This window comes from Aquarana catesbeiana, linkage group LG13 (genome assembly GCF_042186555.1).
Source record: "Aquarana catesbeiana isolate 2022-GZ linkage group LG13, ASM4218655v1, whole genome shotgun sequence".
Taxonomy (NCBI): Eukaryota; Metazoa; Chordata; class Amphibia; order Anura; family Ranidae; genus Aquarana; species Aquarana catesbeiana.
Window position 1 is genome coordinate 18,166,491 of NC_133336.1, and position 72,089 is coordinate 18,238,579.

General features: G+C 44.9%; 2 protein-coding genes and 1 pseudogene across 3 annotated transcripts in view; 1 reads left to right on the plus strand and 2 right to left on the minus strand.

Moving 5' to 3' along the window:
- Positions 1-6,163, plus strand: part of LOC141116506 (legumain-like) — a 75,793-nt gene extending 69,630 nt beyond the window's left edge. For both annotated transcript variants that reach the window (XM_073608881.1, XM_073608880.1), the window contains exons 13-14: positions 2,573-2,640; positions 5,297-6,163. In XM_073608881.1, coding sequence (XP_073464982.1) covers positions 2,573-2,640; positions 5,297-5,339 — 111 coding nt within the window. In that variant the 3' untranslated portion in view covers positions 5,340-6,163. The remainder of the gene's footprint in view (positions 1-2,572; positions 2,641-5,296) is intronic.
- Positions 768-894, minus strand: LOC141120745 (U2 spliceosomal RNA; annotated as a pseudogene).
- A 14,224-nt stretch (positions 6,164-20,387) lies between the features above and the next one.
- On the minus strand, positions 20,388-57,700 carry LOC141117275 (legumain-like). Its single transcript, XM_073610040.1, has 14 exons — positions 57,621-57,700; positions 54,250-54,405; positions 50,627-50,724; positions 47,351-47,432; positions 44,800-44,885; positions 43,559-43,634; positions 42,943-43,005; positions 41,643-41,709; positions 38,691-38,809; positions 35,991-36,080; positions 29,284-29,484; positions 27,915-28,085; positions 26,046-26,113; positions 20,388-21,278 (listed from the first exon to the last, which is right to left on the minus strand). Exons 2-14 carry the CDS (start codon positions 54,382-54,384, stop codon positions 21,236-21,238), a joined length of 1,299 nt encoding a protein of 432 aa, XP_073466141.1. The 5' UTR covers positions 54,385-54,405; positions 57,621-57,700; the 3' UTR covers positions 20,388-21,235.
- Positions 57,701-72,089: the final 14,389 nt, after the last annotated feature.

Here is a 72,089-nt window from a genome sequence, read left to right on the forward strand (position 1 = left end):
GGTCTGCCGAAACAAACCCACCCAAGTACTAGGTGGGGCTCCCCCGAAGGGAGCCCCCCAAGAGAGGGCAAAGCAAGCCAGAAGGCCTATGTCCACCCCCTCCCAAGACTTTCAGAGTAGGCCCGAGGACCCACACCCTACTCATCACACAGTGACAAACGTGTATACACAATGAAACAAAAAAGTGACAAACACGGGGATAAATAAAAAGGAAGTGGGGAGAAGGAAGTGGGAGAGTGAAAAGTGACCATTGTGTAATACAACGGCCGGCCCTCCGGCCAGGAATACAAATTTCCCCTGGTCCTAGCCAAAAGGCTCGGCCCTAGAGGCAGGTGTGAAAAACGTGTGTTGTGGTGAAGTGACCATGGTGCCATAAATCAAGTGACTGTATGGCACGCCTGAACTGCCACTTCAGGGACACATTCACCACTGGCTTTTCATGCAACCCTGACCCCCAGACCACAGCAGCCCCCACCCCAGGCAGAAAGGCCTGAAGTTCTGGAAACTTGGTGAAAGCCCTTTACCATCAGGCCTCACCGTCGTTCCATCCCTCCTACCTAATTGCATTCGGGAAATACTAGCCGCTCCCCCGGTGGGAGAAAGGGGAGCCAGTGTTCTCTCCTGAAAAAACTGACCGGAGCTAGAGCTACCCCAATCTAGGCCAGAAGGCCAGGGACCCGACCCTCCGGCCAGACCCAATGGTTCTCCATCCCCATCAGAAGACTTCCCTTTTGGCTACAAACCGCTCCAGGTTACCTTTTTACTCCAGCAGTTTTTGCATAGCCACCCCTAATCCACCTCGCCGTAGATCAGGGACGGAAGCAAGCGCCACCTCCTGGAAACTGATAAGAACAGATACTACACTTGATCTTAGCCAAAAGGCCAAGAAGCGAAATTATCGGGAATGATTTACTTAAAGCATAACTAAAGGCAAAACTTCTTCCTTTTTTTTTTTTTTTTTGTTTTGGATAGGGTGGAGATGGATTAGAACCCCTGTCAGGGTTTTATTGCTTTCTGTGTCCCCGTTGGGGAGATTAAAGTGATTTGTAAAGTCTCATTCTCTCCCCCCCCCCCCATAAAAGTAACAAACAAGTTATACTTACCTGCATTGTTGCAGTGGTTTTGCACAAAGCAGCCCCGATCCTCCTCTTCTCAGGTCTCTCGTCTCTCATCTGTGATCCTGGCCCCTCCCTCCTGTTCAGTGCCCCCACAGCAAGCAGCTTGCTATGGGGGCACCCGAGCCGAGTCACAGCTCCCTGTGTCCATTCAGACACGGAGCCCTGACCTGGCCCCGCCCCTCTCTCCCCTGATTGGCCTGCTGACTTTGGCCATTGGCTGTCGCTGCTGTGTCTCAGCCAATCAGGAGGGAGAATCTCAGATGTCTGAGACACTTGTGGACATTGAGGGAGTCAGGTGAGTGTTGGGGGGGCTGAGGGGGGCTGCTGCACACAGAAGGCTTATCTTCATGCATCTTCTGCCTTTACAACCCCTTTAAAGTGGTTCTAAAGGCAGGTTTGCATTCTATGCATTAAGATAAAAAGCCTTCTGTGTGCAGCAGTCCCCCCCCCCCCCCCCCCCTACTTAAGCCCATCCCCATCCAGTGATGTTGCACGAACGCCTCGGCTGTCCGGGGCTCTCCATCCTGATTGGCTGAGACACAGCAGCGCCATTGGCTCCTACTGCTGTCAATCAAAGTCAATAAGCCAATTAGGAGAGAGGGGGTGGGGCCAAACCACAGCTCTTGTGTCTGAATGGACAATGCTGCTTGCTCTGGGGGCACTCGGCAGGAGGGAAGAACCAGGAGCGTGGGTGAGGGACCCGAGAAGAAGCATACACTCGCATGCAAATCTGTCTCTCTGCTTGATTGGCGGGTGCTGAGGGACTGTGTGTGTGTGTGTGTGTGTGTGTATGTGTGTGTGTATGTGTGTATATATATATAATATACTATTGATAAAATATTATTTCTAATCTATATCACACACGTGATCCGGCACAGAGGTGCCACCCTGTAGCAGTAAAACTGCTATATCGCACAGACTTTAAGTGGTTAATTTACCCCATAAAATAACATTACAGGAAATCCCAACCCTTGGTCTGAGACCTCATTTTTTGTGTCAGAAGTATACACATCTGATATCCAGGATATTGCTTTCATTGTGTAACATTTAATAAACTTTTTTTTTTTTTTTTTTTTTTTTTATCTTTCTGTTTCCGTGGCTGAGCAATGTTGCTGATAAACATTGCCCAGTTGGTTTTTTTTTTTTTGTTTTTTTTTTGACAACCGGGACTTTGTTTACACTTCGGCTGTCAACAGGGGAACCCCACTGACAGCTGAATGAGGCTGACAGTTGAAAGAACCGAAAGTGTCGTTTCAGGTATCGGAGCATTTGCACGAGTACCGATACAAATGCTTAGTATCGGCACCGATATTGGTATTGTGTAACCTTAGTATAGACATCTGATATCCAGGATATTGCTTTCCTTGTGTAACTTTTTTTTTTTTTTTTCTTTTTTTCTAACTTGTTCTGTGTTATTGGTGATATGAGACCTGACTGTGTATTTGTCATTGCAGTATGAGTTCTCCATGAGGCGGCTGTATACTCTGGTGAACCTCTGTGAATCCGGATTTCCACTAGAGAGGTAACCATCTCTGCCTTTCCTTGTAGTAATGTTAATTGTCGTCTATATATCTGCTCCGTATCCTTCGCCCTGCGACTCTTGGCAGCCGCTCTGATCTGTCTGAAATTAGCATAATGGAAAGGTGCACACGGACAGGACAATATATAGACCAGGACAAGGGGGTCCCCCGCTCTTGGTGTTTTGCTGTCAGACAGGGCGCCCCTCCTCCCTCCATGGCCGCCCAACAACGCAGCTAGCAAGGAGACGGCTTTGAAAGACGGCACTTCTCTCTGTTTTCAAGCACTGGTCCAAGAGAAGCATCACACGGGCAGTGGCGGCACTCGATCCCTTGGGAGTCTCGCACCTCCCCCCCCCCCCCCCCCCCCCCGGCGATTGATCAAACGATTGGGAAAGGAGGTAATCCATGGCCTTACATTATGCTGCCGTAGAGTGTTGCGGGGAGGAGGATGTTGACAAGGTGTTGGTGCTGGATCCGGGGTAGGGCTCCTGCAAGAGGCTGTTGCTGCTCCTCGCTGCACATGGCCTGCAGCTTGTGGAGGAAAGAGCCGGGGGCCGTTGCTTCTCCTCCCGTCCTAAGACTCCCTGGTCAATCGGGTCTCAGGACCTACTTCCTGATTGGCTCGGAGGAGAAGCAGGAAGACTTTAGCGAATATTCGCTACTGTCACACAAGTGGGTGGGCTTGGGGACGCACTTTTTTTTTTTTTTTTTTTTTTTTTTTTTAAGCCAACATGTAACCTGTTCCCAATGCTGCAGCCGCCGCTCGCTGCCCCCTCCCGGCAGCTAGCTAGCGGTCACTTCTTGAAAATGGCCTGGCCATGCGGGGTTCCGCCCACACTGCCACGTCACAGCTCTGTGTGTGAATGAACTAGAAGCCCCGACATCCAAATCGGCTGTTGGCTTGTAGCTCTCAATGAACTACCATGGTGCTGTTGAGCGCTGCGGGAGTTCATTGAGTGTTCCTGTCAGGGAGTATAGGCTTACCCCTATGAGACCTGCATGTCATCGGCGATCCATAAATGCACATATTATTATTTTATTTATTTTTATCTACAAAAGATGGGCATTTATTCTTTTTTGTAGAAAGGGGAACTTATCCTTTTTAAGTGCACCCCAGGGAGCAAGATGTCAGCTCTTAAATAAAGCTTTTTAGGGTTGGAGATCAGGCTGGACTGACTCGCTCAGTTGAGGGTCTGTGAGTGGGTGATGGTGGAGGTGGGTTGGAAGAGTTCTCTCCTAAGGATTTCAGCCCAACTTAACAGAAGGCAGGTGGTAAGCCCTTTTTTGGGGGCTTGGGCTGCTACCTTTTGGGTATGGCTTCGGGGGCGTTTCCCCATATACTTGTAACGGTAGGTAAAAAGGAACACCCGAACTCCAATGACATGCAAACTGAAAGGTGAATTTGTAATTGTTTTGTGGGAAGTAGCGACAAGTGATCAAGTCAGTGCATTTCGGGGAACAGACTCCCCCTTCTTCAGGGCTATCAGAAAAAATTAAAGTGTACTCGATCTCTCTCTCTCTCGATCTCTCTCTCTCGATCTCTCTCTCTCGATCTCTCTCTCTCGATCTCTCTCTCTCGATCTCTCTCTCTCGATCTCTCTCTCTCTCGATCTCTCTCTCTCTCTCTCGATCTCTCTCTCTCTCGATCTCTCTCTCTCTCTCTCTCTCTCTCGATCTCTCTCTCTCTCTCTCTCGATCTCTCTCTCGATCTCTCTCTCGATCTCTCTCTCTCTCGATCTCTCTCTCTCTCTCTCGATCTCTCTCTCTCTCGATCTCTCTCTCTCTCGATCTCTCTCTCTCTCTCTCTCGATCTCTCTCTCTCTCTCGATCTCTCTCTCTCTCTCGATCTCTCTCTCTCTCTCGATCTCTCTCGATCTCTCTCGATCTCTCTCTCGATCTCTCGATCTCTCTCTCGATCTCTCTCTCTCTCTCGATCTCTCTCTCTCTCTCGATCTCTCTCTCTCGATCTCTCTCTCTCGATCTCTCTCTCTCGATCTCTCTCTCTCGATCTCTCTCTCTCGATCTCTCTCTCTCGATCTCTCTCTCTCGATCTCTCTCTCGATCTCTCTCTCGAATTGTATATCAGAACATCATATAAACAGGTGAAGCATATAGAGACTGTAAAATAAAAAAAAAATGTGCGTGTAAAATGAAATTGCTGATCCAAATATTTATAAAAGACAATCATGGAAATTGTCAGGGGTTCCTAAACTTTTGCATAGGAGGGGGAGTCTCTGTTCCCCTGAAATGCATTGGCTTGATCCCTTGTCACAACTTTCAATAAAACTATTACAAATTCACCTTTCAGTTTGCATCTCATTAGATATCGGGCGCTCCTTTGTACCTATCCTTATAATTTCTCAATCAAAGCGACTTATAGTTGCGTCTTTAGGTTGCACTATTGATGCTCTCATTGGGTAGAATAGAACTACATGACGCCGAGGTGCTTTGCAATTTCTACATATATTTGCTGAGAGGTCTGTTTGTAAAATAGCAACAGATATGACCGGTCTTTACACATTTGCTGTGTATATAATGGCCCTTTTTACCAGTTGTGGGTCCAGATTGGTGAGCACCTACCATTTTTCCTGCCTTTCCCTGTTATATAATATTTAGTATTTTGGAGACACGCTGACACTATTTTGTGTTTTTTTACAGCATCACCCGTGCTATGGATGACGTCTGCCAAGGTCTTCACTGACAAGACTGGCAACATCGAGTTTTCCAGCAGAGGGCAGTAGAGGGGCACTGGTGATCATTAATCCTCTCTACCCCAGCCTGAAGCTTCTACCTCAATCCTGAACTACTCTATGACCGTTTTTGCCTTTTTTATATCATAATTCTTCAGTACAAGTCTCAACCTTCATTTACAAAGCCAAGTCCATCTAAGACTGTGTTGGATCTGAAAAGCTTGAGCAAGGCCCTGATCTGTACATCCAAAAGGAGGAGTCAGGAACCGCCCCCTAGGAAGTCAAGGCCTGCCCCCTAGAGACCACCAAACAACATAAATCACAAGACTTGAAGAGTGGTGACAACTCTTGAGATGCTGCTTGACCAAAGCGAAGGGTGGAAATTGACTCGGACTACCTCTGGACAGTTTTAATGTCTGACTTGAGTCTGATCACATTTTTGATTTTGGGGAAATGACCACAAACTGAAAATGTAGCTTTTAACTTATTACTGTAGAATGCAGATTTTACATTTTGTATCTCTAGAATGTGTTTGTTTTAATTGCAGAGAATGTTTTTGTGTGTGTGTGTGTGTGTGTGTGTGTGTGTGTGTGTGTGGTTTTTTTTTTTTTCTCAAAGACTGTGAATCTGTCACTCAGGTAACAAATTGTGGAAGTCAATATTCTTGTATAGCTATAGTACATACCACAGACTGCTGCCTTTATACTTGAAATGTGGTTCTTATTAAAGGGTAACTCCACTTTTGGGGGGGGGATTGCAAATAAAGAAATGTATATAGCATTGTGACGCACAATATATTGTAACTGAATGTTATTAAAAATTACCTTTCCTTTTCGATCTGCAGCCGCTGTAATTTTTCTGAAAATGCTATATGGCTACAGTGCCTTGAAAAAGTATTCATACCCCTTGAAATTTTCCAAATTTTGACATGTTACAACAAAAAAAACGTAAATGGATTTTATGTGATAGATCAACACAAAGTGGCACATAATTATGAAGTGGAAGCAACACAGATACTTATAATATAATATAATATAATAATTTATTTTTTTTTTTTTTCAGGTTCAGTCCACTGAGTGTGTTAAGTGAGAATTTCAGGTTTTTTACTACTGCCCACCTCTCCCACTTCCCACCCCGAATCCCCCCCCCCCCCCCCCCCGGTGTTTGTTTAAAACATAACCCCTATGCATTCCACTTTTCCTGCAGTCATCAAGCTCAACACTTCTCATTCTTTTTACAATCACGGCACATTTTAAGAATATGGAAAATCTTGAAGCACCCCCAGTCTACAATGTACAAATTGTAAATGTTACTTTTCATTGGAAAACCTGAGTCTGGGACGACCTCCTTGATAAAATGAACTTTACATTGGAGCCCCCTATCTCATCAGAAGCGCCCTTCACGTCAGAGGTCCTCCCATCATGTCAGAGGTTCCCCCATCACATCAGCGGTTTCCATCACATTAGAGCTCCCCCCTTACATCAAGGTTCCCCCCCCCCCCCCCCCCCCCCATCACATCAGAATGTTACTTACCAATGGGGAACCCTAGCCTAGTGCAATGCACACAACCATGATGAAATTAACTTTTTACATCAGAGGTCCTCCCATCACGTCAGAGGTTCACCCCCCCCATCACATCAAAGGTCCTTTCATCACATCAGAGGTCCTCCCATTACATCAGAGGTTCCCTCATCACATTAGCGCTCCCCCCATTATATCAGAATGTTACTTAATGTGATGGTTCCTCCCATCACATCAGAGCTCCCCCATTACATCAAGCCCCCATCACATCAGAATGTTACTTAACAATGGGGAACCTGAGCCTAGGGCAATGCACACAACCTTGATGAAATTAACTTCACATCAGAGGTTCCTCCATCACATCAGAGCCCCCCCCCATAACATCAGAATGTTACTTAACAATGGAGACCCTAAGCCTGGGGCAATGTACCCAACCATGATGAAATTAACTTCACATCAGCCCATCACATTAGAGGTTCCTCCATAACATCAGAGGTCCTCTCATCACATTAGAGGTCCCCTATCACATCAAAGGTTTCTCCATCAAATCAGAGGTCTTTCTATTACATCAACGGTCCTCCCATCACATCAAAGGTTCTCCCATCACATCAGCGGTTTCTCCATCAAACCAGAGGTTCCCCCCATCACATCATAGGTGTCCCTTCAAGTCAGAGCTCACCTCCATCACATCAAAGGTTGTCCCTGTATGTTACTCCCCCATTACATCACTGAATCTCAACACATCAGAGCCCCCTAAATCTAGAGCCCCCCTCATTACACAGTCCCCCAAAATCATTTTTTTTTTTGTGGATGGCCTGATACCTGGGTTGTAAATGTCAATTATCCAGCTATATCAACACAACAATATTCCTGATTATATCACGCTGCACTGTTGGCTATTATTATACAGGGTTTTACATTGTGAAGTTCATTTCTATTTACTACCGTGATGATGTCACTGCTACTTTTACAAGGTAATATCTGGGAATGCACAGGCATTTGGAACACACAAAGTAGGTTTGTATCCTTTGTGGCTATTGAGGAATTTAAGTTTGCCCATGAATACAGAGACCTCATTCCCCTGTAGACACTTTTTAGTGACTTTATCAGCCGATAAGAAATGTTCATACATCAGCGATTCTACAAGTCCAGAGATTGCTACATTTCCTGCCCATAACAACAACAGTCCCCCTGGATCTCGGGTGACACAATACGTGTGACACTTGAGGCTCGGTTCACACTGCCGTGACTTGGGAGTTCAAAGTCGCATGATAAGTCACACCCCATTAACTGCAATGGAACCGTTCTAATCCGTGCGACTCGAGTCGCAGCAACTTAGAAAGGGGTTCCTGCACTGCTTTGGAGCGACTTCATCACGACTCGCATTGACTTCTGTTAACCACTTCAGCCGCAGAAGGTTTTACCCCCTTCATGACAAGGCCATTTTTTTTGCAAAACGGCACTGCGTTACTTTAAATTACAATTGTGCGGTAGTACTTTAGTTTATACTGCTACCTACAGGAGGTTTGGACGCTAATGCCCTGTACACACGGTTGGACTTTCCGACGGAAAATGTGCGTTCAGAGCTTGTTATTTTAAATCGTTTAATACAGCACACTCTCTTCTTCTTTATAATGTGAGAAGAATGAAGTTGTTTTGCTGCTCAGATTCACACAGACTTCTCTCAAACTTCTTTCTTTATTATTTCTCGTGATTTCATGAATATAATATTTTTATTCATCTGATCTACAGAATATTTTTTTTTGTTTTATGTTTTTATATTTGTTATTATTTGTTGTTTGTTTCTTTAACCACTTCAATACCAGGCACTTAGACACCTTCCTGCCCAGACCAATTTTCAGCTTTCAGCGCTGTCGCAATTTGAATGACAATTGTGCGGTCATGCTACACTGTACCCAAACAAATTTTTTATCATTTTGTTCCCACAAATAGAGCTTTCTTTTGGTGGTATTTGATCACCTCTGCGGTTTTTATTTTTTGCGCAACAAATAAAAAAAGACCGAAAATTTTGAAAAAAAACAAGTTTTTCTTTGTTTCTGTTAAAACTTTTTGTAAATAAGTACGTTTTCTTCTTCAATGACGGGCACTGATATGGCTGCACTGATGGGCACTGATGGGCACTGATGAGGTGGCACCAATGAGGTGGCACTGATGATGGGCACTGATAGGCGGCACTGATGGGCACTGATAGGTGGCACTGGTATGTGGCACTGATGGGCACTCATAGGTGGCACGGATGGGCACTTATAGGCGGCACTGATGGGCACTCGTAGGCGGCATTGATGGGCACTCGTAGGTGGCATTGATGGTTACTTATGGGTGGCACTGATAGTTGGCACAGATGGGCATGGATGGGCACTGATAGATGGGCACTGATGGGCACGGATGGGCACTGACAGGTGGCATGAATGGACACTGATGGGTGGCACTGATGGCACTGCTTGTTTGCAGTGATGCCCCTAAGGGTGGCATTGCTGGGCATCACTGCAACATAATGGTGCCAATCAGTGTCCATTTGTGGGCACTGATTGGCACAGATTTGGCACACTGGGCACATGTGGATGGCCATGGGGTACATACCTGGCCATCCACATGTTGCCCCTTCCCTGGTGGTCCTAGTGGCGATCCCTGGTGGTCCAGTGTGGTGATCTGCGGGGGGGGGCTGCGCTGATAATCAATCAGCGCAGACCCCCCCTGCCAGGAGAGCCGCCGATCGGCTCTCCTCTACTCGCGTCTGTCAGACGCGAGTGAGGAAGAGCCGATCAACGGCTCTTCCTATTGACAGCGTGATCAGCCGTGATTGGACACGGCTGATCACGTGGTAAAGAGCCTCCGCCGGAGGCTCTTTACCAAGATCGGTGGAGCAGTGTGTCAGACTGACACACTGCTCCACCGATCGCCATGATGCACTCCCCCGGGGGCACGCTGCGGCATGTTATCCTGCAGGACGTCATATGACGTCCAGTCAGGATAACAGAACCACTTCCCGGACGTCAATCCGCCATAGGGCGGGCGGGAAGTGGTTAATCAAGATCTCCTGTTTTTTTTTTTATTTTTTTTTTTGGTGATCTCCCTAATATTTTTTTGTTTGTTTTGTGTGTCAAGTTACCACAACACCATTATTATCTTGTATTTTTGAATCTCAAGGAGATTGCTTGGTGTTGGCGTCCCTTGTTAATTTCACATTGTATTTTGGGAATGTACCTGCCTACTCACAAACAAACTGTCCTTTTTGAAGTAAAACACATAGGCAAGTATTTGTGAAAAATAAATAGCCATTTATTCTGGGTCATAACAAAATAAAGAGGAAGGCAACGCTGGATAAACTGGTGAAATTAGCGAAGCCTTTGTACCCCAGGGCAGACATCAATAATTTTACAGTCAAAATTGGTGGCCTGAGGAGTCCTTATAATAGTGAGCACAATCTGGTCCAGGACTACAAGAGATCAGGAACAGCAGCAGATGACATATATGTCCCCAGGCTGTGGTCATACTACAGCCTGCGTCTTTTGTCAGACCAGACTGAACCCAGGTCATCACTCTCTGGTCTTTCTTAGACGCTTCTTTCAAGGCAGTGGCTCTGGTGTTGGAGGTGTGGCAGGAGGTGGAGGAGGACTATGGTTAAACTCACAAACTTGGCTTTGGCTTGTGAGTTGGCCCCTCAACCCCTTATTTAGGGCTTGAAAGATCAGATACTCACATATTAGGCGTTGGCCCTCCTCCATTTCCTGCATTTTGCAGGCTGTAATGTACGCAAAGTCCTCTTGAACACTGGGGGGGGGGGTTTCTGAGGGCCGCAGTAGCCTTCAGAAATAGGCCAATTGCTGCCACCTTCACGTTACTCCTCTTCCTGGCACTTTTTGTGGAAGACGGAGGGGAGGGAACTGGGTTTTGGGCAGGCTACTGGGCACAGCCACCTCTTGGCTGCCACTTTCCACAGCCTCCTCCTGCATGAGACTTTCCTGTGTATGAAAAGGGACATAGTTTTAGTTTTTGCTTCATCAATCACACACAATTTTCAGCTCATGACTGTTGCAAATTGAATGTTAATAAATAGAAAAGACTATCATTCTGAGCCCAGCATTTTTCATTCTTGTCCCAATCATTTGTGGCCACTACTTTCTATTGATATATAAAACACTTTGTGAAATCAGAAATTAGTTATCAAAATTAACATATATTTAACATCATTAATTTGACAACCAGAAATATTTAGAAGAATGCTATACCTGACTCAAGCTGGGCTCCTCCACATGTTGCTGCCTGGAAGGCCCAGGTTGGTTGTCGGAAGCCTCAGCTGGGGTGGAAGGAAGCCTTGAAGGAAGACTGGAGAGTGCTGGCCTGGGTTCAGTCTGGCCTGCCAGAAAATGCAGTCTGTTGTAGTACCACAGCCTGGGGACATAAATGTCATCTTCTGCAGCTCCTGATCTAAGGGAATCCTGGACCTTCTTGCGCTCCCTAAGATAAGTGCTCCTCATGCCACCAATTAGGGCTTTCAAAAAGGGGATGTCTACCGCAGGGATCACCGGCTTCATAAATTCCACCAATTGATTCAGCACTGCCTTCCCCTTTGTTTGATTCTTATCATCAGAGTGGTTTACCTGCCACAGACAGGGCAGCTCCCTGAACATATCAAGGAATATGGGGATAAAGTCATGATCATTCAATAGATCCATTTTCTCTGCAAGACACAACACAAGACAAACCCTAAATGTGAGGCGCAACTCGCATAATCTTGACACAATATAGGCCTTAATCTAAAAGCAGTATAGGCCACTGATGCCCCACATTAAAATTGTACCTTCGTTAAAATGATTGTCGCTTCCGTTACTTCATCCTCCGCTCACAGATCGTACGTACAACGCATGCATGTTGCGCTTTATATACACTGCGTATGCGTGAAACTCCACCCGCCCCGAAGTTCTTTGTAGTCTATTCCCCGCCCCTTCTCTTTCAGCGCAGTGGGAGAGAACATGGCGGCGAGACAGCATGTGCATGTAGAGGAGAGCAGCAACAACGAAAGGCCGGAGCCACGAACGTCCCGATCCCGGAGGAGATTGAAGGTCTCAAATCTGTCCTTTGTAGAGATGGTGGAGATGGTGGACATCTTGAAGAGGGCAGACTATAATGGGAAGTATGGACCTTACCCAAACCCAAATGTCAGAAAGGTCAAGATCATGCCTAAAGTTGTGAAGAGTCTGCAAAGGAATTTTGGGGTACGGCGATCCAAGGAGCATTTGAGGAAACGCTGGTCAGACCTGAAATTGAGGGAGCAGGATCAGTATAGAAGGATCAGGAGAGTGCTGCCAAAAAGTAAGTATTTTGTCCTGTGTTCCTATTCTTATCACGTTCGTGCTGCCCCATGTGCTTTTCTTTACTGTTGTACATTTTTAAATGGCTACTTTGAAGTTCATGGGCACAGTAATCGGTCGTAGGAAACATCGTTCGTTCGCCCACTTTAAGATGTTTTTGGCAGATACAGGTTAAGTACATTTGTTCATGCCTATTTGCATTAAAATAAGTTTGCTGTCTAGATGGGTTTGTAACTACAATGAAACGAAAACTTGATTCAGTGTAAGGAGAGGACACTCAGCAAGTGTTTTCACATCTGGATGCAGGAGCACTAGTGTGGGACACCAGAACAAACTTTTTATTAGGGTGCCCCATACAGGTGCTCCAGTGGATACTATAGGGATGTCTCCATGTGTGATATTTAAAAAAAAGGGGAACTATTCCAGCTTTAGAAAGGAAATAAAACGTTCTTCAGCTTGGAACTCTGCCAAAACAGACAAATTGTATGACACTTCCAAGCAATGTTTCATATTCCTATTTCTGCCATCAAATATCTGTGTGCTAAGTATACCTTTATTTTATTCACATAGGGGAGAAAAGACTCGGGACATCAGAGTAGACCAGGGACTCCCCACCTCCGGAAGAAGGGGAAGTCACCAGAACCCAAGCAGAGGATGAGGAAGGAGAGGTTTATGAAGTTGGTGAAATAGTGACCACAACAGGTGAGTGTCTGAGACCACAGCTTCAGGTAATAGATGGATGCCGGTATATTTATAATACATGGTGTGTTTTTTTTTGTTTTAGGTGATGTGGATGTTGTGGAAGAAGAATCTAATTTCACAAGTGAAAGTGCCCAGATCGTCATCGGGGAGATAATGGGGTACAATCGTGATTCAGAAAATATAAAGGAAAACATCAATGATGTTCAACAAAAAATGAGGAACATCATTGATGTTTTAGGCAGAATATAAAAAAAATACCGTTTTATTTTGTATTTTTCAATTTAAAAATCAGTTGTAATGTTTTAGAAAAGCCAAATTTTGAAGATGCACATTTTCTTTCAGTTTAAGTTCAAAAATTGATGATAAAATGTTTATTAACCACTTCAGCCCCGGAAGAATTTCCCCTCTTCCTGACCAGAGCACGTTTTGCGATTCGGCACTGCGTTGCTTTAACTGACAATTGCGTGGTCGTGCGGCGTTGCTCCCAAACAAAACTGACATCTTTTTTTCCCCCACAAATAGAGCTTTCTTTTGGTGGTATTTTATCACCTCTGTGGTTTTTATTTTTTGCGCTATAAACAAAGAAATGTGACAATTTTGAAAAAACGCATTATTTTTTACATTTTGCTATAATAAATATCCCCCAAAATATATAAAAAAGCATTTTTTTTCCTCAATTTAGGCCAATATGTATTCTTCTACATATCTTTGGTAAAAAAAAAAATCGCAATAAGTGTTTATTGATTGGTTTGCGCAAAAAGTTATAGCGTTTACAAAATACGGGATAGTTTTATGGCATTTTTTTAAATAATTTTTTTTTTACTAGTAATGGCGGCGATCAGCGATTTTTATTGTTACTGCGACATTATGGCGGATACACCAGGCATTTTTGACACATTTTTGGGACCATTGTCATTTATACAGCAATCAGTGCTATACAAATGCACTGATTCCTGTGTAAATGACACTGGCAGTAAAGGGGTTAACCACTAGGGGGCAGTGTAGGGGTTAAGTGTGTCCTGGGGAATGTTTCTAACTCTGGGGGGATGAGCTGTGTGTGGCACATCACTGACCTTCGCTCCCGATCACAAGGAGCAGAGATCAGAGACACTGTCACTAGGCAGAACAGGGAGATGCTTGTTTACATTAGCATCTCCCCGTTCTTCCTCCCTGTGAGGCGATCAAGTCCGCGGGACCTGTGACCCGACTCATGGAGCTTGCCGTGGGCACGCACGCGCCCGCTGGCCGCCTCTTAAAGGGCTACGTACAGGTACCTGAACCTGCCTGTACGAGCCCTTCTGCTGACGTATATCGGCGTGAGGCGGCCGGCAAGTGGTTAAACAGTTTCTGGCATATCAATGGCCCCCCTACCCGCAAAGTACTCGACATACTTCTGTCTTACTTCGCGGGCACTTTGGGGGGGAAAGCCAGGACAGCCAGCTTCAAGCGCCATCTGGGTTTCTTCTTGAAGTCCAGCCTCAGACCCAACTGAGGCCACATAGTTCTTTGAATTTATCCTTAAATAGTTGTGTAGAATGCAGCATGCAAGGATTATATGGCTAGGTTTATATTCCGCCATGTTGTTTCGCATAAGGAATAGGCGGAACCGGCTGGCCATTATCCCAAAAACGTTCTCCACCACTCTTCTGGCTCTGGCCAGACGGTAGTTATAACACTCTGTTCCGGGGTGAGGGTCCTCATGGCTTCAAAATGGTCGGCTGGTCAGAACGAACTAACAGAAAGCACTGAAAAACAGTGGCGTCTCCAGCTTTCATATTTAGGGGGGCACATGGGGGGACAGGGACAAAAATAGGGGGGCAATATAAAATGCAAAGATAGATAGATAGATAGATAGATAGATAGATAGATAGATAGATAGATAGATAGATAGATAGATAGATAGATAGATAGATAGATCTATATATATTTTATCTATCCTGGGGCCCTTTACCCCTTTACTACGATCCCACAACGGCCCTTTCACATGTTCTGCAGTGAGCTCCCTTCCTACTGTATTGGGGCCCCCCCAGGGTGACAGAGAACAAGAGATATATGTCACCAGCATACCAAGAAAATATAAGGGTCCAAAGCAGTGGGAGAACTATCAGGGTTGCAAAGGTTGTCTTGCCACCGGGCCCTGGTGTTCTGTCACTGTGGGGTTCCCCAGCCTCCTCTTGCTGTCCTGCCCCTGCTATTAACAGCTCTGGTCTGGCATCTCTTAGAATTTACAGGCTGGTTCTCTTGTCCTAAGGACGGGAGAAATCAGTCTGTTTTTTCAGTAACTGAGAGTCCTGGTGGAGTCCTTCCTGCAACTCGCTCTTCTCTCTGCCAATGAGGATGCAGGGGAAGAAGCAGATCGGGCGGTCGTGGTTGTGTGAGCGCTTGCATTATGCAGTGTCAGCGAGCAGAGGGAGGGGGGAGGAATCACCCGCAGGAGCTGACTGGGGACGTTCTCCCTCTCAATAGAGACTGTGTTACCCCAGCGGTGGCCCGAGTAAGATGTGGCACATCCGATATGAATACAAAAAGAAATTGCCTTTTTGTAAAAAAAAAAAAAAATTTATAAAAAAAAAAATTATTTTTTTGGGGGGGCACATGGTGGGGCCCAGCATAATGTTGGGGGGGTCAGGGCCTCCTCTGGCCCCCCCTAGGGTCGCCATTGCTGAAAAACAGAAAGGCCAGCACAAACCGAAGAGCAGTAACGATCGGAAAAGCAGGAGGCTGAAAAGCGAGAATCCTCTGTCGCCAAACTTCTACTAACTTATTAGCGGAAGGAGACCAAAGGGTGGCGCACTTGGTTTTAAACTTCCTCTTTCTAATGCCGTTATACGTGTTGTACGTCACAGCGTTCTTGACGTTCAGAATTTCCAACCAACTTTGTGCGACCATGTGTATGCAAGACAAGTTTGAGCCAACATCCGTCGGAAAAAAATACGATGGATTTTGATGTCGGAATGTCAGATCGTGTGTACAGGTCATAACAGTATATGAATCCCATGTCGCCCAATGACCTCCAACCATTTGGACACCATTAAAGTAGACTACTAGGGATGAGCCAGCGGTTCGAGCCGAACATCGGGTGTTCATTTGTTTTAAAACGAAACAAGACATATATAGAACTCTCCAAGCCAGTTTGCAAAAGCTATGGCTATCATCCTTGACACATGGCAAGAGGATCACCCGGAAGTGATTCTCCTCCAATATGTTGATGACCTTCTCCTTTGCGCAGATGACTTACCCACTGTTGAAGTCACCTCAGAAAGCCTGTTGTGCTATCTTGGCAACCAGGGTTGCAAAGCCTCAAAACCAAAATTGCAGTGGTGCTCAACATCTGTCATTTTCCTTGGACATTGCTTGTCCCATGGGACAAGACACCTCACTGAAGACAGGGTGAAAGCAATCTCTGACATCCCACTGCTACAAGGCCAGAAGGCCCTTCATGCCCTACTTGGACTAATTTCCTACTGCAGAGCATGGATTCCAGAAGCCTCCCTACTGATGCAACCTTTGTATGATGCTCTGAAATCAGACCCCTTCCAGATGTCTCCCGAAGCAATATCCAACTTTGATGCCCTCAAGCGCGCCATCTCCAGCACTAGGGCTCCCAGACTACGACAAAACGTTCAAGCTCTTTGTATCCGAACGTCTGAGACATGCTGCAGGTGTTCTCACCCAATCACACGGCAACCGCCTACACCCCATAGGATATTATTCCTGTCGGCTGGATGCAGTAGCTAGAGGAGGCCCATATTGTCTGCGAGCTGTCTTTGCTGCACAAGCCATGCTTGACAAAACTTCGGACTTGGTCCTCGGACACTGCCTCGTTCTGCTTGCTCTCCATGACATTGCTGCTATATTCAACCAGATCCAGCTGAAACACCTGTCCACTGCCAGACACTTGAGGCTCCTATGTTCCCTCCTTCTACCGGACAGCATTACTCTATTACGTTGTCAAACACTGAACCCTTCCACCCTTCTTCCACTTCCCGAGGGGGGAATAGGAGGAGGAGAAATCGAGTCCTGACCTGTCACCCCATGACTGCTTCGAACTAATGCAGCTGGAAACCACACATCTCCCCACCGTGAGTGAAATACCCCTGCAGAATCCAGATAAAGCTCTACATGCGAAACATGTAGGGGTTTTTTTCTCTTTGTATATTCTTAAATGATTGCAGGATTTCATCTCTGCAAATGTTATGCATCCATTGCATTTAATCTACACTAGAGAGGTCTAGCTAGCTGCTTGCATTTTAATTGCAATGTTTTAAAGTTTATTTTTGTATTAGAGCCCTTGCACAGTGGGGCGGGGGGCGGCGTCGGCAGTAAAACGCCGCTATTACAATACCTATAATTTAATAGTTAGTTACTATTTCAGATTTTCGAATTTTTGTGTTTTTGGATTTTCAAATTTCGAATTTACAAATTTACGAATTTATGAATGTACGAATGTTCGAATGAATGAATTCACGAATGTGCAACTGAACAAATTTACGAATGTACGAATTTACGAATTGCGATCATAACGAATGACCTGAAAAATGAAAAAAAAAAATAAACTAATGAAACGAAAATGAACAAATTTTTTGGCTGTGCACATGTCTACTCTATTCTTTGTGTATAAAACATTGAGCACCGCCCTGCAATAAACAGAGATGTGGAAGTATTCGAGCTAAACAGACGTGTCAGATTGGTTGCTTCTGGCGTGCACACATATCTTCACTTTTTAATTAGGACCAGCAGCAGATATCTACCGTATTTATCAGCGTATAACACGCGCCGGCGTATAACACGCACCCCAAGTTTAGGAGGGAATTTTAAGGAAAAAAAACTTTTAGGAGGGAAGTTTAAGGAAAAAAACTTACATTAAAATGCCCATCATTGCAGCCTTATCAGTGTCCATCTGCAGCCTTTTCAGTGTCAGTGCAGCCTTGCCCCAGTGCAGCCTTGTCAGTGCAGCTTTGTCAGTGCAGGTTTGCCTGTGCAGCTTTGCCCCAGTCCAGCCATGTCAGTGCAGCTTTGTGATAGATTAGATTCAAATATGGCACAGAGACTGCAGGGATTCGTCGGAGCCGAGATACACATACCCGAGTGTTCTCGACTTTTTTCGGCGCTGCCGTCACGCCCAGTCCCGCCCCTGGACCTGTGTTATCTCCATCATAGGGCGGGACTGGGCGTGACTGTGAGCGGCGCCGAGAACACTCGGCTATGTGTATCTCGGCTCCGACGAATTCCTGCAGTCTCGGCGCCATATTTGAATCTACCCACGGCTGTGTATGTCGGCGGCGACCGCGGCAATTGCCGCGATCGCTCCGATAACACAAAATCGGCGGGGATCGGCCTATAACACGCACCCACAATTTTCCCCTGATTTTCAGGGGAAAAAATGGCGTGTTATATGCCGATAAATACGGTAATTTGAACCCGATTGAGGTTTTGATCCATTACACACTGATCACTGTAATAATGTCACTGGTTCCCAAAAAAGTGTCAAAAGTGTCGGTTAGGTGTCCGATTTGTCCGCCGCAATATCGCAGTCCCGCTAAAAATTGCTGATTGCCGCCATTACTAGTAAAAAAAAAAATGTAATAAATAAAAATGCTATAAATCTATCCCATAGTTTGTAGACGTTAACCTCTGATGTGATGGAGGGACCTCCAATGTGATGAGAGGACCTCTGATATTATGGAGGAACCTCTGATGTGATGGGCTGATGTGAAGTTAATTTCATCATGGTTGGGTACATTGTCCCAGGCTTAGGTTCCCCATTGTTAAGTAACATTCTGATGTTATGGGGGGCCTCTGATGTGATGGAGGAACCTCTGATGTAATGGGAGGACCTCAGATGTGATGGGGAGGACCTCTGATGTTAAAATAATTTCATCATGGTTGTGTGCAGTGCCCTAGGTTTAGGTTCCCAATTGTTAAGTAACGTTCTGATGTGATGGGGGGGGCTTGATGTAATGGGGGAGCTCTAATGTGATTGGTGAACCTCTGATGTGATGGGGGACCCCTCTGATGTGATGAAGAAACCGTTGATGTGATGGGAGGACCTTTGATGTGATGGGAGGATCTCTGATGTAATGGAAAGACCTCTGATGTGATTGGAGGACCTCTGATGTGATGGAGAAACCTTTGATGAGATGGGAGGACCTCTGATGTGATGAGAGGACCTCTGATGTTATGGAGGAACCTCTGATGTGATGGGCTGATGTGAAGTTAATTTCATCATGGTTGGGTACACTGCCCCAGGCTTAGGTTCCCCATTGTTAAGTAACATTCTGATGTTATGGGGGGGGCTCTGATGTGATGGAGGAACCTCTGATGTAATGGGAGGACCTCTGATGTGAATTTAATATCATCATGGTTGTGTGCAGTGCCCTAGGCTCAGGTTGATGGGGGGGGGGCTTAATGTAATGGGGGAGCTCTAATGTGATTGATGAACCTCTGATGTGATGGAGGAACCTCTGATGTGATGGGGGACCTCTGATGTGATGGAGAAACCATCACATTAAGTAACATTCTGATGTGATGGAGGGAGCTCTAATGTGATGTGGAGACCTCTGATGTGATGGGGGGAACCTCTGACGTGATGGGGGGGAACCTCTGACGTGATGGGGGGGGGAACCTCTGACGTGATGGGGGGGAACCTCTGACGTGATGGGGGGGAACCTCTGACGTGATGGGGGGGAACCTCTGACGTGATGGGGGGGAACCTCTGACGTGATGGGGGGAACCTCTGACGTGATGGGGGGGAACCTCTGACGTGATGGGGGGGGAACCTCTGACGTGATGGGGGGGAACCTCTGACGTGATGGGAGGACCTCTGATGTAAAGTTAATTGCATCATGGTTGTGTGCATTGCCCTAGCCTCAGTTTCCACATTGGTAAGTAACATTCTGATGTGATGGGGGGGAACCTTGATGTATGGGGGGAGCTCTAAAGTGATGGAAACCTCTAATGTGACAGGGGAACCTCTGACATGATGGGAGGACCTCTGATGTGAAGGGCGCTCCAATATGAAGTTAATTTTATCAAGGAGGTCGTTCCAGACTCAGGTTTTCCAATGACAAGTAACATTTACATTTTGTACATTGTAGACTGGGGGTGCTTAAAGATTTCCCATATTCTTAAAATGTGCCGTGATTGTAAAAAGAATGAGAAATGTTGAGCTTAATGACGGCAGGAAAAGTGGAATGCATAGGGGGTATGTTTTAAACAAACACCAGGGGGGGATTCAGGGGTGGGAAGTGGGATAGGTGGGCAGTAGTCAAAAACCTAAACTTCTCCCTTAACAGGCTCAGTGGACCAGCCCTGAAAAAAAACGTATGTATGTGTTGCTTCCACTTCACAATTATGTGCCACTTTGTGTTGGTCTATCACGTAAAATACATTTACGTTTTTTTGCTGTAACATGACAAAATATGGAAAATTTCAAGGGGTATGAATACTTTTTCAAGGCACTGTAGCCATATAGCATTTTAAGAAAATTACAGCGGCTGCAGATTGAAAAGGAAAGGTAAATTTTAATAACATTCAGTTACAATATATTGTGCGTCACAATTGTATATGCTGTATCATTTTTTCTTTATTTGCAATTTTTTTCCCCACAAAAGTAGAGTTACCCTTTAATAAGAGCCACATTTCAAGTATAAAGGCAGCAGTCTGTGGTATGTACTATAGCTATACAAGATAATATTGACTTCCACAATTTGTTACCTGAGTGACAGATTCACAGTCTGAGAAAAAAACAAAAAAAAAAACACTAAAACATTCTCTGCAATTAAAACAAACACATTCTAGTGATACAAAATGTAAAATCTGCATTCTAAGAAGTTAAAAGCTACATTTTCAGTTTGTGGTAATTTCCCTAAAATCAAAAATGTGATCAAACTCAAGTCAGACATTAAAACTGGCCAGAGGTAGTCCGAGTCAATTTCCACCCTTCGCTTTGGTCAAGCAGCATCTCAAGAATTGTCACCACTCTTCAAGTCTTGTGATTTATGTTGTTTGGTGGCCTCTAGGGGGCAGGCCTTGACTTCCCAGGGGGCAGTTCCTGACTCCCCTAGGCACTGAGAGGAGTGTGGAGGTCATACACATGCTCCTCATTTTGGATGTACAGATCAGGGCCTTGCTCAAGCTTTTCAGGTCCAACAGCCAACACAGTCTTAGATGGACTTGGCTTTGTAAATGAAGGTTCAGGTTTGTACTATAGAGTTGTGATGTTGAAGGCAAAAACAGTCATAGAGTAGTTCAGGATTGAGGTAGAAGCTTCAGGCTGGGGTAGAGAGGATTAATGATCACCAGTGCCCCTCTACTGCCCTCTGCTGGAAAACTTGATGTTGCCAGTTGGGTCAGTGAAGACCTTGGCAGACATTATCCATAGCACGGGTGATGCTGTAAAAAACACAAAATAGTGTCAGCGGGTCTCCAAAATACTAAATATTATATAACAGGGCAAGGCAGGAAAAATGGAAGCTGCGCATCAATCTGGACCCACAACTGATAAAAAGGGCCATTATATACACAGCAAATGTTCCAATGAGCAAAGACCGGTCATATCTGTTGCCGTTTTACAAACAGACCTCTCAGCAGATATATGTAGAAATTGCAAAGCACCTCGGCGTCATGTAGTTCTATTCTACCCAATGAGAGCATCAACAGTGCAACCTAAAGACGCAACTATAAGTCAACTTGATTGAGAGTTTATAAGGATAGGTAAAAAGGAGCGCCTGATATCTAATGAGATGCAAACTGAAAGGTGAATTTGTAATCGATTTATTGAAAGTAGTGAAAAGTGATCAAGCCAACGCGTTTTGCGGGAACAGAGGCTCCCCTCCCCCTTCTTCAGGACTATCAGAGAAAAATAAACTCCTTTTATCCATTTTAGTGTTTGGTTTTCTTTTGCTTCTGCTGTATTTATCATTTTTTAAATACTATGTAAAATAAAATTGATAGATTATATATATATATATATATATATATATATATATATGTTTCTAGATGTTATGTTTATAGATCTATATATATATATATATATATATATATATATATATATATATATATATATATATATATATATATATATATATATATATATATATATATATATATATATTATTTTTATTTATTATTATTATTTATATATATTTATGTTTCTGTACACTTTTATTTTCTGATTGCCCTGAAGGGGGGGGGGTCTGTCAGGGCTGAGCTCAGCCCTTCCTTCTCTGATCTGGCCCCTCAGCTGTCAGCTAATTGCCAGCTCCTATCTCTCTTCACAGTTACTCAGCTGTTGATGATATCCTGCTCGTCAGTCCTGCCTACTTAGGCCATCCAATCCAAAGGAGCGCCACCTTCGCCTTGGTCAACATCACAGAAACATTCGCCTGCGATCCTGTTCAAGACTGGCTCTGCTGACATCCCTTCTGGCTCCAGATCCCGCTTGCTGTTCCACTACATTGATCCCTGACTTCTGCCTTGGCTGACTATCCATTCCGGTTACTGAACTTTGGCTATGTTTTGACTACGTTTGTTCTTTTTACTTTTATTATTAAACAAGTGTGATTTAACTGTACTTCTGTCTCAACCTGATTTCATGGTTTCTGACAGGGTCTCTGTTCCCCCAAAAAGCGTTGGCTTGATCACTTGTAGCTACTGTCAATAAAACAATTAAAACCTTTCAGTTTGCATCTCATTGGATATTGGGCACTCCTTTTACCTACCTTTAAAGTATATGGGGAAACGACCCCAAGGCCATACCCAGAGGTAGCTGCCCACAAAAAAGGCTTACCACCTGGCTTCTGGTAAGTTGGGCTGAAATCCCTGGGAGAGAACTCTTCCAACCCACCTCCACCATCACCCACTCACAGACCCTCAAATGAGTAAGTCAGTCCAGCCTGATCTCCAAACCTAAAGAGCTTAAGGCTGGATTCACACCTATGCATTTTTAGTGCTTTTTGCATTTAGTTAAGAGCTGACATCTTGCTCCCTGTGGTGCACTTAAAGGATAAGTTCCCCTTTCTACAAAAAATAAATAAATCCCCATCTTTTTGTAGATAAAAAAAAAATGTGTATTTTCTGATTTATTTTTGCAGAAGCCTGTAAAGCTTTGCACTAGTGATCAGATCACCGATGCCATGCAGGTCTCCTGCACATGGTCAGTGTATCTGTGTGTCCGTACATCTCATAGGGGGTGAGCCGATACTCCCTGACACGAAGACTCAATGAACTCCCGTAGCGCTCAACAGCACCGTGGTAGTGCATTGAGAACTACAAGCGGACAGCCGCTATGGATGTCGGGGCTTCTAGTTCATTCACACACAGAGCTGTGATGTGGCAGTGTGGGCGGAGCCCCACATGACCAGGCTATTTTCAAAAAGTGACAGCTAGTAAGGGAAACCTCTCCCCATACTGCTGCCAGGGTGGAAAGGGGGGTGGGGGGGAAGCGAGCGGCGGCTGCAGCATTGGGAACAGGTTACATCATCTATCCTAAAATCTGGTGGAACATGCAACATGTTCCCAAAGGTGAACGTACCCTTTAACCACTTGCCGACCAGCCGGCGCAGTTTTACGGCAGCAGAATGGCACGGCTGGGCGAAACATCATGTAATGTTGCTTCGCCCTGTGGCCACTAGGGGTGCCCGCTGCTCACCCCCCGGAGCCAATGCGAGTGCCCGGCGGTCGGGATCACCGCCGGGCTCCCACAATCGCTGGTTACACACCGAGAACTGGGATCTGTGTGTGTAAACACACAGTTTCCGGTTCTCTGAGGGGAGAAGAGACAGATTGTGTGTATACAAAGTATGAACAGCGATCTGTCATCTCCCCTACACAGTCCCCTCCCCCCTTCAGTTAGAACACAGAGAGGGAACACAGTTATTATTATTATTATTATAATACAAGATTTATATAGCGCTAACAGTTTACGTAGCGCTTTGATCGCCCCCTAGTGTTAACCCCTTCCCTGCCAGTGACATTTTTACAGTAGTCAATGCATTTTTTTTTAGCACTGATCGCTGCATAAATCCCAAAAATGTGTCAAAAGTGTCTGATGTGTCCGCCATAATGTCCCCGGTCCTGATAAAAAAAAATAAATGAATATCGCAGATCGCCGCCATTACTAGTAAAAAAATAATTAATTAATTAATAATAAAAATGCCATTAAACTATCCCCTATTTTGTAGACGCTATAACTTTATAACTAAACCAATCAATATACGCTTATTGTGATTTTTTTTTACCAAAAATATGTAGAAGAATACGTATGGTTTTTTTTATATATTTTTTATAGCAAAAAGTAAAAAATATTGCATTTTTTTTCAAAATATTCGCTCTTTTTTTGTTTAGAGCACAAAAAATAAAAACCGCAGAGGTGATCAAATACCACCAAAAGAAAGCTCTATTTGTTGGAAAAAAAGGACGTCAATTTTGTTGGGGTGCAAACGTCGCACGACCGCGCAATTGTCAGTTAAATCGACGCAGTGCCGAATCGAAAAAGGGCTCTGCTCAGGAAGGGGGTAAAATCTTCCGGGGCTGAAGTGGTTAAAGAAGTCCGTCTTCCATTTTTCTTAATGCGTTATTTTCCCCAGGGAACAAAGTACCTGTAGGACCTCGTCCTATCTTTCTATATGCCATGTAAGGCTAGTTGTGAGCCTGGACTGTGCGCCCCTCCTCCCTCCACAGTCCTCCGACAACACAGCTAGCAGGAGATGGCTTTTCACCTCCTCCAAGCACTTGCCCGATATCCTGGAATATTTTGGCTCACAATCTTCCCTCCCCCTGCATTCCCTTAAGCAGTGGTGGCCCGCTCATTAGGGGCACCACCACCCCTAATCCATGGGCCCGGCTCCTAATCTCCATATGGGGTGCCGGACACATGGATTTCAATGTGGCTTTTTTTTTTTTAAGCGCATGATTAGAGCCTAATGCTGTGTACACACCGCCGGACTTTTCGACCGGACTGGTCCGACTGAACGAATCCGGTGGACAATCCAACCATGTGTGGGCTTCATCAGACCTTTACTGACGAAAATCAAACAGACTTTAGATTTGGAACATGTTTCAAATCTTTCCGGACTCGAGTCCGGTCGAAAAATCCGTTCGTCTGTATGCTAGCCTGACGGACGAAAGCCGACGCTTAGGCAGCTATTGGCTACTGGCTATCAACTTCCTTGTTTTAGTCCGGTCGTACGTCATCACGTACGAATCCGTCGGACTTTGGTGTGATCGTGTGTAGGCAAGTCCGTTTCATCAGAACTCCATTGAAAGTCTGTCGAAAAGACCTTCGGAGTTCAGTCCGTCGAAAGTCCGGTCGTGTGTACACGGCATAAGGCTCTAATTGGCTTAATTTTTTTTAAAAAGGGTGCGCCCCAAGCCCACCCACTTAAATATTCAATAATGTCTTCCTGCTTCTCCTTCCGGCCAATCAGGATGCGGGAGCTAAAACCCGATTGGCCAGGGAGTCTCAGGGCCCCCAGCCAATCGGGTCTCAGGACTGGCTTCCTGTTCGGATGGGGGAGGGGGGGGAAGCAATGGACCCGGATCTTCCCTCCGCAAGCTGCAGGCCATGTGCGGCAAAGAGCAGCAACAGCCTCTTGCAGGAGCCCTACCCCAGATCCAGCGCCAACACCAACACCTTGTCATCGTCCTCCTCCCCGCAACATAAGGTAAGGCTATGGATCGCTTCCTTCCCGATCGTTCGATCAAGTGCTGGAAGAGGGATGGGATTGCCAGTGGAACGCAACCATCCCGATTGATTGATTGAGTGTTGGGGGGGAGGTAGTGCGAGTGAGGGGGCCAGGTATGTTTGCCGCGCCCCCCCTCAAAATATTGAGCACCAGCCGCCACTGCTTCTCTTGGGTCAGTGCTTGAAGACAGAGAGAAGCGCCGTCTGTCAAAGCCGTCTCCTTGCTAGCTGCGTTGTTGGGCATCCATGGAGGGAGGAGGGGCAACAGCAACACACCAGGAACTTAGACGTCAGCTTACTAAGTAACAGAGAGTGTGCTGGGGACCCCCCTGTACCGGTCTGTATATTGTCCTGCCCATGTGCACCTTTCCTTTATGCTAATTTCAAACAGAGCGGCTGAGTCGCAGGGTGAAGGATACGGAGCAGATATATAGACGACAATTAACATTACTACAAGGAAAGGCAGAGATGGTTACCTCTCTAGTGGAAATCCGGATTCACAGAGGTTCACCAGAGTGTACAGCCGCCTCATGGAGAACTCATACTGCAATGACAAATACACAGTCAGGTCTCATATCACCGATAACACAGAACAAGTTAGGAAAAATAAATTGTTACACAAGGAAAGCCTTATCCTGGATATCAGATGTTTATACTAGGGTTACACAATACCAATATCAGTGCCGATACCAAGCATTTGTACGGGTATCAGTACTCGTGCAAATGCTCCTATACCTGAAACCTAAAGTTTCAGGCTCAGTTCTTTCAGCTGTCAGCGGGATTCCCCCACTGACAGCTGAAATGTAGAAAAAAAACAAAAAACGTAAATTAATCGGCTGTTAAGAAACGGGGCCGCCGCGTCCTTAACAGCCTTTGCCTCATTCAGCTGTCAGTAGGGTTTCCCTGTTGACAGCTGAAGTGTAAACAAAGTCCCGGGCAACCGGGCAATGTTTATCAACAACATTGCTCAGCCACGGAAACAGAAAGATAAAAAGAAACATTGATTCTTTTTGTATCCTTCTGTTTCTTCATCTACAGATCAAAGGGATGAACTTCAATCTGCAGATGAAGTCAGTTTTCAAGCAAAAGTCAATTTTCAAGTAACCTGTCAAGTAAAAAAAAAAATTATTTTTTTTGTTTTTTTGTATTAACCACAGCCCCCGTCATTATACTGCGGCAGGTCGGCACGATCCCGCGAACCGTCGTAGCTGCACATCAGCTCCTTTAAGTGGGACAGCAGGCACGTGCGCCCGCTGCATTGCGAGGGAGTGGATGCTCGTGGCCGGCGGTCGTGGGCTTCGAGAGGCAGAACAGGGACATGTGTGTGTAAACACACAAATCTCTGTTCTTTGAGGAGAGGCAGATCCTGAGTTCCCTAATAGCTAGGAACCACAATCTGTCATCCCCTCTAGTCAGTCCCCTCCCCCCACAGTTAGAACACACAGTCAAGGAACACAGTTAACCCCTTGATCGCCCCCTAGTGTTAACCCCTTCCCTGCCAGTGACATTTACATAGTAACCAGTGCATTTTTATAGCATTGATCGCTGTATAATTGTCAATGGCCAATCAGGGGAGAGGGGGGCGGGGCCAGGTCAGGGCTCCGTGTCTGAATGGACACAGGGAGCTGTGACTCGGCTCCGGTGCCCCCATGGCAAGCAGCCTGCTGTGGGGGTACTGAACAGGAGGGAGGGGCCAGGATCACAGATGAGGGACCCGAGAAGAGGAGGAGCCAAGCTGCTCTGTGCAAATCCACTGCAACAGACAAGTATAACATGGTTTGTTATTTTTAATGGGGGGGGGAACAAGACTTTACAATCACTTTATTCTCCCTAACGGGGACACAGAAAGCAATAAAACCCTGACAGGGGTTCTAATCCATCTCCACCCTATCCAAAACTGCCTTCAGTTATGCTTTAAGTAAATCATTCCCGATAATTCTGTGTTTTTCAATATTTAGGTTTCTACGCATTACTGTTGAGAAACTGATCCAAAGAGGCAGAGACTCCTCCAAACTGGCTTTTATTTTTTTTACATTCCTTCAATACCTCATGCCTGGACCAGGACTTATTTAACTCATCCATTTATTCATTTTTTTCCTTTGTGAATTGACGATAACGCAGTTTTATGAGTTCTTTTCCTCATGTCTTTGGTTTGTGAAGGAAGCAACTCACAAGGTGACAAGTGAATTGACATTTTCAGCATTTCGTGAGATAATTGGAAAAAAAAAAGTGTCACCTAATTCAATTATCTTATGAGATATTCTTTAGTGAATTGATCCCCCCTGTGACACCCCCAAGAGAAGCAGCAGATTGAGGCTGTGATAACGATAATGACCGGGACTTACCAGGGGGTTGTGCCAGTTGAAGCACCGCTTCTTAAAATGCTCAACGGCCGCACGGTAACAGGAGCGATCGTTAATATCCAGCCGATCGGTGAAAATCTCTTCTGTTATCTCATCGGATTCCGTCACCAAAGAAACAATTTTCTTTACAGATTCCTCGATCAAGGCTTTGGCCTGCAGGGAAGACAAAGAGGGATGGATGTGAAAGCCGGCTATGATATATTGGTTTGATAGAAGGACCAGATGTGGAAAATCAGAGGAGCTTGGAGGTACCTCGGTCAGTGACCACACTTTTCTATTGTTGATAAGCAACACAGCTTGGTCACAGACCCGCCATCCTGATTGGACAATGATGGGGCACCACCGTATGGATGACGCCACCATTCTGCCCCCCCAGCAAGTGTCCAGTGTTAGACTGACAGCACTGTTCAATGCCGTACAACCTGTCTGGCACAAGCAGAGGAATGCATGAAGCCAATAAGAAGATTTAAGTATTTATACTAACTGTATTTTCCAGACTTGAAGTGGTTAAAACAAGTTCATAGCTGCAGCCATGAGCTTGGTATAATTTTTTACAGCCCGCCAATCACTTTTACAGTTGCACAATCTGTGCTTGACTAGCTGCATCGGAGGGCAGGGGAGACAATGGGGGTCCAATACACCCCTGATGTCTTCATAAAGAGTACCTGTCCACTGTCAATGCCATCATATAGGGAACTGGTTAGTTAGCTCCTTTGTGATAGCAATAAAGTTATATGGGAAAAAAAATTATTAATAATAATAAAAAAAATTAAAAAAAACATTCCCATCACCCCGCTAATACAAACACACACATAGTTCCGGCACGTGACATGTGAGGTATTGCTGCGAATGAGCGGGAGCAATAATTCTAGGGTCATTATTCACAAATAATCTACACTGATAACCTATTAAGGCTTTTAAAGCGTCACCTATGAAAAATTTAAAATCTTGACATTTTGGGTATTTACACATCTTAACCCAATTTTATATTTTACCAAAAAGAAAAATGGATATTATAGTGTGTGTGTGTGTGTGTGCCAAAATTAATTTTAACATATTTGTTCCTGAAAATACGTGTTTGATAAACGGCTGCACAAATATCCTGCAACATAAAAAAACTGCAACACCCACCATTTTATTCCCTAGGGTCTCTGATTTCAGAAAATAGAATATGTTTGGAGGTTCTAATTTTCTAGCAGAAAATGCTGGTTTAAAAAAAAATAGAATTTTTTTTTTAATTAATGCACAACAGGACTCATTTTTTAGTTTTTTATATATTTGCAGTTGAGCTATAAAATAGAAAATAAAATCTTATATTTATTGTTTTGTATCAGCAGCCGGCTCCTCTCACCTCCTGTAGCGCCTTTATCCTGCTCAGTATATCCAGGGCCTCGGCAGCATCATTAGTAGCTAGGAGCTTGCTCTTGAGGATGGCCATGGGCACCTCTGGGCTGGGGGTCAGGTCCAGGTTGTGTATGGGCTCCAGGGTCATGGGAGGGGTGACTTTTTTACCGCTACCATGGAACTGACGCACCTTCATCTTAGAAATAGTCTGAGAAGGAAAAAGCAACAAGATACAGAATATCAATAACAAAGTCTCTTTGGATATATAGGCTTACCTCCCCCCATTAAGTGTCCTTAGTTTCTGATAGGACTGACCACTTAAAGTGTTAAAAAAAAAAACACACACACCACACAATACATCTCTGCAATACATGGACATATTCCCCCTTTAAATGTCATGTTTGAGTTGACAACACAGCGCCTCCGAGTTCCCAAGCGGTATTGTCGCCCCTTCCTGCTGGACTACCGAACTCCACCCGTCCCCCATCCCTCTCCACACACACATATGTTAAACTGCCTAGAACAGTGGTGGTCAACTTTCTCAAGTGTGGCCCCTCGACATCACCAAAGAGCCGCATATAATACAAGAGATTGTCAGAGACTGCAGACATACTACAGGAGATGATCAGAGACTGCAGACATAATACAGGAGATGGTCAGAGACTGCAGACATACTACAGGAGATGGTCAGAGACTGCAGACCTACCACAGGAGATGGTCAGAGACTATTCACATTGTTGGAGACTAATGATATGCTTCAAGAGAGTCATAGACTGGAGACATTACACAAGACTGTTAGAGATCACGGCTATAACAGGGAAATACAGATTAGTCTCTGCAGGAGCCCACGCTGGGGGGGGGGGCTGCACAAAAAGTGTCAAATGGCTGAATGTGGCCCCCAGGCTGCAGGTTGGGCACCGGGGGGCCTAGAAGCTGCCCATGTATGAATCTCACAAGCCTAACAAAGACATTGCAGAGAGGAATACATGTGATATCCGGATACAGGAGAAAGGGAAGAAAATAAATAAAGCCGGGAGCGGATCTAGATGGGAAAAGGGAGGTATTGGGATAAATCTGAGTAATGCCTGGATATATACAACATCATTGCTAAGATAAAAAAAAAAAAAAAGTCACACAGAGCGTATTGTTTTTCAGCCAATCAGCACAATGAAACATTTGCATTAAGCTAGAGGATCTGTAACACAACCACTGTGCAGCATTACTAAGGAGGAAGCATAACCTGCACCCTCAGGTAAATCAGGTGGTGAGTTCATGTCACTTCTACCTGAGACTCCTGAGGTCGACTTTTCGCTATATCGCAGACTCTGACAAGATCGCCATGGTCAATGCCATTATCAGCAGTCGATTGGACTACTGTAATGCCCTGTATTGGGTTTGCCTGCTTGTACCATCTACAAGCTCCAGTTGATTCAGAATGCCACAGCAAGGTTACTGACAGGTGTTGGTCGCCGTGACCACATCACTCCATCCCTTAGAGCCCTGCACTGGCTGCCCGTGAAAGAACGGGTTCTGTTTAAAACCGGATGTCTTGTCCATAAGGCATTGCATGGATATGGCCCAGAGTATCTGAAGGAAAAATTTGTCAAGTATGTGCCTACCCGATCCTTGAGATCGACGAACTTGGCCATACTAAAGATTCCAGAATTAAAAAGGAAACATGCAAAGGGAGAACGAGTGAAGTACGGAGGAGCTGAAATTTGGAACTCCTTGCCTCTGAAACTGAGACTTGAGAATGACTTTTTGAAATTTCGAAAGAAATTGAAAACCGTACTTTTTGTACAAGCTTTTGGAGTCACCTAATTTTTAATTGGGGTGTAATGGACAGAGGCCCTAGCTTTTATTTTGTATCTTGCTATGCTGGTTTGTTGGTGGGACAGACCTAGCCGGGACAGAGGCTTTTGGAGGGGACTGAATGCCAGCCTCTTGCCTACCGATTATGGGCCCTGGCATTTGGGGGAACGGTGCTCGTTGTGAGCTGTATGCCTGGGGACCCTGGAGGTGGTATATTAGGTTAAGGTCCATGTCCCCCAAGACACACAGACTCTGGGGACCCTGGATATGGCATTGTGACGGGAATCACTAATAGGGGCACAAGATGAATGAGAACCCCACTATGATCTGTGCTAGTCAGACTCAATGCTGTATATATAATGTGTGCTGTCTCATTATGTTGTGTACGATTTGCTGTGATGTTTGGGGTGTGACTGTATTCTATTGTCTATTGTGGCTGTCTGCCTCAACTATTATGGGATGGCTGTGTCTTGCTATGAGGAAAGAGGGAGGGGGATTCCTCCAGCAGCCCCCTGTTAAGACTGTTTACTGATGAGAAGTTACATGGGTTCCTGGTTCAGCTGATGGAAGTGTTCGGTAGCTGCCTTTGTGTTTAGGACATTCCATACCCAAACGACTTTAACTCCTTTCATTCTCTGGGTGTCGTTACAACTGGTGGCAAGCAGCGGGATGATTCCCACAGCCCAGAAGGACAGCTAAAAGAGGACACAGGCCAATGGAAGCACAGTATGAATGGCTAAAATGCTCTTCCCTCAAGGACTTACTGGAGAACCAACAACAACCGTAAGAAGAGGGACACTATCGCAGAACTAGTCGAAATGGATAGAGCCGAAAGACCCAACATAACTGAAAGGCCCACCATAACAAGCAGGACACAAGAAGAGGCAAGTTTTGATCGGGCTGTTAACATAAGGCTGGCACATTATGGTCCTAACCCTACAGCGGAGATCATAGACCTAGTTATAGCGGCTGTGGATGCAAATTGGCTACAGCAAAGAGGTGCTGCAGCAGCAAAAGTCACAGCAGCACCAACTGAAAGGAGAGGAGAGGTACAGGAACCAGCCGCCATGGAAGAGGAATTCAGAAGGAAGTTGCGAGAGATGCAGATACAGCACATAGGACCAGTATCAGAGCAGGTCCTGCTGGGATGGTCTCAGGGCTGATCCTAGGGTCACAGGCGCCTGGGTGCAGAAATATTTCTGGCGCCCCCACATGGGCGTGGTCATTTTAGTAACTCCTCCCCTTTACAAATATTTCTATGGCAGCTCCACCACGAAGTCTTCATTACCCTGGGATCCTTACAGGTACAATAAACAAATTACAGGAAGAGAAGCAAGAGTACTTTATTGGGACCTGGAGGGGGGCCTCTCTGATGGAGACAGATAGCGCTTCTGTTAGAGAGTCTGTTAGAAAAAGCCCCCAAAAATGCTACAGACATCATACAGGAGATGATCAGAGACTGCAGACATAGTACAGGAGATGATCAGAGACTACAGACATAGTACAGGAGATGATCAGAGACTGCAGACATAGTACAGGAAATGGTCAGAGACTGCAGACATAGTACAGGAGATGATCAGAGACTGCAGACATAGTACAGGAGATGATCAGAGACTGCAGACATAATACAGGAGATGATCAGAGACTGCAGACATAATACAGGAGATGGTCAGAGACTGCAGACATAATACAGGAGATGGTCAGAGACTGCAGACATAATACAGGAGATGGTCAGAGACTGCAGACATAGTACAGGAGATGGTCAGAGACTGCAGACATTATATAGGAGACGTTAGAGACTGCAGACATAGTACAGGAGATGGTCAGAGACTGCAGACATAGTACAGGAGATGGTCAGAGACTGCAGACATAGTACAGGAGATGGTCAGAGACTGCAGACATAGTACAGGAGATGGTCAGAGACTGCAGACATAGTACAGGAGATGGTCAGAGACTGCAGACATTATATAGGAGACGGTTAGAGACTGCAGACATAGTACAGGAGATGGTCAGAGACTGCAGACATGATATAGGAGATGGTCCGAGACTACAGACATAGTACAGGAGATGATCAGAGACTGCAGACATAGTACAGGAGATGATCAGAGACCGCAGACATAATACAGGAGATGGTCAGAGACTGCAGACATAGTACAGGAGATGGTCAGAGACTGCAGACATAATACAGGAGATGATCAGAGACTGCAGACATAGTACAGGAGATGATCAGAGACTGCAGACATAATACCGGAGATGGTCAGAGACTGCAGACTAAGGATGAGCTCCGGCGTGTTCGCAAGCTGCACGCGCCAGGAAGTCGGCAATGCGCTGCGCTAATCACAAGCAGTGAGACATTTCTCGATCTCTGCAGCCGCACCTTAGGAAATGTCTCACTGCTTGTGATTAGCGCTGTGCAGTGCCCAGTTCCTGGCGGGCTCGGCACGTGCAGCTTGCGAACACGCCGGAGCTCATCCTTACTGCAGACATAGTACAGGAGATGGTCCATTAGACCCCTTTCACACTGGAGGCGTTTTTCAGGTGCTTTAGTGTTAAAAATAGCACCCGGAAAAAGCCTTATCTGCAATCCCACTGTGAGAGCCCGAATGCTTTCACACTGGAGCAGAGCACTGGCAGGACGTCCAAAAAATTGCTGCAAGTAGCTTCTTTGAGGTGCTTTAGGAGCGGTGTATACACCACTACTAAAGCGCCCTTGCTCATTGAAATCAATGGGCAGCGCCGGCAAAGCGCCTCAGCAGTTGCGCCTTTGAATCCTTTAGTGGGGGTTAAATGTACCTCTAAAGTGACGGTAAAACGCCACTAAAAGTAGCAGCGCATTACCACCGATGCCCCTGCACTGTCAGTGTGAAAGGGCTCTTAGTACATCTCATTAAACATCACATCTGTAAATGAACTACTGAGGTGCAGGAAGGGACAGGGTCTGTGTATCCTATGTAATCTATCATTCCATAAAACATCTCCTAGCAGGGGCAGCCCAGAGCACATCTAAAGGTGTGTAGGGGATGCCATTCCTACACACAGCACACTGACTCACCTCAGTTCTCTCTCCGTGCAGCCCGAGATAGAGATGGGAGGGGGAGGCATTCCAACTGGAGTTGGTAGAGACAGTGTGGGATCCCAGTGTGAGGAATTTATTCCAGCACATCAGCATCCACTGACTAGAACCCTCATGTCAGGAAGAGGAGCGCCCTTCCCCCGAGCACTGCCAGGCTGGACGGGCTGCCCTACGCTCACACTGGAGTTCTGGACGGACACTCACAAGGAGAGAAGGAGGGAGGGGAGAAGTCTGGCTCTTCGGCGCCCCCACCTCTGCAGGCGCCTGGGTGCAAAGCACCCTTCGCACCCTGGGTAGGATCGGCCCTGGATGGTCTGATTCTATCCACTGCGAACTCTGGAAGAAAGCACTAGCTCTCGAGCAGTGACACCAGGGAAAATTTCTCCCCTCCATTCATGTAAGGTACTGGTCGCAGTATGAAGTACGAATGCTGTTATTGTGGGAACAGCCAAAGCAGGAGTGGACAGCTGAGTTAAGCAGGAATATCCGGGCAGAGATGCGGTTGGACGAGAGCTACAGAGCCCTCCGGTGGTATGTAGCCCAAGAGTGCCCGTGGTCAGCGGATGACAGCCCCACGGAAGGCTTTGACTATGATGGCCTGGGATTGTTGTATTGGAGGCTGTCCAGGGACCCTGACTTTGGGAGTGAATGGGAGTGGCGTTTGGAGGAAACACAGAGTGAAGACTGTTTGGAACAATTTATACGGGGTACTGGGTGGATACCAGCATTAGAGGACTGGAACTACTGATAACTTCGGAGTCAACCCGTCTGGAGTCTCCTCCTGTGTTAGTCTCCTGCCGAAAATGGAGAAATGTGACAGACCTAGCCGGGACAGAGGCTTTTGGAGGGGACTGAATGCTAGCCTCTTGCCTACTGATTATGGGCCCTGGCATTTGGAGGAATGGTGCTCGTTCTGAGCTGTATGCCTGGGGACCCTGGAGGTGGTGTTACTTTAGATTCAGGTCCATGTCCCCCAAGAAACACAGACTCTGGGGACCCTGGATATGCCATTATGACGGGAGTCACCAATAGGGGCACAAGGTGGATGAGAACCCCACTATGATCTGTGCTAGTCAGACTCAATGCTGTATATATGTATACATAATGTGTGCTGTCTCATTATGTTGTGTACTATTTGCTGTGATGGTTGGGGTGTGACTGTATTCTATTGTCTGTTGTGGCTGTCTGCCTCAACTATTATGGGATGTCTAAGTGTCTTGCTATGAGGAAAGAGGGAGGGGGATTCCTCCAGCAGCCCCCTGTTAAGACTGTTTACTGATGAGAAGTTATACACACCTGACCTGTGTGTCCATTGTCATTGGACAGTTTAACCCGCCCTGTTTTCCAAGGGTGGGGGGAAGCGTTTTGAAGTGGGATCTGTATAGCATGTGTTTGAATAAAGTTTCATTCCAGCTTGAACCTCAAGACAGAGCCTTGTCTCGTACTTGGGGAAGAATTTTTTGTATGGGTTCCTTGTTCGGCTGATTAAAGTGTTCGGTAGCTGCCTTTGTGTTTGGGTATGGAATGTCCTAAACGACTTTAAACCCTTTCATACTCGGGGTGTCGTTACAGTTGGTTCTCTTAAGGTTTTTTAATGTCAATCTCCTTTTGTTTTTGCGCATCGAGGCCTTCGGGTAAGACTGCGTAAGTTAAGCATTTTAATAAAGAAGTATATGGATAGCATTTGCTGCAACCTTGTGCACACAAAGTATACAAAGTAACATTGTTGGTAAAATATTAAAGATAAATCCCAGAAGAGATTTCTGTAGACGACTACAATGTACACGTGTGTAGAGCTCCACCCAACAATGAATGTCTCCATCACTCACCCGGTTCCCGTACTGCATCACATGACTCATATTAGTGCGTTGCTTGACCAATAAAAACTGTTTATGTAATGTCTCCTGTGACAGATCCTCCTAGAATAGAAACATTATATCTTATATGAAGTCATAGAACAGAAAACACTTCATCATATCTATAGAAAACAATGCAACGCGTCATCACTAAGCAATAATCATAGAAATGGCGGCGATTTATTATAAATTACACTTTTGTTTAGGGGTCAGGTGACAGCAATGGGCATTCCTTCTAATATTCCTTCCATGTGCAGCGGGCGTGGTCACATGTGCAGGGGGCGTGGTTACATTAACTAGGGGCAGCTCCTGTTGTGACAGCACGGCTCGAAGACACTGTCAATCATACTGAGCTGGGGGTGTGGTTACATGTGAAGGGGGTGTGGTTACATGTACTGGACACTGCTGCCTTTATGACAGCGAGCCTCCTGAGAGAAGTTTCCAACCAAACTAAGCAGGAGGTGTGGTCAAATGTGCAGGGGGCGTGGTTACATTAACTAGGGGTAGCACCTGTTCTCACAGCACGGCTCCCGCTCGATGCCACTATCAATCATACTGAGCTGGGGGCGTGGTTACACATGAAGGGGGTGTGGTTACATTACTAAAAACTGCTGCTGTTATGACAGCGCGCCTACTGGGAGAAGTTGCTGTCAATCAAACCAAGCAGGGGGTGTGGTTACATGTGCAGGGGTCGAGGATACTATCACCAAGTACAGCTGCTGTTGTGACAGCAAGGATATTGCTGGGAGCTGCTGTTAATCAAACTGACCTGGGGGTGTGGTTATATGTGTGAGGAATGGTAACATGTGCAGGGGGCATGGTTATATATAGGGTTGCACCGATACCAATACTAGTGTCATATCAGTGCTGATGCCAAGGATTTGCACGAGTACTTGTACTCATGAAAATGATCCGACGCCTAATCTTATACCTCCCAGCAGGAGGTAGGACACCGGAGCCAGGGGAGGACCCGGAGGACAGCTGTGGGTGATCGGTGTGGCGGTGGGGACCAGTTACAAGCACCGATCTCCCTGTACAGCCACTTCTCCTCCTCTCCCTCCCGTGGCCATCAGCTGCTTCATTGAAAGCTATACAGGGAGATCGATGCTTGTAACTGATCCCCACCGCTGCACCAATTAACCCCGACTGTCCCCCGAGTCCTCCTCCAGCTCACCGATGTCCGCCTCCGGCACCCCCTCCCTTGTCCCAGATCTGTCAGGATGGAGAGCAGATGAAGCAGCCAGTAAATATGTAATTTACCGGCTCCTTCCTTTATACAAAGAACAGAGTCAGTGATCACGACTGTCCATTTGTAACTGAGCATCGGGGGAGGGGCCTCTGTCTCCTGTCCATTCATCTTCAGTGCAGCTGAGAAAGGAACTGGGGAATCTGTGTCCTCAGTCCCTGTCTCAAAAGTGGCCTCAAAGGGGACATGTCAGGGGTCTGTTTAAACCCACAACAGTAAAATCAGTCCGTATATGCAGCATAGCATGCTTGTTATACTCACTGTGGATCTTAAGGGGTTAATCCTCTGCACTGTGTAAAAAGGCTGTTTTATCCTGTATGCACAGATCCTTCCCCTCCTGCAAAGTCTAGTTTGGGAAGGCCAGCTAACACACAGGCAATAGCCAACCTGCACATGCTCAGTTGTGTCTTTTCTGCTGGAGAGAACAGTTACTTGTTCTCAGAGATAGTCAGGTCACATGATATTGACATCATACATGTGGGTGTGTATACAGGCTGCAGGGGAAATCTCCTCCTACCTGAACTCTCAGCAGTGGAGAAACTCTGCAGTTTATCATGTGACTGTGGTATACAGATCAGCAATAAATAGAATAAATAAATAAGTATATAGTAGGAATATTTTTATGTAAAAAGGTTTATAAGCTGTGGGCAAATGAACGGTTTTCATATTACTGGGTTTAGTTACACTTTTTTTTTTTTTTTTTTTTTTTCACAATTGAAAACACAAACAAACAAACAACACTTCCCCAAAAGAAGAAGGCATTGTAAAATAATAATAATAAATTATATATATATATATATATATATATATATATATATATATATATATAATTTTTTTTTTTTTTTTTTTTAATTAATTATATAAAAAGCATTAGAAAAAAAATAAATAAAAACTACTGACACAGTCCACACCCCATCAGTGCTGCATATTAGTGCCACTGTCACATGACATTATAAAAAGTATCGGTACTTGTACTCGGTCTTAAAAAAGGGGTTATCGGTGCAACCCTAGGTACATGTGCAGGGGGAGTGGTTACATGTGCAGGGGGAGTGGTTACATGTGCAGGGGGAGTGGTTACATTCACTAAGCACAGCCTAGGAGCCTCCTGCTAGGAGCCACTGTCAGTCAAACTGTGCTGAGCTGAGCTGGGGGAGGCTTGTCAGCCAAGCTGACTATGGTCCCATAGGCACGGTGTCTTGTATCTTCGATTGATAAACAATTAGAAACTTAAGCAGTTATTCTGTTTCAATCTAGATTACATTCTATTATATATTCTGAATTTATGATCTATGCCCGATGGTCTTTAGAAACACTGAAGCTGATTGGCTGCCGTTGGACAGCTCATACAGTTCTTATTCCAGATACTTGATGAGCTGGTGGTGTAAATTGAGACATTTTAATGAGTGTACAGAACAAAAAAAACTCACCATGTCTGAATCCTCCATCCAGCTGACGCTGTACAGATCACCAAGAAATGTGTTTAGCTTGTCATCTTGATAACAGGCATAGGAGGACTCATGAGGGTTGGAGGCTGTTGTGGCGTAAACTACAAAATATAATGTGAAGATGTAAATATAGAAGAGATAATGATCCATACTTCACAATATCTGTCCTGGGGAAGGATTTTCAGACACACAGCAGGTCACAGTCCGTTATACAGTATAAATAATTTCCCATACATTACATGTTTGTATACACAAAACAGAAGTGTTATGCCGTGTACACACGGGCGGACTTTTCGGCATCAAAGGTCTGATGGACTTTCGACTGACTCTGTAACGAACGGACTTGCCTACTCACGATCACACCAAAGTCCGACAGATTCGTACGTGATGACGTACGACCAGACTATAATAAGAAAGTTGATAGCCAGTAGCCAATAGCTGCCCTAGCATCGTTTTTCGTCCGTCGGACTAGCATACAGACGACCGGATTTTTTGTCCGGACTCGAGTCCGTCGGAAGGATTTGAAACATGTTTCAAATCTAAAGTGCGTCAGATTTCCGACAGAAAAGGTCCGCTGCAGGTCCGATGAAGCCCACACACGGTCTAATTGTCCGACAGATTTGTTCCGTTGGGCCAGTCCGGTCGAAAAGTCCGGCCGTGTGTACACGGCATTAGGCAAAATTTGCAATATATGTTAATCATTTTATAATAAAAGCTTCAGAATTCCTGACTGCTGTGACAATCCTATATTTTCCTATATTATTATTATTATTATTATACAGGATTTATATTGCGCCAACAGTTTGCGCAGCGCTTTACAACATGAGGGCAGACATTACACTTACAATACAAATCAATACAGGAGGAATCAGAGAGCCCGGCTCCTTAGAGCTTACAATCTAGAAGGGAGGGTCAAGTGGAAACAAAAAAGGTAATAACTGTGGGGGATGAGCTGATGGAGAAAATTAAAAAAAACAGTTGTTAGGTGTGGGTAGGGGAGGCTTCTCTGAAGAGAGGGGTTTTGAGGGATCGTCTAAAAGCTGTAAATTAGTTTACTATTCTCGAAGTAAGATTCTGTAATAGACATGTGCAATTCGTTTCGTTCCAAATTCGTTTGCGGGTGAAAATTGGCACGTTCGTTAGTAAGCATCCGAATGAACGAAAGACTCTTGGTGAATGCATACGAAAATTAATTCTCGGAAAGAACGACATTCCGAAAGAACGAAAAACCCGAAAGAACGTAAAACGATTCAACCGATTTAACAAAACGATTAGATTCAGGTCATTTCATTTTTCATAATATCTAGTATAATTAAATTAGTGATTATTATTATAGTTATTATTATTTATTAATAAAAAAAAACTATAAACAATTAAAGGTATTGGAATTTCCTTTCAAATTTGCTTAACTGTTTTGCCCTGTACATACGATCGGACATTGATTGGACATTCCGACAACAGAATCCATCGGATTTTTTCTTCTATATCTTACGAAATTCGAATTTCGTATAAAATGAATTTGAATAGAAAACATTAGAACAGTATAGAAAAGAATAGACTAGAAAAACAACAGAATAGAATAAAATATATATATTATATTATATTATATTCTGTCCTGTTCTATTGTTTTTCTAGTCTATTCTTTTCTATTATTTTCTATTCTAATCTTTTCTATTCAAATTCAAATTCATTGTATGCGAAATTTGGAAATTTCAGAAGCCAGAAGCCATCTTTCGAAATTCGCATAGAATGAATTCAAATTCTTATAGAAAAGTTTAGAATAGAATAGAAAAGAATAGCATAGAAAAACAATGGAACAGAATAGAAAAAATTATATAACATCTTCGAAATTCAAATTTCATATAGACTGAAATCAAAATTGAATAGAAAAGATCAGAATAGAATATAAAATGATAGAAAAGAATAGAAATTTTTTTTATTCTGTTCTATTGTTTTTCTAGTCTATTATTAGTAATTACTAAATATTAGTAGTTATTATTACTATCTATTATTCGAATTCGAATTCATTCTATACGAAATTCGAACTTCAGAAGCCATGTTCCGAAATTCGAATTTCGTATAGCATGAATTTGAATTGAAAGGACTTATAGAATATAATAGAAAAGAAAAGCATAGAAAAAAAAAAATTATATATATATATATATATATATATATATATATATATATCACTATTGCTTTATTTTATATTCTATCCTATTGTAGAATGTAACCTCTGGCAAACAATTGCAATCGCTGCGTGATCTGCTGCAGTAAACTGATTTTGTCTCAGAATGGAGGGGGGGGCCCCAAAAAAATGTTTGCCCAGGGCCCAATCAACATTAAAGACGGCCCTGAGCGTAGCCGAGCTCCTCCTCCTTCCTCCTGCAGTCTGTGCGGTACAGGAGATTCAGTTTCCTGTTCCCGGCCGGACTGACAGGAAGTGTGCACAAACCGAGTGCTCGCTTCCTGTCAGTCCGGCCGGCCAGGAACAGAAAACTGAATCTCCTGCGCGCGGTACGCGGTAGGGAGGGAGAGTTAAAAAGAACAACACAGTGGGGGGAGGCAGTCATCAAGACCCATTTAGTAATAAAAATATAGTAGTTTGCTAACCATAATAAAAACGATTACCATAGCTTTCTTTCCATTTTCTTTCTTTACCATCCCATTTCCATCTTATTGCTTCTTTTTTTAATCAGGTAATATTTATTAAAGCTTTTTGCAAAAATGTACAAAGCAGAGAAAAGATTCTACTGAACACTCTACTGTAGAGTCTTTTCTCTGCTTTGTAAATTTTTGCAAAAAGCTTTAATACATACTTAAACTGTATCGCTATGCTGTGATTCCTGTAGGCTTTGCGTGCGGGGGGGGGGCCTCCATGTCCATTTTGCTTGGGGCCCCCAAATTCCTTCAAACGGCCCTGCCAGCCGCACTTACCATCGATGTTGTTAGGTATGTGATTCATCATCGAGCCGGACTCACAGGCCTCAATGTACAAAACCATCTGTAAGAGAAATATCTCCATGTCACTCCAACAGGTTCTGCTATAGAAGACTCAGCACACCGATACATTGGGGGAGATTTACTAAACCCGGAGAGTTCAACATTTAGTGCAGAAATCAGCTTCTAGGTCAGTGGTTCTCAACCTTTCTAGTACTGTAAACCCTTGATAAAATTTCCCAAGTTGTGGGGACCCCTAACAGTAAAATTATTTTCGTAGCGTGGATTGTCAGCATCCAAGGCAAGACAAGTAATTTGCGCCCTTAACCCATGGACTTTTAGCGTTCCCTGAGTCCCTTCCACTCGTACAGTATTAAAACCCCTTATGGTACATTTTAGGATGTACCACTCTGTTCTCTTTTCTATCCCTTTCACCTCTCTCTATCCTAAATTTTTGTTTTTTTTCCCCATCCCTCTCTCTAGCTGTCTTTCTTGTTCTCTTATTCTGTCTCTTCCTTTCTTTGTTCCTCCCCCTCTTGTTCTCTCCTTTTTATGTATTCTCTATTTTTACTCTTTGGTAGGGGGGGAAATTGGATCAGTGGCCGTGCCAGCGGGGAGTTGGGGGTCAGTGGCCGTGCTGGCGGGGAGGTGGGGGTCAGTGGCCGTGCTGGCGGGGAGTTGGGATCAGCCAACTTAGGTGCTCTTGAACAAGGTCATCTGCTGATCTTAGAACTGTAGTGGGGACTTTTAATGGCAACTGTAATCACAGGTAGTGTTACTCACTGTGTTCCTGACTCCACTGTGTCTCCGACTTTGCGGTGTCTCGTAACAGTGACACCTATGCTGAAATCAGGAGATGGGGTCTCCTCCAGCCCCTCCCACTTCCCATTCTTACCAGTCAACTGACCTCTAGTCTCTGCCCCCCAGCCATGGCGTGAACTGAGTGGGTTTGCTGCGAAGAGGCTGAGTGGGCGGCCGCGAGCTCCAGGGACAGCCCTGCTGGGCGGGCGCAAAACGACTAGGAGATCAGTGCGGGCTTCAGGAACAGCCCAGGATTCGGTGATCCCTGGCAAATTATCATTCTGCCCCCTGAGGTGGTCCTGACCCCCAGGTAGAGAACCACTGTTCAAGTTTTGTTTTTTTTTTAATCAAAGCTTAACTGAATAAGCTGAATTTAGAAGCTGATTGGCTCCCAGGCACAGCTGCACCAGATTCTGTGCTCTCCAGTTTTAGTAAATACCCCCCCATTGCAGATCATAAAAACTGGCCACTTCCTAGGACACCATCGGGCACTTACTTTTTTGTACATCTTGTTTTCATGCATGTATTGAATTGTCTTGTTCAAATCTTCAACATGGAGCTGCAATGGAGAACAACAAGTCTAAGGATTACTACAAACAAAGACACAATGTATGAATTATGTCAAAGGACGCTTCACAACAGGGCTGGCCCAAGACAAGATGGGTCCAATGAAAAGGCCCCCCCCAAAAAAATAATATTAATAATAATTATAATAATAATAATAATAATAATCCCACCAAAAGGCCCCCACATTCATTATTTTATATAATGATAATTAAAACTAAAATTAAATTTATCAGGAAGTCAGATTTACATGGAACAGCACCTTATCCATATGCAAAATTTAGATGACATACCATTATGTTCAAATCCAAGGGGCGTGCTGGGGCAGTATAGGGGCAGGCTAGGGCAGTATAGGGGCAGACTATGATCTTCTATTAGAAGTAATATAAGGAGGACATGAAAGGGTTATGAGAAGCAGCAGCTGGGTCTTAGCTTTAAAAAGTGTCTTCCTTGGTTTTCCTCCCAGCAGAAATGAAAGAGAATGGGATTCGGTGTAGGGAAACGGTAGAAGTGGCTATGGCGGGGTGGTGGTTTGAGGTGGTTCTTACATCGTCATTGGGAAAGGCCAGCAAACCCGGAGCTCCATGATCAGAAAAGAAGACAAAGACATGGTCGTTCGGTCCACTGCAAGAGAACAGAAAAAAAAGTGACTTACCCAAATTATGTGATGTCATGTTATAGCTGAAAGCTGTGCAGAGTTACTATTCGAAGCAGAGTTGCCACATTATATTTACATTTTTAAATTTTTTTTTACATTTCTCCAGAGTCTTGCTGGTTTCTGGCCTAGGCAAAAATGAGGTCATACGTCCCAGGAGTCTTCATGGGCATCTTTTTTCCCTTTTATCTGGAGGAGGGTCTTTCTCAGCTAAGCACGCCCTCCTTTTCTGGCATCCCTGAGCTAAGGGCAGGTAGATTTCAGTTAGTAAGCCCCACATGAATCATCTGGCCTTGCTTAAGATGGCCACCACTAGAAATGCTAAGGGGGGGTTTCAAAGTGATTTATCAGCAAAATAAAAGCATGGAGACATGGATGGAGGGGGAGTTTTCCTTGATTATTAAAAATGAATTTCCGTTTTAAAGATTTATCTGATTTCCAGATATGACATTTTTTATATAGTGACATTGGCCTAGCTTGGACCAATGTAACCATTTATGTACCATACCTCTAGGACCCCTGGAACCTGGAAATCACTGTAGCGGGCACTGCCAATACAACTTCACTACAGTGATCTCCACTAGCCTCTGGGTCCCGTGCTGAGCGGCTGCCCTGTGAACACAGGAGGTCTCTTGTTTGCCACGGGTGCCATTCACTTTACTATAAATGCAAAGCATTTTATGATTGGATGAGGTGGGGAATGTTTAGATTTCTACCTCATCCAATCAGAGAACTCTTTGTAATAATTGATAAAAAAGGAAAGAAAAGGAGGTTCTTTGAATGGTGCCCGTGTTCCTGTGTTCAGGAGACAGCAGGGCAGCCACTTGGCACAGGACCTGGAAGCTAGTGGATACTGTAGTAACAGTGTCTACTACATTAACTTCCAGCTGCCAGGAAGATCCCACAGGCACGGAACATACATACTTCCATTGGTCCAAATATGTAAAAACTGCCAAGCCTGCAATTCAGCTTTAACGAGAGGGGCAACAGGGGACATCACATTTCAGAAGTATGGACAACTTTGTTGGATGGGTCATAGATGCATACAGGAAGCCCGTATTCCCTCTTCCAACCCCAGCAGCCATCTCATGTGTGACCCCAATCCAAAGGACTGAGGAATAATAATTCACCAACCTCCTAAGCACCTTCCCGGATCCTTGTCCCTTCACCGCCTCCGCGTCACCTCGGAGAACCGCCAGGAAGTTTTTAGGAGTGACGAACTACAAAGACACAACAGACACATCATCAGCAACACGGGATAAAAGGTCCTTCAATAAAATATATTAAATTCTCATGGCGATCCAACTAGTTTTCTGAGCTTTGCTGGAATATTGACAGGGAAATCTAAGTAGGGCTATGACGGAGGGTTAAATAATTCTCCATAATTACTTCCCAGGATCTATAACATAGAACAAAGGAAAGTAATGGAAGATTCCTAATGCCACCTACAGATCTGGGTCTGGTGCATTGACTTCCCGCTGGGAACAGAACTGGAAACCCAACAACATCCCTCTAAAGTGTACCTGTGGTCCCACTGCAACCCAAATTCTACAAATGTGAAGGGTCTTGGTGGATATGTCCCCCAGAATCTAGAGTAGGACCATTACTGGTCTAATGGTGGGAGGAAAAAGCCTGGGGATCAGCTGCTTGTGTTCACTTTCAAGGCTGACACCAGTTCAGCTTTCCTTTTACAGGACTATGCACGGGGGGGATCATGTGCAGCATGTTGCAGGAACAATGAGATCATCAGCATGGCAATAGAGGTCACACTTGGGACTGGATAGCCGGACCTTGTAAAACCATTTTCATCTTCAATGGCTCCTTCAGACAGAGAAACCACGAGAAGAGTTGGCCTTGGTGTCTCCCAAAGGCCCAAATGGCTCTGAGTAATCCAGACCTTCATTGGTTAGCGGAAGGTGGCCATACCGATAGGATTTCCACTTTCTATTTAAAATATAGCAAGGAATTGTTGCGGCCCCAACCCCCCCATAATGAATGGCCCCACAATCTCAGTATTCTCTCCCCTTTTTACCACCTCTACCCCCCACATCCTGACTCCCCCCCACGCCTTTCCTTCAATCTCCCCTATTAGACTTTCTCCCTCCGTCTTTCTAATCATTCTCCACTATTTACCCCCTACCCCATAAAAAAAACAAAAAAACAAAAAAAAAAAACAAAAACACCACACCTTTGCACCATGATGCCTTTGGGAAGCTTATACTGGCCATACACTAGTAGAATGAGCAGCCGCAGACCCCCCACCCCTAACTCCTCCATCTTTAATGGGCCGGACAATGCACATATGTGCCTTCAGACCTGGCAGAGCCCTGTGGCAGATCTGCACTTGCATGGGTGCCTTTTGATTAGGAAGGTACATGAAATTATCTTTGATCTGCGCACATGTCAATCCTTATGCCACGTACACACGATCGGCCTTTCCAACGGGAAATGTTGGATGTGAGCTTGTTGGCGGAAAGTCCGACCGTGTGTACGCTCCATCGAACATTTGTTGGCGGACTTTCCGCCAACAAATGTTGGCTAGCAGGTTCTCAAATTTTCCACCAACAAACTTTTGTTGTCGGACTTTCCGATCGTGTGTACACAAGTCCGTCGCACAAAAGTTCACGCATGCTCGGAAGCAGAAGCGGTCGGTCTTGTAAACTAGCGCTTGTAATAGAGAATTAACATTCGTGACGCGGCAAATTATGAAATCTACAAACGCAGCGCACAATTCTCTTCTTCTTTAATGGGATAATAATGAAGCTGCTTTGCTGGTGATACTGATGGAGTTATTGAAAACAAATTTTCAAAGACTTTTTTTTCAAGTGATATCAAGAATAATAATAATAATAATAATAATAATAATAATAATAATAATAATAATAATAATAATAATAATAATAATGCTAAATGAAAAACGCAAAAAGAAAAGCGCGAATCAACACTCACCAAACTTCTACTAACACGAAATTAGCAGAAGGAGCCCAAAGGGTGGCGCTAAAGAGCTGAAAAACCACGTAATACGTGTAGTACGTCACTACATTCGTAATTGTTGGCCAACATTTGTGTGGCCATGTGTATGCAAGACAAGTTGGAGCCAACAACCTTCGAACAAAATTCCACGGTTTTGTTGTCGGAAAGTCTGATCGCGTGTACGAGGCATTAGACTCATGTGGGGACCGGACACAAAGGGGTTGATTTACTAAAGGCAAATAAACTGTGCACTTTGCAGTCGCTCCAGTAAATGAGGAAAAGCTTCACTTTGCAAACAATACCCAATCACGTGCAAGAAAATAAAAAAAATAAAAAAAAAACACAGCATTTTGCTTGCACATGATTGGATGATGGAAGTCAGCAGAGCTTCTGCTCATTTACTAAGCTCTGGAGCAACTGCCCTTATAGGGGAGCAACTGCAAAGTGCCCAGTCCATTTGCCTTTATTTGCCTTTAGTAAATCAACCCCATAGACTCTTATACCTTCCTAATCATGGTGTGTTCACGCACGTGTTTGCAGATGTGCCGAAGAAAAATTAAATAAATTATACGAATGTCAGAGAAGCATTCTTGCCATTCCATCTCCATCTTTTGCTCTGCACATTCCTTTTTATTATGATGCCCCCCTAGTCTTGACCCCGAGTGGGAAGTGTGGCTGGGAACCACTGCAGCACCAAAATTGTGAGTCTCACCTCCTTTGTGTAATCCTTCAGTACTCCGGGGTACACGTTTGTCCCATTGGGCCGGTTTATGATGACTCCATCGGTCGGATTCCTGGACACAAAAATACATTGAATATTATTAGCATGCCGCTCACACTTCTTTATAACTTTAAAATGTATTTTGCTCAACCTAGGAGGACATCACTGCTCCTCCATAGATATAGGCAGGGCCACTGTTAGAAATCATGGGGCCCCCGTACAGCCTTCCTGATTGGCTTCCCCCAATCCCCGCCTTCACCCCACCCGCACACCGTCCCTCCCCCACCCCCAGGGTGCAGCAGAACAGCAGGACTGACTTTATCTGCCTACATCAAAAAAAAAAAAAAAAATTTAAATAAATTCCCTCCCATTCCCCCACATCCTGGGCCCCTCTGTTGACCTGGTGGGGCCCATGGAAATGGAATTTAAGCCCTGGTAAGCATGTAGGGGCGGTGGTGTGGTCTAGTAAAATCCATTTATTCATTTAAGCAGAAACAAATAATGAAGCTGCCCCCCGCCCCCCCCCCCCCGTTTTGTACTGGGCCCAGGCCCCATTAGCTACAGGACTGGTTGAAAGATTATCAGCGGCCCTGGATATAGGGAAGTGAGTGAATGTTGTCACATTACAGAAGCAAATGTTTTACTGGTTAATATAAAGTAAAAAGGAAAAGCCTGAAAAAAAAAAAAAAAAAAAAAAGGGGGGAAGAAAACTAATACAGCCATCACATTGGTAGGTTGTAATATATTCTATTTTTTTTAGGTTAGGTTAAGTTTTAAATGCTGTGACCTTTTTTAAATTCTGTAATAATCATTGGTTTTGTGCAACTGCCTAAAATAAAAAAATAAAATAAATAAATAAAAAAAAATTAATCCCCCCTCCCCCAAGAATCCTCAATCCTGTATCCTTCATTTTTCCCTCCCAGGGAATGCACACAAACCAATCACATGCGGCCTGTTCTAGGAACAATGAGATTCCCGACATGGAATTTGGTTCATATTCACCTCGGCTCTGGAAGGTCCCCCCCCCTCCTCCTTCATGACTAGGCTAGACATGCGCAATTTGTTTCGTTCCGAATTCGTTGTTTGACGAAATTTGACAAATTTGTTAATTCAGAAATATTCAAAATTAACGAAAAAACATTGAACTCATTTTTCCAAAAATGAAAAATTTGCATATTCAAAAGAACGAAAATAAGAACGAAAATCCGAATAATAACTAACTAATAATAACTATTACCAGCTATTAAATTATAGGTATTGGAATTTCATTTCAAATTTGGCGGTTAGTGAACGTAACGAATACAAAACAAATACGAATTTATCCAAAGTTACGAATTATCCGAAATAACAAATGCAACATCTAAATCAATGGAACCTAATGAATTAATAAATAATAATACTGTCTTTTCATTGTTGTTAATTTGTTACGTTCCATTCGTTTAGATGCGGCATTCGTTATTTCCGATAATTTGTAACTTCGGATAAATTTGTACTCGTTACATTAACTAACAGCCAAATTTGAAAGGAAATTCCAATACCTATAATTTAAGATTTATTATTAGTTTGTCCGAATTTCCAAATTTCCGATCATAACAAATGACCCGAAAAAAAAAAATAAAAAAAAACACCACACAACGAATACTGACAAATTTTTTTGGCAGTGCACATGTCTAGACCAGGCACTTTTTTGCTATTCAGCATTGCGCTACTTTAAATTGGTAATTGCATGGTCATGCAACGCTGTATCCAAATGAAATTTGTATAAATTTTTATTTTAAACAAATAGAGCTTTCTGCCTGTGGTATTTGATCACCTCTGGGGTTTTGTTTTTTTTAATATATAAACGAAAAAAAAAAAAAAAAAAGACAGAAATTTTTTGAAAAAGTAAACAAAAGAAAAAAGGATCTCACATAGAGAGAGACATAGAGTCTCGCTCATATTTTTTTTTTTTTTTTTTTACTTTCCGCCATAAAACATATCCAATAAAAAGAAAAATTAACAAAAAATAAAATTTCTTTATAAATGTCAAAATATATTCTGCTGCAAAAAAAAAAAAAAAACCCAAATAAGTGCATATTGAATATTTTTGCAGAACATTTGTTTTAACATGGGTCCCTATGGAACACGTTCACAACAATGCATTTTTGTGCCTCTGCATTTTTGGAAAGGTTCGGGGATTTTCTAAATGCAAAACGGTGCTTTTTTTTTTTTTTGCTTTTTTGGTTCAATAGACTTCAATTGAGAAGCTGCAGAAAAGCATGTAGTGCATTTTTACCACAATTTTGCTTTGATTTGCAGATTTTAAATCTGCCCAACAACAAATCCCCCCCCCCAAAAAAGAAACACAAAACTAAAACCGTGGGAAAGAAAAAAACACTGCAGAAACACTCAAAAGCAAACTGCATAGGTGTGAATGGAGCCTCATGGCAGCGATCAGCGACTTAGGCTGGCCATAAATTATACAATTTTCCTTTAGATTTACTAAAACCATATAATAGGAGGTCAAACCTGAACACTTTCAATTTGTACACAATCAGGGAGACCCTTCCCCTACATAGCTGAAAGTAAATCTAAAGGAAACTGAACAAGAGAATTGTATAATGTACGGCCAAATTTATAGTGGGACTGTGAGAGTGCGGCGGACAATCTGACACTAACTGAAACTGGGGCAGGGGCGGATCCAGGGGGGGCAACGTGGCAATTCCCCCCCCCAAGAAATTAGATGCGGGTGACTGGGGGGGACTGATTAACTGCCACTGACATCACCAGTGATACCAATACAGTGATCAGTGCTCATACTAGACACTGTCACTGTACTAATGACACTGGCTGGGACGCAGTTAACATCTCGGGGTAATCAAGGGGTTACAGGGTTATTAAAAATTTGCTTTTCTTTATAAAAAAAGTCGACAAAGGTCATATTTTCCTGCTCTGTGTAATGGTTTTGCACAGAGCGGCCCCGGCCTTCTTCACAGGTCCTCCGCTGGCACTCCTGGCTCCTCCCCCATAAGCAGTGCCCCCAATAGCAAGCCACTTGCCATGGGGGCACTGGTGCATGCTCACTCCTGAGCCCTGCTCTGTGTGCCCATAATAACAGAGCCACGGCTCGGCCCCGCCCCTCGCCCGCTCCTCATTGGCTGTGATTGACAGCAGTGGGAGCCAATCCCAATACCGACCAACATTCTCTTCTATGGACTTATTAAAGTGGAACTCCAGATGAAGAAGAAAGTCAGACGGTTCTCTAGTTTTATAGTACAGAACACTTACCTTCTATTATACGCGATATCATCATACATCATGACCACGATCTGCTCGTCGGGGATGCCGTTCTTCCTGACTATTTGATACGCGTGGCAGACATCAGCCTGGAAATACAACGTCAGAGGTAAATGTTATATACAGTTATAGCAGAAAGAGTCCAACAATCATTCACCGACCATAGAAAGGACAACATGGGGGAGGGGCAAAGATCTCCCCCTTCCCCCAGAGCTTAAAGCGGAGCGGCACCGAAAAAAAAATTTTTAAAAGTCAGCAGCTACAAATACTGCAGCTGCTGACTTTTAAAACATGGACACTTACCTGTCCAGGGCGCCCGCGATGTCGGCACCCGAGGCCGAAGCGTCTCTCCGTCCTCGGGTGCTGCCGCCTCCATCTTCGGTAAGGGAATCAGGAAGTGAAGCCGTGCGGCTTCACTTCCCGGTTCCCTACTGCGCATGCGCGAGTCGCGCAGCGCAATACGAATGGTCCCTGCTGCCTCTGGGACCCGTGTGTTTCCCAGCAGGCAGCGGGGGGGGAACAGGATGTGGCGTAAATACCCGCAGATTCTGCGGCTATCTACGCCGGAAGTGGGTACAGATACCTGTAATATACAGGTATCTGTACCCCCCTCCCCCCTGAAAGGTGCCAACTGTGTCACCGGAGGGGGGGAGGAATCTAATGAGTGGAAGTTCCACTTTTGGGTGGAACTCCACTTTAACCACTCGCCTACCAGGGCAAATTATTGATTTATTTTGCACATGTTACAGTTTGCATCTTTTTTTATGTAAACCCGCTAAAAAGAATAAACTCTCTGAAAGTAGAGACCCTGGAGAATGAAATGGTGCGGAGCTGCATTTTTTATGTCGCACAAATATTTATGCAGACATTTATCAAATGCATATTTTCAGGATATAGAAAATACAATAAAGTGAATGTTAGTGTAAACAAAACACATTATACCCAAATTTTTTTGGTAAAACAGAAAAGATTGGGTTGTGTCAAGTAAATAAATACCAAACATGCAAAAAAAATAAAAGGGATTTGTATGTTATCAACATTATAAAGAAAAAGAGAACGGATGTCCCTGGAGTTCCTCCTGCTCTCAATGGCCAAGCTGCTTCCTGCATTCCCGGGCTCCCCGGAGGAACGGGAGAACCCAGGAACTTTGTCAAAAGTATTGGGACACCTGCCTTTACACGCACATGAACTTTAATGGCATCCCAGTCTTAGTCTGTAGGGTTCAATATTGAGTTGGCTCCGCCCTTTGCAGCTATAACAGCTTCAACTCTTCTGGGAAGGCCGTCCACAAGGTTCAGGAGTGTGTCTATGGGAATGTTTGACCATTCTTCCAGAAGCACAATTGTGGGGATCTGGCAGTGATGTTGGATGAGAAGGCCTGGCTCGCAGTCTCCGCTCTAATACATTCCAAAGATGTTCTATGGGGTTGAGGTCAGGACTCTGTGCAGGCCAATCAAGTTCCTCCACCCCAAACCCACTCATCCATGTCTTTATGGACCTTGCTTTGTGCACTGGTGAGCAGTCATGTTGGAACAGGAAGGGGCCCTCCCCAAACTATTAGGGGTGCAACGGCACGTCACCGATCCATGATCCGAAAGGTTCAGCTTGTTCGGGTCGGCACACATGCGCTCCGCGGAGCGTGCCACCGCCTCAGCCTTAGGAAAGGCTGCGGCTTTGGCCTAGCTCCGGAGCAGCGGCCATCTTTGCTTTGGGGAGCGACTGTGCATGAGGTGAGCCACCTAACCTGGGATTCCTGGTCACGGTGCAGCTTGCCCCAGATCTATGGCATCGGAGGGCTACGGGGGGGGGGGGGGTCGTCCCTTCCCACTGCCTGTAAAAGCTATTAGGATGGCTTTTACATTAGAGGGAATCTCTGGCTGAAAATACATTCATCTGAATGAAGCCTGTAGCTGCAGGCATCACCCAGATATCACCACTTCAGCCTAAGGTCACATGACATCCTATGGGTAGGAAGTGGTTAAGCAGCCAACTAGGCAAGTGTGAGATGAAATCTGTGCCTACATTTCAGTGCTCAGCTCTGCCCTGTCCTGCCTACTGCACCCATGCTGAAGCTCGTGCGAAGTCTCGGCGTCAGGAATGAAATCTGTATTTGCGTATTGAAGCATTTCACACTTTTGCCCTCCCGGGCCAGTTGAGTAGTCAATTATGTGTAGGGGCCTACTCCCCTGGGGAGTAGGGGCGGTTGAATAAATTTAGATTTTTACATTTTTATTGGGTATGTATTATAGCAGAAAGTAAAAAATATTGTTTTTTTTTTCAAAATATTTTTTTTGTTGATAGCGCAAAAAATTACTGCAGAGGTGATCAAATACCACCAAAAGAAAGCTCTATTTGCGGGGGGGGACATCAATTTTATTTGGGTACAGCATCGCACGACCGCACAATAGTCAGTTAAAGTAACGCAGTGCCGTATCACAAAGAATGGTCTGGTCATTAATGGGGTAAAACCTTCCGGGGCTGACATGGTTAACCCTTAATTTACTCTAATCAGCCTTAATTAACTACTTATTCTCCCTTTAATTATTACATTCCTGCTGATTTTTCGTTTGTTTACTTCCATTTTATAAACTATTAATAATTAAACCTTTTTTTTTGTTTGCTTTGCTCTTTAATATTTTTACACCTTTAACGTATATTTACATGTTTCACATTGAAAAAAAATTGCAACATTTAAAAATAAATAAATGTATTTCATTTGTAAATAATTTTTCAATACTTTGTATCATTGCTGACAGCTGAAGTGTAAACAAAACAGTTGCCGGTGTCTTGCTGAGAATGTTCCCTCGGCGGATAAGTTCCCCGCCTGTACTGCACAGGCGCAGCGCCTGCGCAGTACATACTACTCTCAGCCGCCGGAGATAGCCGAAGCTCAAATGCTTCAATCAGCTGTACACGGCGCCTGTGCTCTGGGTCCAGGTTCCTTCCCCACCATCCAAGTGGACCTAGAGGGGGAATCTAAAAGTGCCGAGTGCAGAGAGGCCGTGCCCGAAGCGTGGCGAGCGAAGCGAGCCCACGAGGGGCCCTCTTACAGGCGCCGTGTACAGCTGATTTTCAGCTGTTCTGCTTTGGCTATTTCCACTGATACCTACTGCGCAGGCGCAGTAGAGGGGGGAACTTATACGCCGAGCAGAACTTCCTCGGCAGAACACCGGCCGGTATCAGTAATTGGTATAGGCGTATGCAAAAAATAAAAATAAAAGTGTTTCGGTGCATCCCTACTAATTACTTATCCAACAGAGCAGAACTTACCTGGGCATGTGATATTAGCTACTTGATATAAAATCTTATTACTGAACTTTGTGAATTAGGCAAAAATATATCCTTCCAGTAGACATGACACTTCATACATATCTTTGCATCAGGGGGGCTGTCTGTAGTAAAGTGCCGATACGTGACGCCTAATACATATCTATGCATCGGGGGGATTAGTTGTAATTAATATGCCAATAGATTTTCTTCCTTTCTATGCAAAAGAAAGGTGGTCTGTAGTGTAAGTTTTGACTTGTGCCAGTTCATATATATCTGCAAAATCTGAAAATTAGTGTTGTTATATTGAGTCCCTGATGAGAGAAGGTGATATCGGGAGCTCTCACCTGATGTCTATAGTTTTCCCAACCATTGGAGCCGGCCACCAGGACCACCCAGTGCTTCCCACCATCTTCTGGGTCCTCAATTGGGATGGAGGTGGCCAGGACGGCGAGGCCAAGGAATAGCATTACTGAAAACATCTTCAAATAAGTATCCGATCCCTGAAGAGACAACATGAAGAGTGATTATACACAGGGAGCATGAGGGATATCTCCTCAGGTTGTATGTTCTGGTCCACAGACCTCAATCTACAATACCCCCACTGGAGTCCAAGCATGTACACCAAGACACCCACTAGATATTAACACCAAGTAACATATTACTATAGATCAACCAATATCCTGACATCCTGCTGTGCGGGGTTGTGTGATAGACCTGCGGCTGCCGGTAGACATACTCTACACCACAGAGCTGATTGAACTTTAGCTTGTTCTATTAATTGAGCTGATCTACGAATGAAGCTGAAGGACGGTGCTGCTCCCCGGCATGCGTCTGCAGCTACGGACAAAGGCTGCCAATCAATCCTCATTACATATTCGTCTTCTTGCTAGAAGCGTGATTGGACAGCTTGGGGTGATGTGTTGGGGCGCTAGCTGTCCAACCACTCTGCTCAGCATCTGCTATATGCACCTGATCCCCCTGGGTAATATATAAAAAAAATTTCCTCTTTAGGAAAAAAATATTTCTTCTTTAAAGCAAACCTGTGTACTTTAGTACTATTATTTAGTGATATATTTATATAAGCCCAATCACTCTGTCATCTGCCAATATATCAATCTCTCCCCCCCCCACCCATCAGCTCTCTCCATCTGCTGATCCCCCCCCCCCACTTCCCATTGTTAGCTCTCTCCATCTGCCGATCTTCTCTTCTTATGCTCCATACACGCGATCAGAAAATCATACAAAAAATGCAGATTTGGAAGCGATCGTACGATAAGCTGATCGTTAGTACAGAGCTTTCAAAAGCCGATCAGGACAGTTCATCCGATATTTAATCAGACATGCACGAAAACAAAAAATGTTGTACAATTTTCGTTTAATCAGTACAGCTGTCATTTGAAAATGCAATACAAATGTATTACAACACATGACATCACTTCCGAATTGTTATTCTTTCATACAAGAATTTTCGTGACTTTAGTAAACTCATCAGATTCGATCTGAGATTAGAATTCAAAAAAAAAAAAAAAAAAAAGGGGACAATCATTTGTCCGTTAATCTCGTCGTGTGTACCGGGCATTAGTCAGATCACTCCATTGCCTGATCCCCCCACAAATCTCTTTATTCCCCAGTAGCCCCCTCCCCCACACTGCCCCCAGCAAAGTACTTCTATAATAATAATAATAATAATAACAACAATAACAATAATCTTTATTTAGAGGTAGCTTTTCAAAGTGCTATACAAAGGAGATCTATATCCCCCACACTGCAGTCCTGGCTGACCTCCCTGCCCCCCCCCCATCATCAGATCTCCCCATCTGCCGATCTCCCCCCACTGTCAGATCCGTCAGTCAATCTGTCCCCCCATATCGTCAGGTCTCTCCGTCTGATGACCTCCCCCATATCGTCAGGTCTCTCCGTCTGATGACCTCCCCCATATCATCAGGTCTCTCCGTCTGATGACCTCCCCCATATCGTCAGGTCTCTCCGTCTGATGACCTCCCCCATATCGTCAGGTCTCTCCGTCTGATGACCTCCCCCATATCGTCAGGTCTCTCCGTCTGATGACCTCCCCCATATCGTCAGGTCTCTCCGTCTGATGACCTCCCCCATATCGTCAGGTCTCTCCGTCTGATGACCTCCCCCATATCGTCAGGTCTCTCCGTCTGATGACCTCCCCCATATCGTCAGGTCTCTCCGTCTGATGACCTCCCCCATATCGTCAGATCTCTCCATCTGATGACCTCCCCCATATCGTCAGATCTCTCCGTCTGATGACCTCCCCCATATCGTCAGGTCTCTCCGTCTGATGACCTCCCCCATATCGTCAGGTCTCTCCGTCTGATGACCTCCCCCATATCGTCAGGTCTCTCCGTCTGATGACCTCCCCCATATCGTCAGGTCTCTCCGTCTGATGACCTCCCCCATATCGTCTGATCTCTACATCTGATGACATCCCCCATATGGTCAGGTCTCTACATCTGATGACCTCCCCCATATCGTCAGGTTTCTCCATCTAATGACCTCCCCCATATCGTCAGATCTCTACATCTGATGACCTCCCCCATATCGTCAGATCTCTACATCTGATGACCTCCCCCCATATCGTCAGATCTCTACATCTGATGACCTCCCCCCATATCGTCAGATCTCTACATCTGATGACCTCCCCCATATCGTCAGGTTTCTCCATCTAATGACCTCCCCCATATCGTCAGATCTCTACATCTGATGACCTCCCCCATATCGTCAGATCTCTACATCTGATGACCTCCCCCATATCGTCAGGTTTCTCCATCTAATGACCTCCCCCATATCGTCAGATCTCTACATCTGATGACCTCCCCCATATCGTCAGATCTCTACATCTGATGACCTCCCCCCATATCGTCAGATCTCTACATCTGATGACCTCCCCCCATATCGTCAGATCTCTACATCTGATGACCTCCCCCCATATCGTCAGATCTCTACATCTGATGACCTCCCCCATATCGTCAGATCTCTACATCTGATGACCTCCCCCCATATCGTCAGATCTCTACATCTGATGACATCCCCCCATATCGTCAGATCTCTACATCTGATGACATCCCCCCATATCGTCAGATCTCTACATCTGATGACCTCCCCCATATCGTCATATCTCTCCTTTGCATGAGCTGTGACCTGGAAGGAGAAGAAGATTCCCGGCCACGAAAATTATTTTCTGTAACAACATGAGGAGAAATCGAAGGCTTGTTTGGTTGAATTTCGAAAAGAATGGTGGTATCATCAGATCATAAAATATCTGATTTCCAAAAGAAAATCCATTCGGAATTCGACTCATGTATGGCCGGCATTAGTCAGATCCCTCCATTGTCTGATCTCTCCCTCTACTGAACCCCTCCCCCAACACACACAGATCTCTTTATTCCCAAGTGGTCCCCCCTCCCCCACACTGTCTCCAGCAGGGTACATCTATAATATTATTATTATAATAATACAGGATTTATATGTCGCCAACAGTTTACACAACGCTTTACAACATGAGGACAGACATTACACTTACAATACAAACCAATACAGGAGGGCTCGGCTCGTTAGTTTACAATCTAGAAATAATCGAATCTAATAATAAACTTTCTTTTATAGAACAGCTTTAGAGGTATCTTCTCAAAGTGCTATACAAAGGAGATCTATACCCCCCACACTGGCCGACCTCCTGATCACTTACCTGCTCTCCTCTGCAATCTGAGTGTTGTCACAACGATGAGTCCGCAGATTGTGACTCTGTATCCTTCCTCCCAGCTATAAACACAAAAATGGGGGCGGGGTCACCACTGGTCAACAGCTTCACCCACCAATCACCAGCGCCGGAGCCTGCACATGACTGGTCACATTGGCCGGTGATTGCAACATCCAAGAACTTCAACGCCCCGGCGCAGACTATATGGTGTCCTTTGTATCCATTATGGTAATTTATGAATGTGTGCCTATAGGAGGAAATCTGCCCAGCAACAACCACCTGGCGGTGGATCTAACCTACCCCACTCCATCCAGAACTCAAATAAACTTTGGGCTGGAATTAAACTTTAACCCCTCATCTTTTTTTAATCCTTTATTTTATTTTTCGCACACATTTTATTTATTTCAGGAACTTATATAGCGCAATCAATTTATGCAGCACTTTCCTTATATTATATATTCATCAGTCCCTGCCCTCAGGCCGGGTTCACACCGGTACGACAAACGCTCCGACATTGGGAGGTCATGTTGCATGATGTGTGAAAATTAATGTTTCCCTATGGGAGCCGTCCTAACTGGTCCAACACAAGTCGGTCTGACTTTGAAAATGCTCCCTGTACTACTTTGACCCGACTTTGATCCTACTTCAGCCCATTGACTATCATTGAAGTCGGATCGCCGTCTTGCATGATCCGACTTTGGCATGCGACTTGTGCTCTGATGATCTTGAGGGGGAACGCCACACCAAATTTTAAATAAAAAAACCAGCATGAGTTCCCCCTCCAAGAGCATACCAGGCCCTTGGGTCTGGTATGGATTTTAAGGGGAACCCCCTATGCCGAAAAAAAAACGGCATGGAGGTCCCCCAAAAATCCATACCAGACCCTTATCTGAGCACGCAGCCCGTCCGGTCAGGAAAAGGGATGGGGACGAGCGAGGCCCCCCTCCTGAACCGTACCAGGCCGCATACCCTCAACATAGGGGGTGGGTGCTTTGGGGCGGGGGGCACCCTGCGGCCCCCCCACCCCAAAGCACCTTGTCCCCATGTTGATGAGGACAAGGGCCTCTTCCCGACATCCCTGGCCGTTGGTTTTCGGGGTTTGCGGGCAGGGGGCTCAACGGAATCCGGGAGCAAAGGGGGCCCCAGATCCCGGCCCCCACCCTATGTGAATGAGTATGGGGTACATCGTACCCCTACCCATTCACCTGGAGGGAAAAAAGTGTCAATAAAAAAAACTCTCCAGCCTCTTCTCCGCTCTCTCTTCGTTCTTCTCCCGCTCACCGGTGTCTTCTGCCGGGCTCCTCCACTATCTTCTGCTCTTCTGCCTACTCTGTTGCTAGCGGTGGTCCGGTCTTCTCCGTTGTCTTCTTCCCTCTTCTCTTCTTCCGATGTTGACACAAAGCTCTCTCCCGTTGTAATGCCGTGTGCGTGGTGCGCAACGACTTATAAAGGCATGGGGCGTGGTCACTGGGTAATGTCACCCGGTGACCCCACCCCTTATGACATCACCACCCGGGGTATGCTGGGGCAGTGACGTCATAAGGGGCAATGTCACCGGGTAATGCATTTGGGTGGTCAAAATATGAATGCAATCTATACACTGGGGGGGAGAACCTCTGGGGGGATCTAGGATGGAAAAGGACCTGGGGGTCCTAGTAGATGAGAGGCTCAGTAATGCCAAGCTGCTCCTAACAAAGCAAACAGAATATTGGCATTAAAAAGGGGATCAACTCCAGAGATAAAACGATAATTCTCCCACTCTACAAGACTCTGGTCCGGCCCCACCTGGAGTATGCCGTCCAGTTCTGGGCACCAGTCCTCAGGAAGGATGTACTGGAAATGGAGCGAGTACAAAGGAGGGCAACAAAGCTAATAAAGGGTCTGGAGGATCTTAGTTATGAGGAAAGGTTGTGAGCTCTGAACTTATTCTCTCTGGAGACGAGACACTTGAGAGGGGATATGATTTCAATTTACAAATACCGTACTGGTGACCCCACAATAGGGAGAAAACTTTTTCTCAGAAGGGAGTTTAATAAGACTCGTGGCCACTCATTAAAATTAGAAGAAAAGAGGTTTAACCTTAAACTACGTAGAGGGTTCTTTACTGTAAGAGCGGCAAGGATGTGGAATTCCCTTCCACAGGCGGTGGTCTCAGCGGGGGGCATTGATAGTTTCAAGAAACTATTAGATAAGCACCTGAATGACCGCAACATACAGGGATATACAATGTAATACTGACATATAATCACACATAGGTTGGACTTCATGGACTTTTTTCGACCTCACCTACTATATATCTATGTAATGAGCGCACAGTACAAGGGTTGCTTTTCCTTCTAATCTCCATGGACAATGTTGTCCCATACTCACCCCAACTACCCTTTATCTCATATTTATTATTGTATGGTGAACTTTACACTAGAGTTTAACCAAGGACACATAGTACTATAAAGGATTCCTGTGCAATATACAGCCGGGGGAGATAAATGGAGTTCAGACTTATTGGCACAGCACATTCCTCGAGGCCCCGAGTGTAAATACTAAAGGGATGACGACATCTGTTTTCATATACACTATATTACCAAAAGTATTGTGACGCCTGCCTTTACACACACACGCACATGAACTTTAATGGCATCCCAGTCTTAGTCCGTAGGGTTCAATATTGAGTTGGCCCACCATTTGCAGCTATAACAGCTTCAACTCTTCTGGGAAGGCCGTCCACAAGGTTTAGGAGTGTGTCTAAGGGAAATGTTTGACCGTTGTTCCAGAAGCGCATTCATGAGGTCAGGCACAGATGTTGGACGAGAAGGCCTGGCTCGCAGTCTCCGCTCTAATTCATCCCAAAAGGTGTTCTATCGGGTTGAAGTCAGGACTCTGTGCAAGCCAGTCAAGTTCCTCCACCCCAAACTCGCTCATTCATGTCTTTATGGACCTTGCTTTGTGCACTGGTCCAAACCATTTGGTGGAGGGGGGATTATGGTGGGGGGGTTGTTTTTCAGGGGTTGGGCTTGGCCCCTTAGTTCTAGTGAAGGGAACTCTTAAGACGTCAGCATACCAAGACATTTCATGCTCCCAACTTTGTGGGAACAGTTTGGGGGATGGCCCCTTCCCGTTCCAACATGTTTGACCATTCTTTCAGAAGCGCATTTGTGAGGTCGGGCACTGATGTTGGACGAGAAGGCCTGGCTCGCAGTCTCCACTCTAATTCATCCCAAATGTGTTCTATCGGGTTGAGGTCAGGACTCTGTGCAGGCCAGTCAAGTTCCTCGACCCCAAACTCACTCACCTTGCTTTGTGCACAGTCATGTTGGAACAGGAAGGGGCCGTCCCCAAACTGTTCCCACAAAGTTGGGAGCATGAAATTGTCCAAAATGTCTTGGTCTGCTGACGCCTTAAAGTGGTTGTAAACTAAGGTTGCCACCTCATCCCTTTAAACCCGGACACATAATAATTACACAGGTTCTGTGCCTGATTAAGGTGGTAATTAAACTCAATTAGTGCCTTATCTGCATTCAATTAGCCACAGGACCCGTGTAATTAATATTTGTTCGGGTTTAAAGGGATGAGGTGGCAACTCTAAGTGACACATAATGGGCTACTATGCTTTACCTTTGCAGGGAAACAAAGAGGAAGTAAACCCATCAGATATGTTTGACTTAGGCTATGTTTCCACTAGTGCGACTTTTCATGCGATTTGGGACTGAAAAGTCGCATGACAAGTCGTACCCCATGATTTACAATGAGTACCGTTCATATCTGTGCGACTTCACAGTAGTCCCTGCACTACTTTGGTCCCACTTTGATGCGACTTGAGATCTATAGACCTCAAGAATACACAGGCATTTCTTCAAGTCGCGGTCAAAAATCGCGCGACTTTGTGGACGCAATAGTGGAAACAGAGCCTAAGGCTCTGTTTCCACTACTGCGAGTTGTGCAACTTGACACATGTGAAAAGTCGCATGACAAGTCAAAATCCCATGTATTTCAATGGTCCCCGTTCTAATCGGTGCGCCTCAAGTCACAGCGACTCCAAATCAGGTTTTTTGCACTACTTTGTCCCGACATCGGTGTGACTTGTTCTCATGTGGTTTTCACCGGTCGCATGACATCGCATCACAAATCGCCATTGCAGAGTTGCACTGTAAGGCTATGTTTCCACTACCGCGCCCCCAAAGTCGCGTGATTTTTACCGCAATTTTTTTACCGCAATTTTTTGCCGCGACTTGAAGCAACGCCTATGTATTCTTGAGGTCTATGGACCTCAAGTCGCATCAAAGTGGGACCAAAGTAGTGCGGGGACTACTTTGAAGTCGCTGCGTCTTGAAGTCGCACAGATATGAACGGTACTCATTGGAAATCATAGGGGTACGACTTGTCATGCGACTCTTCACATGAAAAGTCGCACTAGTGGAAACCGAGCCTAAATCGCGCAACTTTGGGGTTGCAGTAGCGGAAACAGAGCCTTACAGTCAGTCGTTGATCCACTACTTTGGTTTGACTTTCAAGCAACTTGAGGCACATAGACTTCAATGTTCAGCCTCAAAAGCTGCATGAAAGTCGCACCTAAATGGTTATCATTGGAAAACATGGGGTACGTCTTGTCATGTGACTCTGATTTTCAAAGTCGCATGACAAGTGTGAATGGGGTGTAAGAGGAGGACCTGTGAGGACTTCTAGAAGAAAGGATGGACAGAACAAGGTGGGACCTCACTGACTATTGCCTGGCGGAGGGGGGGAGGGGGTGATTTACACAGCAGGCTGCGCTCAGAGGAGTGGGGGAGGGGGATAATTAAAGGACAGCTGTACTGTGTACACTTCACCTTCTCTGACACCTCAGAGTCTCTGTCAGCATTTTCAAATCTGATGAAAAGCTCCAAAATAGTCCTGACCACCTTTAACCACATTAGGACATTTTATACCCTTTCCCGACCAGGCCATTTTTTGCGATTCGGCACTGCGTTGCTTTAACTGACAATTGCGCGGTTGTGCGACGCTACACCCAAACAAAATTGGCGTCCTTTTTTCCTACAGATAGAGCTTCTTTTGGTGGTATTTGATCACTTCTGCTGTTTTTATTTGTTGCGCTATAAACAAAAAAAGAGCGACAATTTTGTAAAAAAAACCCCAAACACTATTTTTTACTCTCTGCTATAAAACACTATAAATAAAAAACTGCAAAAAAATCAAATTTCTTCATCAATTTAGGCCAATATTTATTCTGCTACATAATTTTGGTAAAAAAAAAAATCCCAATAAGCGTATACTGATTGATTTGCGCAAAAGTTATACAAGTTATAGCATCTACAAACTATTTTTATGAAATTTTGTATCAATTATATTTTTTTACTAGTAATGGTGGCGATCAGCGATTTTTTTTTTTTTTGTGGGAGTGCGACATTGCGGCGGATAAATCATACACCTAACTGACGTTTTTTTGGGAACCAGTGACATTATTACAGTGATCAGTGCTAAAAATATGCACTGTCACTGTACTGATGACACTGGCAGGGAAGGGGTTAAAGGGGTTGTAAACCTTCATGTTTTTTCAACTTAATGCAGGGGTGTCCAAACTTTTTTCAAAGAGGTCCAGGTTTGCTGAAGTGAACGTGCGTGAGGGCCGACCATTCTTCCTGACATTCTTTGAACCATTAAAATTTGGTCTAAGTGTGTTTGTCTGAGCAATAAATACACAGCCAAACGAGAATCCTCCTGTCTATGTGGCTGTGTGTGGTGAAGAGATGAGCCGGGCGTGTTATTTGGATATATATATATCTTTTGTGGCCCCCAACGAATCCCCGAGCGCTGCTCAGGACAAAAGATGAGCTCCGGCGTGTTATTTGGATATACCGTATTTATTGGCATATAACACAAACCTTCACTTTAAGAGGGAAGTTTCAGGAAAAAACTAAAATTTTAAATAAAGTACTGTGAAGCAAAATAAATGGTCAGTGGCCATCAATGCAACCTAATCAGTGCCCATCTGCAGCCTCACCACTGACATAAATGCAGCCTCACCAGTGCCTTGAATGTAGCTTCACCAGTGCCATGAATGCAGCCTCACCAGTGCCATGAATGCGGCCTCACCAGTGCCATGAATGCGGCCTCACCAGTGCCATGAATGCAGCCTCACCATTCCCATGAATGCAGCCTCACCATTCCCATGAATGCAGCCTCACCATTGCCATGAATGCAGCCTCACCATTGCCATGAATGCAGCCTCACCATTGACATAAATGCAGCCTCACCAGTGCCATGAATGCAGCCTCACCAGTGCCATGAATGCAGCCTCACCAGTGCCATGAATGCAGCCTCACCAGTGCCATGAATTCAGCATCACCAGTGCCATGAATGCAGCCTCACCATTGAGATAAATGCAGCCTCACCATTGACATAAGTGCAGCCTCACAAGTGCCTTGAATGTAGCTTCACCATTACCATGAATGCAGCCTCACCATTGCCATGAATGCAGCCTCACCAGTGCCATGAATGCAGCCTCACCAGTGCCATGAATGCAGCCTCACCAGTGCCATGAATGCAAACTCACCAGTGCCATGAACGCAGCCTCACCATTGACATAAATGCAGCCTCTACATTGACATAAATGCAGCCTCACAAGTGCCTTGAATGTAGCTTCACCAGTGCCATGAATGTAGCCTCACCAGTGCCATGAATGCAGCCTCACCAGTGCCATGAATGCAGCCTCACTATTGACATAAATGCAACCTCACCTTTGACATAAATGCAGCCTCACCAGTGCCATGAATGCAGCCTCACCAGTGCCATGAATGTGGCCTCACCAGTGCCATAAATGTAGCCTCACCATTGACATAAATGCAGCCTCATCAATGCCATGAATGCAGCCTCATCAGTGCCATGAATGCAGCCTCACCAGTGCCATGAATGTAACCTCTGAATGCAGCCTCACCATTGACATAAACGCAACCTCACAAGTGCCTTGAATGTCGCCTCACCATTGCCATGAACGCAGCCTCACCAGTGCCATGAATGCAGCCTCACCATTGACATAAATGCAGCCTCACCTTTGACATAAATGCAGCCTCACAAGTGCCTTGAATGTCGCCTCACCACTGCCATGAATGCGGCCTCACCAGTGCCATGAATGCAGCCTCACCATTGACATAAATGCAGCCTCACCATTGCCATCAGTGCAGCCTGATCCATGCCCATCTGCAGCCTGTGTGGACAGGGAGGGGGGCGGGATGAGCACAGGCAGATTACATAAAGGAGAATCTCCTGTTTACTTGACGGCCTCTTTAATTCAAAGTCCCTCCTCCTATGATAGACAGAAGAGCCATCCAATGCCAGCCCAGGAGGCGGGACTTCCTATTAGAGGCCGCCGAGCAAACAGGAGATTCTCCTGTATTTAATCTGTCGGCACTCGTCCCGCCCCCTCCGAGTCGTCGATAAATACAGGTATACATCTTATGTGGCACTCAGGGATTTGTTGGGGGCCACAAAAAATATATATATCCAAATTACCAGTTGGGCTGTTTGAAACTGGGAAACGCGGGCCGGACTTTGGACATGCCTGCCCTAATGCATCCTATGAATTAAGGTGAAAAAACACCCGGCAGTGACCGCCCCCCCCCACCCGTTTTACTTACCTGAACCCTCAAACTTGACCCGGCGGGGACACGCTGTCTCTCTGCCCGGGGTTCTCTGCTCTTGATTGGATAGATTGATAGCAGCGCAGCCATTGGCTCCCGCTGGTGTCAATCAAACCCAATGACGCGAGCAGATATATTTACCACCGCTCAGGACGATCCAAACCAGAGTGTGTATGTCCTCCACCTCCAGAAAAAAGAGAGAGCCCCCGGTGCTGGCAATTGCTAGTGCAGGTATGCTGACGCGTTTCACACTTACATTAAGTGCTTACTCATAGCTTGAGTTAGGAGTAAGCACTTAATGTAAGTGTGAAACGCGTCAGCTGTTGCTCTGTACCACCCACAGTGGTGCCCTGTGTACCCCATGATCCTGTTTCACAAATAAAGATGAACACAATTTATTCCGGTGTGCGGCTGTCCAGATCTCTTCATCCATCCATACCAATGACACAGGTGTCGGGGGGCCTCTATGGACGGCGAAGGCTGGACTCGGGAGCGCGCCCGCAAGGTAACCCCCTCGGGGGAAGCACTACTCACCTAGGGGGCTATCTGATGCGGGGAGGAGCTGTGAGATCCACCGGGGGACCCCAGAAGAGGAGGTTCGGGGCCACTCTGTGCAAAACGAGCTGCACAGTGGAGGTAAGTATAATATGTTTGTTATTTAAAAAAAAAAATTAGATTTACAATCACTTTAACATCAGGGGGCGATGAAAGGGTTGAGTGTGTTTCCTGGGAGTGTTTTCTAACTGTGTGGGGGATGGGCTGACTGGGACAACACAGAGATCATTGTTACTGCTTAGCAGGAACACAAGATCTCTATGTCCTCCCTGTCAGAACGGCGATCTGCCTTGTTTACATCGGCGGATCCCCGTTCTGCCTCTGTGGGAAAGGACCGCGGGTGGCCGACGGACATTGCGTCTGATTTGCTACCGCCTCTGGCCAATGAGTGCGTGCCCCACACGGGGCTAGTGCACGAAACGACGTACAGGTGCGTTGAGTCGCGCAGCCGTGCCACCTTGTCGCAGTAGATCTGTGGCGGGCGGTCGGCAAGCAGTTAAGCCCCTCGTTCACATTGACTGAGGCTTTGAGATCGTGCGCCTTTGGAAGCGACTTTCAAGACATCTGATGCGGCTTCATGCGCGGATGTCTAGGCAAGTCGCACCTGAAAAGTAGCGCATGTACTGCTTTTTCTAATCGATGCGGCACTGCAAAGCCGGCGTCACACCGATTTGAACAGTGCGATTGCTGGCAATAGAATGCGACTTGTCAATGCGATTTGAGCTGTCAGATCTCTCCAATGTGAACTGAACCTTAAGTGCATAGCTCCCAACTGTCCCGGGTTTCGAGGGACTGTCCCTGATTTGGAGCAATGTCCCTCTGTCCCTCATTCCTCCTCATTTGTCCCTCATTTTGGTCTGATCCATATAGATGTATATAAAATGCACTTTTTAGCCACTTACGGGGCGCCGCACATCGATATACGTCCTTACTTTGAAGGGGAATATCGTTGTTATTGCAGCAGCTAGCTGCCATAACCCCGGTATCCTCTTCTTCGGCCGGCGGTCCGCTTTCAGATAAAAGTGGTCTCTGCGGTGTATTCGCTGCGGAATCACTTTTATTGGTGGCGGGAGAGGGGCCCCCTCCGCCGCATACCGGGGCCGTCGGTAGAGGCGGAGGCGATCGGATGTTGCTCCTTCCTTGGCATGGAGACGAGTGAGGGGGAAAGATGGCCCCCCCACCCGTCTCCATATCATTGCAGGGCGGAAGCGACATCAAAACGTCACTTTCGCCCATAGCTCTTAAAGGACCATTTAAAAAAAAAAAAACATTTTAAATGACACTTTTATTTTATTTTATTTTTTTTTTATTGCATTTTAGTGTAAATATGAGATCTGATGTCTTTTTGACCACCTGATCTCATATTTAAGAGGTCCTGTCATGCTTTTTTCTATTACAAGGGATGTTTACATTCCTTGTAATAGGAATAAAAGTGACACAATTTTTTTTTTTTAAAAAGAACAGTGTAAAAATAAAAAATAAAAGGTAAAATAAAAAAGAAAAAAAAATCTTACATTTTTAAACGCGCCCCATCCCGCCGAGCTCACGTGCAAAAGCGAACGCATACGTGAGTAGCGCCCACATATAAAAACGGTGTTCAAACCACACATGTGAGGTATCGCCGCAATCGGTAGAGCAAGAGCAATAATTCTAGCCCTAGACCTCCTCTGTAACTCAAAACATGCAACCTGTAGAATTTTTTTAAACGTCACCTATGGAGATTTTTAAGGGTAAAATTTTGTCACCATTCCACGAGCGGGCGCAATTTTGAAGCATGACATGTTGGGTATCAATTTACTCAGCGTAACATTATCTTTCACAATATAAAAAAAAAATGGGCTAACTTTAGTGTTGTCTTATTTTTTAATTAAAAAAAGTGTATTTTTTCCAAAAAAAGTGAGCTTCTACGACCGTGGCGCAAATACGGTGTGACAAAAAGTATTGCAACGACCGCCATTTTATTCTCTAGGGTGTTAGAAAAAAAATGTATAATGTTTGGGGGTTCTAAGTAATTTTATAGCAAAAAAAAAAACTATTTTTAACTTGTAAACAACAAATCTCAAAAAGAGGCTCGGTCCTTAAGTGGTTAAGTATCAAAAAGTGTTTTCTAGCGCTAAACCTTTCATCTGATTTCTAAATTGCTACATTTGTAAATTCCAAAAGCCAATATAAAGGAATTGTAGTGGTAAAAAAAAGCACATGTGGGTTTAACCAATCTTGTTTTGTTTTTTTGTACAATTCTCCTTTAATGGGGAGTGGCAAGGGGTGTGTCCTATATCTGCATACTTTTGCTGATAGGTGTCCCTCATTCCCATCTCAAAAAGTTGGGAGGTATGTAAGTGTCACACGTATTTGTGTCACCAACTGTTGTTGGTGGGGGAGGGAAATGTAGCAACCTCTGCACTTGTAGAATCGCTGATGTATGAACATTTCTTATCAGCTGATAAAGTCACCAAAAAGTGTCTGAACTGTAACATGTGACTCCACCAAGACATCGCTGACCATCTCCAGAGAAAAATCACCACCAAACCCAGCAGACACCGACCACCTCTACAGGGGAATGAGGTCTCTGTATTCATGGGCAATCTTAAAGCTGAACTCCGGGCACAAAAACTCATTTCCATCCATTCTTCAATATTCACAAAGGATACAAACCCCACATTGTGTGTTCTAGACATGTGCAGGTCATTTGTTATGATCGGAAATTTGAAAATTTGGAAATTCAGAAATCCAAAAATTTGAAAATTCGAAAATCTGAAATTCGAAAATTTGAAAGAGCGAAAGTCCGAAAATCTGAAATAATAACTAACTAATAATAATAATAATAATAATAATAATTTGAAAATCTGAAATAGTAATAGTTATTATTATTATTATTATTATTATTAGTTAGTTATTAACTATTAAATTATAGGTATTGCAATTTCCTTTCAAATTTGGCTGTTTGTGAAAGTAACGAATACGAATTTATCCGAAGTTACGAATTATCTGAAATAACGAATGGCGCATCTAAACAAGTGGAACGTAAAATAAATTAATAGTGATAAATAATAATAATAATAAAAAGTTTTTATTATTATTATTTATTTTTATTATTCATTTTTTACGTTCCATTCGTTTTGATGCGGCATTCGTTATTTCAGATAATTCATAACTTCGGATAAATTCGTATTCGTTACTTTCGCAAACAGCCAAATTTGAAAGGAAATTCCATTACCTATAATTTAATAGTTAGTAATAGTTATTACGATTAGTGAGTTATTATTTCGGATTTTCAAAATTTCGGTTTTAAAATTTATGAATTTTCGGAAAAATTTGTTAAACGGGTTTTTGTTAATTCTAATATTTCCGAATTAACAAATTTGTTGAATTTCGTTGAAAAATGAATTTGGAACAAAACAAATTGCAAATGTCTAGTGTGTTCAGAATGCCTGTGCATACCCAGATATTACCTTGTAAAAGTAGCTGTGACATCATGTGGGAGGGGCCCAGTAGGCTCCACCTACTACAAAAAAACAACAGGAGGGGCGGAGACAAGACCAGTCCCCCTGCACAAGTAGAGAGATCAGCAGTGAGTGGTCTTTATTACAGGAAGTCTCACACTGGATTACTGCACAGATCTGGAGGAAATACACAAAGATCACGAGATTCAAGAAGAAGACACATGACCGCTAGATTCAGACAATATGGGTGAGATTCACTATAACTGTGCATGGTAGCCAATCAGCTTCTAAGTTCAGCTTGTTCAATTAAACTTTGCCAAAAAAAAATCTAGAAGTTGATTGGTTACGATGCACAGCTGCACCGGATTCTGTGTGCTCCAGTTTTAGTAAATCCCCCACTATTCATTTTATTACGGAGTTTTGTACCGGTAGCAAACCCAATTGGATTTCACAATTTCACATTGGATTTCAGGGGACCTCTAATGTGATTGGGGGGGGCTCTGATGTGATGGGGGGAACTCTGATGTGATGGGGGACCACTGATGTGATGGGGGGGCACTGATGTGATGGTGGATTTCTGATGTGATGGGGGGGACCACTGATGTGATGGGGGGGCACTGATGGCATGGGGGGACCTCTGATGTGATGGGGGACCTCTGATGTGATGAGGGGACCTCTGATGTGATGGGGAACCTCTGATGTTATGGGAGGACCTCTGATGTGAAGTTAATTTCATCATGGTTGTGTGCATTGTCCCAGGCTCAGGTTCCCCATTAAGTAACATTTTGATGGGATGAGGAGGGTGAGCTCTAATGTGATGGAGGAAACCACTGACATGATGAGAGACCTCTGATGTGAAGGGGGCTTCTTGTAAGATAGGGGGCTCCAATGTAGTGTTGCCAACCGCCCATAGATTTATAGGAAGGCCATACATTTCAGCCCATTTTACAGGCAGCGGTGCCTGTAAAAAATATGTCTGCGCCATTGTAAAGTCTGCCGGGCTCATACACACTTGGCCTTTTTTGGGCGGGCGCATGCGCAGTGAGCATGTGATCTAATGGCGCCATTTTTGAATGGACGGCGCACCTCAGCACTTCATCAGAGGAGCAGGCAGGAGACCGAACCCCAGCCTGCCGCTGCGCCGCACTATGGCTAGACTCTGGAGGAGCTTGTTCAGAGTCAGGGATTCCCACCACAGCACTGTGTCCTGCCTGCACCATCCATCCTTGGCTGCTGGAGTGGACTCTGGAGACTCCCATCACTGGACCCCTGGCCTGCATCCATCAATCCATTGCTTGGCTGGCTGCCATCTATTGTGATGCCCACAAGCAGCAGTTATCAGGCAAGAATGGCAGTGGTGACATGTTCACAATCTGTCTTGCTATCTCCTGTATCATGTGCACATCCTCTGACCACCTCTGTATCATGTGCGCATCCTCTGACCACCTCTGTATCATGTGCGCATCCTCTGACCACCTCTGTATCATGTGCGCATCCTCTGACCACCTCTGTATCATGTGCGCATCCTCTGACTACCTCTGCATCATGTGCTCATCCTCTGACCACCTCTGTATCATGTGCGCATCCTCTGACCACCTCTGTATCATGTGCGCATCCTCTGACTACCTCTGCATCATGTGCTCATCCTCTGACTACCTCTGCATCATGTGCTCATCCTCTGACCACCTCTGTATCATGTACGCATCCTCTGACCGCCTCTGTATCATGTGCGCATCCTCTGACCACCTCTGTATCATGTGCGCATCCTCTGTCCACCTCTGTATCATGTGCGCATCCTCTGACCACCTCTTCATCATGTACGCATCCTCTGCATCATGTGCACATCCTCTGACCACCTCTGTATCATGTGCGTATCCTCTGACCACTTCTGTACCATGTCCACATCCCCTGACCACCTCTGCACCATGTCTGTGTCCTCTGACTACCTCTTCTGTATCCTATCCACATCCTCTGACTAGGGATGAGCCAAACAACCCCCCCGGTTCAAGTCGCAGCAGAACATGCGAACAGGCAAAAAATTTGTTCAAACACCATTACAGTCTATGTGACATGAACGTGAAAAATCAAAAGTGCTAATTTTAAGGTTTAATATGCAAGTTATTGCCATAAAAAGGGTTTGGGGACCCGGGTCCTGCCCCAGGGGACATGTATTAATGCAAAAATAGTTTTAAAAACGGACGTTTTTTCAGGAGCAGTGATTTAAATAATGCTTAAAGTGAAACAATAAAAATGAAATATTCCTTTAAATTTCATACCTGGGGGTGTCTATAGTATGCCTGTAAAGTGGCACATTTTCCCCGTATTTAGAACAGTCCCTGCACAAAATGACATTTCTAAAGGAAAAAAAATCATTTAAAACTACTCGCGGCTATAATGAATTGTCAGGTCCGGGCAATACAGATAAAAGTCATTGAAAAAATGGCATGGGATCCCCCCAGTCTATTACTAGGCCCTTTGGGTCTGGTATGAATATTAAGGGGAACCTCAAACCAAATTTAAAAAAAAAAAATTGCGTGGGGGTCCCCCCAAATTCCATACCAGGCCCTTCAGGTCTGGTATGGATATTAAGGGGAACCCTGCACCAATTTTTTTTTTTTAAATGGCATGGGGGCCCCCCAAAAATCTATACCAGACCCTTATCTGAGCACGTAACCTGGCAGGCCGCAGGAAAAGGGGGGCAAGAGAGCGCCCCCCTCCTGAACTGTACCAGGCCACATGCCCTCAACATGGGGAGGGTGCTTTGGGGTAGCCCCCCAAATCACCTTGTCCCCATGTTGATGGGGACAAGGGCCTCATCCCCACAACCC

Excerpts from the sequence above, each read along its gene's own strand:
- LOC141117275 (XM_073610040.1), bottom strand. The coding sequence starts at position 54,384 with ATGTTTTCAGTAATGCTATTCCTTGGCCTCGCCGTCCTGGCCACCTCC. Across the intron at positions 47,433-50,626 it reads GATATCGCGTATAATAGAAG|GAATCCGACCGATGGAGTCA; the intron begins GTAAGTGTTCTG and ends TTTTGTGTCCAG. Across the intron at positions 21,279-26,045 it reads TCCGGATTTCCACTAGAGAG|CATCACCCGTGCTATGGATA; the intron begins GTAACCATCTCT and ends TGTTTTTTACAG.